General features: G+C 34.5%; 4 protein-coding genes, 1 non-coding gene and 1 pseudogene across 6 annotated transcripts; 3 read left to right on the top strand and 3 right to left on the bottom strand.

The window, feature by feature from the left end:
• Positions 1–2,760: 2,760 nt before the first annotated feature.
• On the bottom strand, positions 2,761–43,448 carry LOC120215239. 2 transcript variants are annotated; one of them, XM_039212967.1, is made up of 5 exons: positions 43,399–43,448; positions 12,884–13,563; positions 10,480–11,329; positions 10,360–10,400; positions 2,761–2,779 (listed from the first exon to the last, which is right to left on the bottom strand). In XM_039212967.1, the coding sequence occupies exons 2-4, from the start codon at positions 13,511–13,513 to the stop codon at positions 10,378–10,380; spliced, it is 1,503 nt and encodes a 500-aa protein (XP_039068898.1). In that variant the 5' UTR covers positions 13,514–13,563; positions 43,399–43,448; the 3' UTR covers positions 2,761–2,779; positions 10,360–10,377. The 2 variants fall into 2 exon arrangements, with proteins under 2 accessions (XP_039068898.1, XP_039068897.1); XM_039212966.1 differs by lacking the exon at positions 2,761–2,779 and having other exon boundaries at positions 10,117–10,400.
• On the top strand, positions 27,575–27,647 carry TRNAE-CUC. Its single transcript has one exon. It is a non-coding gene; the product is annotated as a tRNA-Glu (tRNA).
• Positions 29,539–31,732, top strand: LOC120215238 (LEAF RUST 10 DISEASE-RESISTANCE LOCUS RECEPTOR-LIKE PROTEIN KINASE-like 1.5). The gene has a single exon (XM_039212965.1). It carries the CDS (start codon positions 29,596–29,598, stop codon positions 31,486–31,488), a length of 1,893 nt encoding a protein of 630 aa, XP_039068896.1. The 5' UTR covers positions 29,539–29,595; the 3' UTR covers positions 31,489–31,732.
• Positions 32,553–34,867, bottom strand: LOC120215112 (annotated as a pseudogene).
• LOC120215237 (hydroxyproline O-galactosyltransferase GALT4-like) lies at positions 37,581–42,215 on the bottom strand. The gene is made up of 7 exons (XM_039212964.1): positions 41,238–42,215; positions 39,557–39,789; positions 39,188–39,478; positions 38,977–39,105; positions 38,670–38,840; positions 38,059–38,166; positions 37,581–37,929 (listed from the first exon to the last, which is right to left on the bottom strand). Exons 1-7 carry the CDS (start codon positions 42,094–42,096, stop codon positions 37,720–37,722), a joined length of 2,001 nt encoding a protein of 666 aa, XP_039068895.1. The 5' UTR covers positions 42,097–42,215; the 3' UTR covers positions 37,581–37,719.
• Positions 43,449–67,277: 23,829 nt separating the features above from the next.
• Positions 67,278–70,579, top strand: LOC120215240 (exocyst complex component EXO84A-like). Its single transcript, XM_039212968.1, has 7 exons — positions 67,278–67,406; positions 67,575–67,672; positions 67,931–68,993; positions 69,123–69,638; positions 69,822–70,010; positions 70,089–70,225; positions 70,347–70,579. Exons 1-7 carry the CDS (start codon positions 67,278–67,280, stop codon positions 70,480–70,482), a joined length of 2,268 nt encoding a protein of 755 aa, XP_039068899.1. The 3' UTR covers positions 70,483–70,579.
• Positions 70,580–72,089: the final 1,510 nt, after the last annotated feature.

Raw genomic sequence — 72,089 nt, forward strand, 5'->3', positions numbered from 1 at the left:
AAAAGATGGCATCTTCATCAATCAAGCTAAGTACGTCAAGGATATGCTCAAGAAATTTGGATTAGAAAATGGGAAACCCTATGCCACTCCAATGAGTTCTTCTACAAAGCTTGACTTGGATGAAGGAGGTAAATGTGTGGATGTTAAATTATATAGATCCATGATTGGTTCATTGCTTTATCTAACCGGAAGTAGACCGGATATTATGTTTAGTGTTTGCTTGTGTGCTAGGTTTCAATCATGTCCTAAAGAATCACATTTACTAGTTGTTAAGAGGATCTTTAGATATCTTAAGGACACTCCTAGTATAGGACTTTGGTATCCTAGAGACTCTATCTTTAGCTTGCATGCCTTCTCAAATGCGGATTATGGAGGATGCAAACTAGATAGGAAAAGCACCTCCGGTACTTGCCAATTCCTTGGAAATATGCTAATTTCTTGGTTTTCAAAGAAACAAAATTGTGTTGCATTATCTACCACTGAAGCATAATACATTTCAGCTGGTAGTTGTTGTGCACAAGTTTTATGGATGAAACAACAACTTTTAGATTATGGAATTGAAGTAAGTACTATTCCTATCAAGTGTGACAATACTAGTTCTATTTGTCTCACTAAAAATCCCATCCAACACTCTAGAACTAAACATATTGAAATTAGACATCACTTCATTAGAGACCATGTCGCTAAGGAAGATGTAGATCTAGAATTTGTTGATACTTTGCACCAATTAGCAGATATTTTTACAAAACCCTTAGATAAGGAAAGATTTTGGATACTTAGGAGAGAATTAGGTTTAACTGGCCTATCTTCACTTAGTGTTTAAAATAATTTTAGCACTTTTAATAAATATTAAAAATTGCTTATAATAATAATCTTTGATTACATTCTTGCTATCAGTTAGGGGAGTTTATGATTCTTAGTAAAAATTAAAATTATGTTCAAATAAAGTTTAAAGATTAATTTGATAGATTGAACATAATTAATTTTGATATATGAGTTGCCAATACCACTAGAGCCAAATAATTTAGCATTTTAAGTGTTTAAAATGGATTTTTGACATTTTTGTGCTTAATGCACCGATGCACTTAACAATGCATCGATGCATCCTTTTGAATGTGCATCGATGCATCCGCATGATGCACCGATGCATGCCTTGAATGTGCATCGATGCACAAGACCATGCATCGATGCATCCATCGGGTTTTTGGTTAAAAACCCTGATTCTCTTTATTTTTCTCAAAACCCTTTAAACACTCCCTCAGCCGTTCGTGCCTCTCTATCTAAAAACTCCATTCTTGCTCAAAATCAACGATTTTTCATCGGATTCTTCAAGTTTTTCATCTCCCAAACCTTCTTTTATCATCAAATCGTGCAAAACATCTCTTCATCCCTCTCAATCCGAAATTTTCAAGGTAATATTTCAAAACCTCTACTTTATTGATTTTTGATTTTAGAACTAGTTCTGATTAGTTCTAGGATGAACATTATATCGGGCATTGATTGTTTGATGATTATAAACTCAATTTTACAACTAATTTCATCAAAAACTCACAAATTTTCATGATTTTTTTTAAATTTTCGAAATAAAAAAAAATTGAAATTCTGAAATTAATTTTTAAATTTGATGTTTTTGATACATCTTATAATTTTACAAACATTATTTTCAAATAGTTTTTCAAAACCTTGCCCATTAGGATTCAGTTTAGAGAACCTTGAATTATTAAGGACTCAATTGAGTTTTGGGATTGATTATTGCATATACATGTGTTTTCAATTTGTAGGTTATATTTCTTATTCCGACTCCTTTACCATGTCTAATCCTAAACGTCCTAGGACTTCCTCTAGTCGTTCACATCGTCCTTCCGTTCCTCTACCTCCTAATCTCGTTCCTCAAACTTCTAGTGGCCTATTGAGTTCCTGTTTCAATATGCCAGAGCGTCGTAGAAACGACCTTTACAATAGATACATTGAGTCATTCCAATCCTATAGAATTCGGGAAGAACGTATTCCCTCACTTCAAGCCATGAACAAAATTGACTTTGAATACCTCCCAATTCTTAAACAATGGAAGTTTGATAAACTTTTTTCGCTTCAACCTATCGTTTTCCACCAATTAGTCTGCATTTTCTATTCCAATGCGGTCTGTATTCAAAATCAAACTCAATGTGGAACCATCGGAATTAGATCATATCTTCTAGGATAGTACATTGTTGTTGATTCCGCAACTATTGCTTCTCATTTCGGGTTAGATGATGATAGTGTGTTTGACGAAAAAGAATCTGTGGCTTATCTCTATACTCCTAATTCTAGTGTGTGTATTAAAAATAAAATCAAAATAAATCTTCCACAGGTCATTTTTAGTCAACTAGTAGACATCGTAAACATTGTTCCTTCTAAACATGTTGAAACATTAGCCTACGGATGTCTACTTAGTAACATGTTTATCAAATTTGGTCTAGACATTTCTCTCGACACTCCCATTCCTCTCCAAAATCAAATCAATCTCACTTCTTTAAAGAAAGCGGATTGGGTTCAAGATGAACGCACCGGTTTTTGGGTCTTCCGACCAAATAAACAAACTCCGGGAGCTAGTTCTTCTCGTGCTCCTCCTCCTCCCCCTCCGGCTGCGAATGTTGATCCCGAGCTTCAAGGGATATTTCAAGATATTGACGATCCAGCTAATGCACCGGAACCCACTCGGCAAGAAGATCAAACACCACCTTATTTCCGATCTTTTTTAGAGACATTTGATCTACGATTTGCTTCCATGGAGTCTCAGATTACTGAGTTTCAGAGGGAGATACATGATCGTATGGATGCTCTGACTCTTAAAGTTCGAGCTCATTATCCTTCTCCTCCCGATCCTCCGATGGAGTATATTTGTATTTCTTGTCATGCTTTCTTAAACTTAAAATTTGGATTGATTTTGATATTTCTGGTTTGTTTGTTTTTGGATACTTTGACTTTGATTGGTTGTTGAATGTTTGGACTTATTTTATATTTATGGATGCTTTAACTTAATATATATATTTGGTTTGGTTAAATTTTCTTATTTTTGCATCATTAGACATATATGACCAATTATCCATTGCATGAATATTGATTTATGAAACTAATAGCTAACCTCTCTTTTGATTGTGATCTTAGCAGCTTATAATTAATAAATCAATTGGCTTAAGTTTTTTCAAAACATTCTTGTTTAAAACGTTTTATAGAGTCTTTGATTTAACAAAAAGGGGGAGAAGTTGTGTGTCATAGTAAGGGGGAGTAATTTTTCAAAAGTTGATTTCAAAAATAATTTTCTAAATCTTAAAATTTCCCAAGTGTTTTGTTATATCAAAAAGGGGGAGATTGTTAAAAACATTTTTGATATTTCGATATAACAAATTAAGTTAAATGAATTTTAAGATTTTTACAAATGATTTTAAAATTTATATTTGATTCAATTTATCGAATATCAAATTATTACTCCAAGTCTTTGAAGATCAATTTTAATCCTTACTAAATGTGTAAAATTGTGATTTGTACTTAAACTATTTTTGAAACAATTTTCACAAAGTATTTTAAACCAAAATCAAGCCTTAAATCAATTTTTCAAAGGCATGCACCGATGCATCAATACCATGCATCAATGCATCAATGAATAAATTGAAACATCGAATGAATTCCATGCACCGATGCACTCTCCATGCATCGATGCACTCTGATTTAATTAAAACATCGAATGCATTTGATGCATCGATGCACAATCCATGCATCGATGCACCAGGCTATTTTTCAAACATCGAATGCACTTCATGCATCGATGCACTCTTAGTGCACCGATGCACTAGGAGTCCAACGGTCAAAATATTTGAAATTTTACACTGATGCACCGATGTATAATGGTCATGCATCGATGCATGAGACGTTCCCACCCAGAAAATTAATTGTTTTCACACAATAACAGCTCTATTAACTCCACTAATTATCACCAACGTTCAGAATTGATTCAAGGAGTATTTAAACAAGTTTAGAAGCCATTGATCAATAATAAGAAACATCAAGCAACTAGAATCAAGAGAGAATCAAAGAGAAAGCATCAAACCTCAAGTTTAAGCATTTCAAGCCTATTTTTCATTCAATATTCATTTTGCTTTCAAGAACACTTTTGTGCTCAATTGTATTTATTCTTGATTGTTCTTTTCTTTGTTCTAGAATTGTGCAAACAATCTACCTTATGAGGATTTCCTTGTAAGTTTGCAAATTTGTATTATTCTCTTTGGGAGAGAGTTTTCTCAAGAATTTGGGGTATAATTCTTGAGGTTTTGTAAGGTTACTCTTTGTCCTCAAAAGAAAGACAAATTTTTGAATTTGTGGAAAATCCTTAGTGTGGATAGCTAAGGTAGTGGACGTAGACTTTGATTGAGAAAGTCGAACCACTCTAAATCACTGTGCAAATCTTTTCAATTTTCTGCAAAAGCTTCCACCGAAATTTTTAATTGCCAATTCACCCCCTCTTGGCCGATTCCGTCGATCGATTAACTCAACAATGCTAGATTAGGATACGTGAATATTCATGCTTTAAAGAAATTGATAAATATGAATGTTCTGCCTAAACTAGACACAACTAGCTTTAACAAATGTGAAATTTGTGTAGAAGCTAAGCATACTAGACCTCACTTTAAGATTGTTTCTAATAGAAAGACTGAGTTGTTAGAACTTATTCATACTGATCTAGCAGATTTTAGAAACACTGAAAGTAAAGGAGGAAAACACTACTACATAACTTTTATAGATGATTATTCAATATATACAAAAGTTTATCTCCTAAGGACTAAAGATGAAGCTGAAAACTTCTTTCTTATTTATAAGACAGAAGTTGAAAATCAGTTAGATAGAAGAATCAAACGGGTTAGATCTGATAGAGGTGGTAAATATGGATCTAATTTCTTAAAAGATATTTGTGAAAAGAATGGCATAATTTATTAAACTTCAGCCCCCTATTTTCCTCAACAGAATGGTATAGCCAAAAGGAAAAATAGAACTTTAAAAGAGATGATGAATTCTTTACTAATAAGTTCAGAGTTATATGATAACATGTGGGGGGAAGCTATTCTATCGTCAACTCATATCTTGAACCGAGTTCCTCATAAGAAATTAGATTCTACCCCATATAAATTGTGGAAAAGATACGCTCCTAATTTACAATATCTGAAAGTGTGGGGGTGTCTGGCTAAAGTGGGTTTGCCAGACTTTAAAAAGTCCACCATTGGACCTAAAACCGTTGATGCAGTGTTTATAGGGTATGCTATGAATAGTGATGCATACAGATTCATGTTTTTACAAGATTATTCTATTTGTGAGTCAAGAGATACCGTTTTCTTTGAAAATACCTTTCCTTTAAAGGAACCGAGATTAAATGTCGAAACACAAATAGAATATATTCCATCAACTTCTTCTAGTAATCCTGCTAGATCTTCTGAACAAATTTTCAGATCCTATAGCTCAAATTTTTCTGTTAGATGAGGATCCTAAAACTTTTGAAGAAGCTTTAAGATCTATCGATGCTAGTTTTTGGAAAAGCGCTGTTAATGATGAACTAGAATCGATAATGTCTAATCATACTTGGGAATTAGTTGACTTGCCTAAGGAATTCAAACCAATCTCCAACAAATGGGTCTTCCGGAAGAAACTAAGGCCAGATGGTTCGATTCAGCGGTACAAGGCAAGGTTAGTCGTCAAAGGGTTTACTCAAAGGTTTGGTTTAGACTACTTTGATACATACTCTCCCATTACGAAAATCTCAACGATTCGTGCATTATTTGCGCTAGCCTCTATTCATAAGTTACAGGCACATCAAATGGATGCTAAGACTGCTTTCTTGAATATGGATCTAGATGAGGAGATTTACATGGAGCAGCCACTAGGTTTTGAAGCACCTGGTATGGAAGGGAAAGTCTGTAGACTTAAAAAGTCACTTTATGGACTTAAGCAGGCTCCTAAACAATGGTATGAGAAATTCCATAAAACTATTCTTAGTTTTGGTTTTATTGTGAATGGGTCGGATGCTTGTGTGTATTCGAAGATGTTTGACACTGAATGTGTCATCATAAGCCTGTATATTGATGACATGTTGATTTTCAGTTCTAACATCGAGTCCATTAACAAAGTTAAGAGTTTCTTGTCCACTAAGTTTGAGATGACAGATTTGGGAGAAGTTGATGTAATCTTAGGAGTCAGAGTTACCAAAACTGAAAATGGATTTTCTTTAAGTCAAGCACATTATATAGAGAAAGTGCTAAAGAAATTTGACAGTTTTGATGTCATCCCTGTTCGAACTCCTTATGACCCTAGCATACATCTTGTTAAGAATAAAGGAAGTAGCGTTTCCCAAACTAAATATGCTAAATTAATCAGAAGCTTAATGTTCTTAATGAACTATACTCGGCCTGATATTGCTTATGCTGTGAGTAGACTGAGTAGATATACTCATAATCCAAGTGGTGAACACTGGATTGCTCTTAAACGCTTACTGAAGTATCTTAAGGGTACTTTGGATTAGAAACTTGAGTTCGTTGGCTTTCCTACGGTACTGGAATGATATTGTGATACCAACTGGGTTTAAGCTCTACGAGCGGGTATGTTTTTACTTTGGGTGGAGCAGCAATCTCGTGGAAATCATCAAAGCAGACTTGTATTACTCGTTCTACCATGGAGTCAGAGTTTATAGCTCTTGACCTAGCTGGGCAAGAAGCCGAGTGGCTCAGAAGCTTGTTAGCAGATATTCCGTTGTGGGGAAGACTGACTCCTCCGGTTTCATTATTGTGTGATTCATAAGCTGCGATATGTGTGGCTAAGAACCAAGCTTACAATGGTAAGAAAAAACACATTCGCATAAGACATGAATCTGTTAGACACTTAATAAAGAGTAGAGTGCTCTCTTTAGAGTATGTGAAATTGGAAAGGAACCTAGCAGATCCACTTACCAAAGGGTTAAGTCGGAAGCTGGTCCTAGATTCGTCGAGGGGGATGGGTCTAAAGCCCATTGGTTAAGGAATTCATGGTGGATACCCAACTTAGTTATCTAAGTTCCATGTGGTCAAACGAAATCATGGAAAGACTCATAGTGCACATTCCTACTGCCTATCCCTATGACGAATAATGTGCATGTCCAGGATGAGCTTAAGTGCTCTTAATAAATTCATAGCCCAGGCTTTGGGTGGTCTTAGTGAGAAAGACTTGATGAATTTACCAATTTTGGCTTTATATATATTCTTAATAAGTTCATAACCCATAGTGAGTGGGTAGGAAATGATGAACTTACCGACAGAAATGTTGAGTTTGTTAAACTCTTAATAAATTCAAATCCAATTATTTGGATGGTTCTAGTGAGAATGACTTATTGAATTTACCGATAAATGAGGTTGAATATTTATTCTTAATGACTTCTTAGCCCAGAGTTTGGGTGGTTCATTTATAATGAACTTGAAGAAAGTCACCATACCCTTTGTGAGGTTGAGCTATTATAAAAGCTCTTAATTATTTCATATCCCTTTTAAGGGTGGTTTATGTTGAGATAAACTTGATGAAACAACCTATGTAAGTGAGAAGGGTTAGCCGCCTTCTATGAAAAATGTTGGGCCATTTTTCTAGCACACTTACTAGAATCCTGAGGTAAGATGGCCAAATATATACTTTTGTATATATATATCTTACACATCGAGGACTCAGGTGGATGAAGGGGTTAGTTGTGTGTTATGAGTTTACCCCCATCTTAGAAAGTTCCAGACTAGTTTCAGTTATCTAAGAGAAGGATTGCTCATCATCACTATGTACTAGTTCCAGATACGTTCACTAGTGCTTAAGCAACTAATCTCGCTATTGCTCTTCTGGAAAGTTTGTTTTCGAGTTTCAGAAGAATTCTTTCGCATTAGTGGGGGAATGTTGGTAATGCTCAATCGCACATAGTATTGGAAACACTATTGAGAATGTGTATTTATAATATGGAATTCCCACTTCCTTGTTGAGTGAAAAAGAACAAGGGGGACTATCGTGCATCGCCGCCGCCGCCGTCCGTCTCGTCTTGGCTCGGCTCGGCTCGGCACGGCTCGGCTTGGCTCGTGGTCGTGGTAATACGTGTCTTCGACATGTCCGCGCGGATACTATCTTTTTAGAGAAAATTCTTGAGGAATTTCTCTTTGAAAGAAACAAATGGAAAAATGTGAAAGATTTCAACTGATATTTATAGGCTGCTGAGGACTGTTTAATTTCAAATGATAACAGCTGGTTTATGAGAGTTATCAGAAATTAAACAGCTTTTCCTAAATTAAATCAAAAACGTTAAGATGTATCTAGACTGATTTTCAGCTTTGTACAGAGAAGACAAGCTGTTAATATCAAGAGTTACAGAAGTTATTTGATTTAATTCCATGGGTTACATGATATAATTTCGGGAGTTATAACAGCTGAACAATGATGCTCTGAACTTGGACTATTTTTGAGTCAGTTTCATCTAGACGTTTCAGCTGTTACAAAAGAAGAGCTTTAATCCTGAAATTTTATGGACGATTTTAACCCTATTTCTAGCCTATAAATAGAGGGTTATATTCAGCTTCTGAACTCACTCCCAACATTCACAATTCACTCTCAAAGTGTTTTCTGCAATTATTCTTTCTGTGCTTTCCGATAAGAAGAGCAATACCACCGGCAGTCCACTCCGATTTCGGGTGTACGGAATTCAGAGCAACAGTGTTAACCTCGGGGGACGGTCCGCCTACTGCAGCGATTACACACATCAGGACGAATTTGTTTCTAAGGCAGTGGTTATACCACGACACGATTTACGAATTTGTTCCTTTTAATTACTGTTTATATTTCCAGTCAGTGTTAACGGTGTAGTTTTACTGTTTATATATCCAACATTTCCTACCCTCATGTTGTTGATCGGGATCTGATCACTATCAATGGAGACTGGGACTTAGATAAGTTCAGACAATCCTTGAGTGAAGACCTTATCCATCTTGTCTTAGCAACTCCTCCGTCAACTGACACATGTGGTGAGGACATCCCTACTTCGAGGTGGGACCATTCTGTGTTCTGTATGGTCAATACTGCCTATAACCTACTTAAGCACGACAGTTGGGAACCAAGGAATAATGCCTAAAATATAGTTTGGGAGTTTGACGGCCCAGAGAGAATTCGTCATTTTATGGCTTATTTTTCGCAACAGGGCCATAACCAACGCTGAGCGCAACAGGTGGGGCCTCTCTGTCGATCCTCGGTGTTCGATTTTTGACTTGGAGGAAGAATCTATCATCCATGTTTTGCGTTATCACCCCCAGGCTCGAGCTGTCTGGGAAGTTCTGATTCCGAACCATGCTACTCTCGGCTTCTTCAACACTCCCGTTATGAACTGGCTTAACTCAAACCTCGCCGTGCAGTCTGTGCTCAACTGTACTGAGTTCATGTGGAGACACCTCTTCGGGATCCTCGTTTGGAGGCTCTGGAAGCAGCGTAACTTCGTCTTTAAGGGTAGATCTGGTCTTCGACTGTTATCATTCAATCGACAAGAGCTTGAGCGGCGAGGATAAAGAATAACCAGCATAAGGCAACCACCAATACCGATTAGTACAAGAATGGCTCATGGAGACCCCCTTCAGCGGGTGTTTTTAAACTAAACACCGACGGTGCTATGAGCCTTAACACTATGAAAGCCACTTTTGGGCCGGGGGGGGGCTATTCGTGATAACCATGGAGATTGGATCACTGGTTTTACCCGGAATATTGGTCAATGCTCCGCCTTCTAAGCTGAGCTCTGGGTGGTGCTAGACGGGCTTGAGATCGCATGGAACCATGGTATTCGCCATATGGTGGTGGAGATTGACAACAAGTCGTCCGCAGACTCACCTCCTCACCCCATATGCATGAGATATCAAATCTCAGGAGGATTCGTAGCATCACGAACCGCCAGTGGAGACTCACTTTCGTTCACACCCCACGTGTTCCCAATAAATTGGCCGATGCCTTGGCTCGTCTTGGGCGAAAGACGAATTTAGGCCTCTCGATCCCCATACACCCTCCTCGAGAAATACAATACATTCTTACTCTGGATAAGTCTGCTTTAAGCAGGTGTAGTCGTTGCTAATTTTCTTCCTTTTATTTGTAACCAAAAAAAAAGTTTTGGCAGAAATATTTATACGTAGAAAACCTATAAATGGAGCACATGATACTATTTTACACAATACAAATCTCCACTGGACTCTAACCCAACCTATAGCTGAAAAAACGCAATGGGATGTAGTCGACACGTTGAATACTATAATCTAAGTAAATAACTATAAGAGACTTGAATGTACAATCTACGTTCCTTCCATGGCGCTCACATACATTAATTCCTCATTTTGCAAAATTTCTTGCCACTGAAAAACAAGAAATTAGAAAGATCAGTGGAAGGGATGGGTGAAGAGAAAAACCGGAGGAAACTCAGAGAAGCCTCACCTTTGGAGCCTAATGGCACAACAACAACAACATGCATATCGGCATTGTTCGGCGGAAGCTGTAACCGAAGAGGATAAAGCTTCCCGTTCAAAGGGCTGCGCGTACACACCACAATATCCTCGTGCCCTGTTTCTTCCATTAATTTTTGAGTCAGTTCAGCCACATTGTTTCCCTTGAAACGAAAAGAGTAACCTTCCACTGCCTCATCATCGACCTCCCCGTTGTCGTCAACCACATGGTAGTATATCGTCCTACCTTCGGATTTATGTGGCGAATCCACATAAGAATCACTCGACTGAGCCGAAACTGCAGAAGGCGAAGTAGATTCCAAGTTCAACGAATCTGCGTGAGGAACAGCAGGTGGAGACTTGTCTTCAATCTCCACAATATCAACATCCCACAGAATCCAATCTTGAGTAGCGGTCCTATGAGGAATATCGTGAGTCACCGAGTTCCTCCATGGCGGTAACCCTCCATTGGCTCTCAAGAAGTTACCGTACTGAGTCTTGAGCTTCACGTGATTCCCTGCACTAATGGGTTCCCACTCGACCGATGAGTCAAGCCTCTTAGGCAGCGACTGAATCACCTTTCGACCGGTCATCCCGAGTAAAAGGGGTTGATTTGAGGCGGTGAGATACTTGTTGTAAATGCTTTTAAAGCGGATGATGTTTTCGAATCCGAGTACGAACTCCACGGTCCATCGGGCGTTCTTGGATGAGCCGTTCCGGTCTTGAGAAACGGATTCTTCATCTTCCCCGGCCACAAGATACTTGTCGTGGTGACTCCGTAGGCGCACCGCTTTGACGTTGAGGAACAAATCCATCGCCGCCCCATATTTGTTAGAATTTGTCTGTCGAACAAAGTGGAATAAGGAAGACGGAAGTGAGCAGTAAACAAAGACCAACCAAACCTTGGTTTAATCCAACTCGGTTTTCGTTTGTCTGAAAGTGAAGCCTTTGAAAATGCGGATAATTACAATAAATGATGTATATAAACATAAAATCTTACGCAACATAATTCAAGACGTAATCAAAATGACATTTTTCTGGGGAAAATACGAGCATGTGTATCAAGGTGGAGAAGACATTGCCGCTAAGGGAAAACAACGAATAAAACAAAATTTTATTTTATTATATCATGTGAAAAAGACTATTGAAATTAATTATAACATGAAAATAAATGTCAGTGTTACCTTTTTGCCCTAAAATCCTTTATGCATCATCCAAATAATCATTCATTTGGCCATTAGACTCCCATTAAAAGGTGAATCCCACTATGGAATACTCTTAAAAAGTCGACACTCTCATTACCATTGATTTCTCACCCAAAAATGAAAACCACTCAGGTGAAGGATTCACGATACTTAAAAACCATAATAAATAAAAAAAGATGCCGGACTCCATTTGATCTTATTATATAGTTATATTTTTTAAATGTAAATACATACTTATATATATTTAAAAATAATTATTATAATATCTCTCTCTTTTTTCTACATATATACACTTCAATTATCTCTTTATCTTAATAAAAATTAAATAAAAAATCAATCCATATCAGTCTAAGGTGAGTTTTTACTCTAAAATTCAAATAAATTCGAAACAAGAGAAAATTATTAAATATTAAGATAAATTAAGGTCAAATAAAAGACTTTACTCTTTTTTTATCGTGATTGAAATGATAAAAAAAATCACCAAGTGTTCATCCTTCAATTTTTTGTTACTTTTGTAAGTGCCCCTTCTAAGTGGTGCTCCATTTTAGTTAAGCTAGTGCGGAAGATTAGGTGAATATAGTGGACTAACATCTTCTCCCGCTTTAATTGCATTATGTGTTCGTATACTAAATCAATTCATTTTTACTAACATATCATTATATAGTTCATTAACATAAAATAAAATTATGCATAGTTTTACTAAATACTAGTTCCTTCTTCAATAAATGACATTTCATGTATCAACATGATGTTGTTCATAGGTTCACATTATACAAAAACTATACATTTCGATGAAAAGAACGGCGTCGTACTGTCTTATCCATGCATCTACATCCCAAACGTCAAAGCAATCCAAATGTCTTAATTAATATACATAATGTATGGTTTAAACAATAATATGCGTCTTTTCAGCTTGTCTTAGTACCATTAATGATATTAATGTGTTCAAAATTAACAAGCTTTCCCTGAAACATGAATTAAGGGTGTTTTTTGTTCATACCACTTAGTCAAACTTTTGTTCTACCTACGATTTACGTGTCTTTAATTCGTAGGTTTAGGGTTTTAATGACAAAACTATAATCTATATTTTGTCCTTTGCAATATGCATACGATCAATAACGATTAGAAGACCAAATTATGATAAAGTTAATTAAGCAAGGGGGGCAGGGGGGGTTAAAGCACCTTACGTACCTGTTTGGGTGATCCTGTTGAAACCATTGAAAACCTCGGAGACTTCAACGACGACACGACGGAGATCGGCGACTGTGTCCCTGACCCTAAAACACCATCGCTCAAAGCCTCCAAAACCTCATCGGATACAGAAGAAAAGCTTGAAACTGATGATATATACTCCATTACGGAATCTGACTCCGGCACCTGAACCGCCTCCACATCCCACAACACCCATCTCTGCGTCCCACCAGTATGGGGTTCGTCGTGAGTGACGGAGTTTCTCCACGGCGGCGTCCCTCCATTCCCGCGCAGAAATTTACCGCACCACGTCTTGAACTTGATCTGGAAGCCGTCTCTTATAGGCTCCCACTGGAGTTTCCAGTCCATCTTATCGGGTACCGTTTGCAGCACCTTTTTACCCGTCATGCCTAAAAGAAAGGGTATATCGGTGGCCGCCAAGTACTTCCCATGGCAGCTTCTGAGACGGATAACGTTTGGTTTATCATGAACAAGCTCGACGAACCACCTAGCTCTTTTGCCTGAATTATTTCGGCTTTGACGAACGGTTTCTTGATCGTCGTCGGCCACTAGGTATTTCTCGAGGTGACTCCTCAGTTTCACAGCCTTCGCTTTTGTAAAAATCTCCATGAACGAACGGCACCAACCTCAACGAAAGAAAAAAAAAGGTTTTTGGAAGTGAAAATTATGTATAAGATGACATGAAGTGATTTGAATTTGATTATTCAAGATTATGTGAGTATAATAATAGACGGGAAAAGGTTACTTTGTCTGAATTTTCTTGTAAGGATTGAAGTAGTTGGAATTTATTTAATTTTCTAAGTAAGCAAGATTGTGAAGGGCGCTGCGCTGGGGATAACTGATAAGGAAGAAGATGAAGGGGAAATTACCAAAGAGGGGTAAGTCTACAAGTTTTGGTTGACGATTAAAAAGAAAGTTCCAGGTGGTTGCCCTCGTTTATTACAAGGAGAACTAGATTACCTGTCAGTCTCCCACGCGCTTAAAGGGGTGCTGAAGGTAGGCCACGCGTATGTAATTAATTTGCCTACCAGGATTGCGAGTAGGGAAGTGTTTGTAGTAAATCACGCGTGGGGTTTGGCGGGTTCCCTTCCCTGCTTGACCTCTCCTCTAGATGATTTCAGGTTTGAGGCCAATGACTTGTAGTTCTGAAATTTCTTATATTTGCGGCAGTGTTCAGATTGGGGATTTCCTCCTCATCACTCAAATTTTCCTTCAAATTTCTTATATTTGATTTTTAAAAAATAAAATAATCTTTAAACTATATATATTTATTTAATTTATCTTAAATAGATTTTTAATTAAGTAAGGTAAATATTCAGATTTAGTTTCATATAAAGCGAGATAATATTAACAAGATATACACATAATTTTATGTTAGTCAAATTTATAAAATTTTAGAAATGAGCGAATTAATAAAGTTAATGGATCTCACAGCCCCACAGTCCCCTCGATTCATCCCTAAATATAAACATTTTTAATCACTCTAATAATTAATGGATCCCAATCTAAATAAAATTTTATACTAATGTTAAATAACTACTTTAAGTCACATTTTTTAGTACTAATAAGACTTCCACAAAGATTTATGCATTTGTTTTAATAGCAAAGTAATAGCAAAGTAATTTAGGTACTTCAAGTAAAAAATAATTTATATATTTATTTTAGTGAAAAATAATTAAAAAATAATTTATATATTTATTTTAGTGAAAAATAATTTAAGTACTTAAAATTATTTTATATATTTATTTTAATGAAGAATAATTGAAATAATTATATCTAATATTTTAAAGAAAAATCGTAATTTGAGCCTTTTCCAAAATGTTATGTATCGATTTACTTACAGAAGACAAATTTATTGATTGTTAAATGTTTGAGTTAACAGGTATAGTTTGTTTTAGTTTAATTGAGACATTGAGATTGATTTTTTTTAAATGCAACACCGTTATTTTTCTACTTTATTTGAAGGAATTAATCTCTAGTTATACGGTTAAATAAATAAGTAAATGAAATTCCTAAATCATACAAAAAAAATTAAAAAATATTGATTAACCAATGAGTCATAAATAATTTTTAACATCTTAATTAAGATTATAAATAAATTAAATATATCATGTTTGAATTAAGGGTAAAATACACAAATAGTCCCTCTTCTATAGGGTGTTGTTGTATTACATCCTTCAACTATTAAAAGTTACAAAATGATCCTTCAACTATAGGGCATCGCTTTGTCAAGTCCCTCAACTATTAAAAGTTTTCAAAATGATTACATGACTATTCATATATTCCAAACTCGTCCTTTTACGATAAAAAAATGATGACATTCTAAGCTGAATGTTAATATATTGACTGAAATATGTTAAAATCTAATCCTAAAATCTCAAACTACTATCATATCTCAGTCAACATGTTAACGTCTAGCTCAAATGATCGTCAAATTTTACCAAAAAAATGACGAGTTTTGTAATACTCCAAATTTTGATTAGTGACCAAAATGTAAGTTTTGAAAGTTTAGTGGCCAAAGTATAAAATTGGGAAAAGCTTAAGGATATAAGTGGTAATTTTCCCAAACAAAATATTCTATAAATAGATAATTTACTTTTGAGAGTGGGGTTTTATTGAAATCAGATTCTTGATTCAGAATTTACGTTGAAAACTAGAAATGGTTAAAGTCTGGTAAGAAATCGATAAATCAGATCAAATATAAATTTAAGGAAAAATTAAAGGATGATAAATTAGGCTTAAAAAATATTATTTCCACATGTTAAAATGATGGAAAATAATATGTATCATTGGATTTGAAAATTTATTTCCATGTTTAATTTGAACCGTTTGATCAAAGTGGCAAGATTGCAATTTTAGGAAAGTTGTTTGGTAAAATTGTATAAAGGGTAAAATATTGTGTTCATCTTTGACTTTGGAAAGATGATAATGTTATGTGGCTTGTAATTATTGTAAATATCAAGTTCATTAATGGTAAAATGTATATTTCTCATTAAATGAATATTTTATTTATTTAAGCTTAAATAAAGGTTAAATTAACATTAAATTACAAGAAAATTTCATGAAACTTAGGTCATTTTTCAGCTCCATTTCGTGCTCACCATGACCTAGGTAAGAAAAATTTTATTTTTCATTTTTGAACAATTTCCTTTGGATTTTGGATCATGAGTGAAATAGAAAATTGTTTTATTCGAAAAACGCTATCATTTGGTACCTTTATTGCTTGCTAATTTAGTTTGTGTTCAAATATCCCAAATTTTAGGGTTTATGTTCACATTAGGGTTTATAAAATTGATGAAGTATTTTGATGTTTTTGAGGTTGTAGAATCAATTCCAAGCATGATTTATGATTAAAATCAATTAGAAATGCCTATATAAGCTATGAGTAATTTCAGCCTAACCCTAATCTTGGAGAAAGTTTATGTTATGATGAAATTTGATTAGGGATTTGATTGTAGAGTTTGTATAAGGTTGAATAGAGGTTGATTTCATGTTTAAATTGAATAAAAATCGAGTAAAATCATGAAAACCCTAGTCTTGGGGTACATAAACCATTCGACCTTTAGGAAGATGATGGGGAAAAATTGTGAAAAATTCATGTGGCTCATAAATTATATTGGAAAGATTTTACAAGCCTTAGAAATATTTTTGGGCCAATCTATAATTTTGTGAAAGTTGGGGGACCAAATCAAAAATTACACAAAAAGTTATGGGTTGTTGTATAACTGCTCAAAAATATTGTACTATGCTGGAAATTTTTATGTGGGGACTGAAATTGAAGTTAGAATGTGAAGTTTAGCCATTTTGGAAAGTTGGCAAAGTTTGAGTGCTAAATGGTAAACATTGAGAAAATTAGTGGATTAAATGGTAAATATGACATTGTTGAGGTATTTGGGCTGAAAGTTTAATGCTGGGAATTATTGGGCTTATTTGGGTCTTGAATTGAATAATTAATGACAAGAGTCCAAATATGAATAAAAAAGAAAAATTAAGATGAATTTTTAGAAGAATTCGAAATAATAATACTTTTTGAGTATTATTATTAAGTACGAAATATTAGTAAGAATACTAACATGTATTTTATATTTGTATATGCTTTGTATGGATGCTCATGTAGATTGTGATACGAGCAAAACGAAAGGCAAGGAAAAAGTTCAAGAATAATCGAATTTTGATAGTAAGGCATAATAGTGAGGCATGTTAGGTCAGTGCAATTATTTTGTATTTATATAATATGAAGACGACTTGCGATGAGTCAACCTCAAATATTTTTATAAAAGCATGTTTTACCATATTTTGAAATATTTTCATAAAATTTATGAAAATGATTTTACGACTAATTTTAGGGTATGAACTGCCTTAAAATAGATGGATGAACTTTTATATTATTTTAACAGTTATTGATGTTTCAGAATAAATGTTTAATATGCGAATGTGATATAAAGGACTATAGTATGTGCGTTGAGAGTCATAGGTGCATTTCGACATACTTAGAGTATGATGGTTATTGATCGATTTTGTTTAATGCATATGTTGCATTTTCGTATCAATCCCTTTGTGTACTTTCGACATTATGTGTGCATTCATGGTATTCATAATGAGTTTGTGAATTACCATTTCAATGTATTAGTATAATGTCGCTATTACTACAATACATATACTTTTGTTTAGCACTTATGTACAACTCATGTACCTTACATTCTCATTTGACATACATTGGGCTATGGAAGAGTACTTTTGTATATATCGATTGATGGATATGTTGTGCATACTAAATATTGTTTCATATGTTATTTGATAGAAACTTGGCTTATCAAGTCAATTTTTACGTGTTTGTGTATTTTATATGATAAATCGTATTTTGACCTTATAATGGTTTATTCATGTTTTTAAAATGTCTTACTTAATTTATTACGCCTCACTAAGTGAATACTTAGCGTGTAAAAATTTTCACGCATAGGTTTAGTGTACGAATCAGAGTGAAGAGTGCAACTGATATCATCTATCAAGGATTGCCTCATCAGTAACAGTATGACATCTCTAGATGTTTAGTTTGATATTACTAGTTGACATGTACTTAGATAAGTTGTGATGCTCTGATAAGAAACTTGGTACTTGGTTGTAGTATTATATTATATTCGAACTTAAACTATTGTTTGATGGATTTTAAACGTTATTATATATATATATATATATATATATATATATGTATTTGAAGAACGTTTTATAAATTATATTATTAAATCGTTTATTTAAAGAAACAAAGTTTTACTGGTTTCAAGTACGAAAATGTTTTAAAAGTCATGTGACATCTATGACTCGTGTACGGGGACATATACGGGTAATGGGTGTTACAAATTTGAAACATATGAATAATTGTGTGACTATTTTGTAACTTTTAATAGTCGATGGACTCAACAAAGTAACTTCGTATACTTAGATAATCATTTTATAACTTTTAAATAGTTGGGAGAATTAACAATACAATGCCCTATAGTCTGAAACCATTTGTATACTTTACCCTTAAATTAAATGTGTTTAATAGACAAATTTTAACACGAAATAAGACATGAAAAGTTGTAAGATTCTATGATCTTCGTCATTGCTTACAAATTTTAGTAAATGACTTCATAAATCCGGCATTAAAGGAAGATTCAATCCAACTGGGACAAGGGATTCGAGGAAAACTCGTCTAGCCTTTACCTCAGATGAATTTGTTATTCTAGTTACACTGGAATTCTAACCTCTCCCGATGCGGAATGGGATGAAGTTCTCTTCTGTGCATGCTCGTTTTCTTCACAGCTAGCTATACGCTGGTTATGCTCGTTTCCTTGAAGTGCATTTGCAGTTATATTTTTATATGCAGTTTGGATCTTGAACTGGTTTTAAACAGGGCATATATATATCTTCCTACCTTTGCCATCTTGTCATGCTTGTAAAGAGTAAAAGTGGTGTTTAAATTTATCTGGTTAAATCAAAGTGTTATGTGGATGAAGGGGGAGGGGGAAAGATGAAGGGGAGGAATTTAAAATATATATATATATATATATATATATCTTATTTTTAAATAAAAAGTTTAGAAAAATATATCAATGATTATAATCAGGTAACGATCGAATTTAATGACTATTACCGCGTAGATAATTAAAAGTATAACAAAAGAAATTTTAAACACCTATTTTTAACATTTTTTTAAATATTTAAAATTAATTTAGGATATAATTTAAACATTTTTTACATTAAACCTTAATGTTAAATCCTTCTTAGAAAAAAAAAACTCAGGAAACCCGAAAGTTATTTAGAAAATAATGGACAAAATCTGAGAAAAAAACCTTAAGCATATGACATGTGTCATTTGGCAGCCAATGAAGAAGGCGGCATTGCCAGATTTTGTATAGCTAACAACAAAGTAAAAAAAAAATCTTAAGGGTGCGTTTGGTTCACGGAATATAAGATTACTAGTGGGAATAGTATTACCGGAATGTAACATTACCTAACATATTACTGAAAATGTTATATTACCGTGTTTGGTTTGTTTGACAGTAATGTAAGATTACAGTGTTTGGTTTGTTTGACAGTAATGTAAGATTACAGTGTTTGGTTGAAGGAATAAAAGATTATTAGAATGTATATTTTACCAAATTGACCTTGTTCTATATTTTTTAACAAGTGAAATTTTAAATATTTAAATAAAAATTTATCGATAATATATTTAAATAAAAATTATTTATATAAAAATCATCGATAATATATTATTTTATTATTTAAATATATCATGTATTATTTTAATTTTAATTAATATTAATTTTTACATAATTTATCTACAAATATATTAAAATTTTACTTCAACATTTAACTAAATATTCAATATTTTAGGGATTTTTAACTTTCACTATGATATTGAATCGACCATTACAATGATTCCGTTGGATAATGTTTTCCACACAAAATAGCTATAACCATTAAAAATAAGTTTTTCATTCTTGTTGTCGATGATTTATTAGATGAATTATTAGGGGTTAAATATTTTTCAAAAATTGATTTAAGCTAATATTACCCCACTAATATTCATAATATGTTATAAGCGGAGATAACAAATATATACTGAGCCTGGGTTTATTCTTTTCATGTGTTCTTTTCTGCTTCTTGTCGTGCAGAGAATCTAAATTATGGGAAAGCAGTGCATGACTATTCAAAAGATAGAAACCAAGTTTTGGCTATGTATGCAAGTTGTGGTTGCATGGATATGGCTCGGCAATTGTTTGGTCACGTGACACTGTTGTAACGGTTTAGGGGTGTTCGATGCACACTGGTTGAGAATGCTTGACACCTTTGTAATGGTAACGTGATCGAAGTCAAGAATTTTTTTGATCGATTGGACCGAACGCTCTAGGAAGAAAACCTGATCAAGTAAAATACTGAGTGATATACCAGTTTATGTGCATCTTGTTGTATTAGATAACCAAATAGATACATGTATTTGTTGATATGAACGGTTTTGGAGGAGCTTTGCCTATTGATAGTGCGGATTGATATGTGTTCTAAATGTGGGAGGTTAGAAAGAGCAAGAGGGGTTTTTGAGAAAATGACAAGAAGAAATGTAATATCTTAGATTATTATGGTCAATAAAAACAGAGAGCCATAACAGTGTAGGGGGAAACTACTCTTGCATTTGGGACAACAAGCAGAAAAGACAAGGTTTTTACTATATAACAAAAACTATCAAAAGTAATTAACATATTCGAAAACTAGCACATTACTTGCAAGTCATATACAACATAACAAAAAGAAGTATAACATTAACCATCAAAAGCTTGTTCAATGTTCAGACTTACAAAAGATAATAGCCATGGCATTCTAAACTTAATCATATATGTTGGCTATATTATATACACAAAATATTTTGCAAGTCAAAACATTGACATATATCTGGCTAAGCCACACAAAAAAGTTGGGACCATATACTAAAGTCATAATCAAAAAGAGGTCGACATAATTATAGAATGACCACAGTCAAAATGATGGTCTAAATTGACGACATTCAACTAATTTCTTAATCACATAATATTGCTTGAATTCTTTTGGCAAAGAAAAGAAGAAATCTACCTTGTGCGCATCTTTGCTAATATATTCTCCTGCAGTAAGCATTTCATCAGTGGACAGTCCTTCAATTTTTATGATTTCAGTGAAAATCGACATTCTTCGGTCATTTCCTTCTGCCTCCTTTTTCAATAAAGTAGTAATATCCTTAATTTCTTTGGCAGTTTCTCGGTATGCAGCACCGAACTTACTTATCTCCTGTACAAGCTCGGTTAACCCATCATCACTTCGAGACCTTTTCTTGCTAGCTACTTTTTTCATTGTAGGGGTAGAGGTCGTAGCATCAGATGTTTGGCAAGTTGAAGCACCAATATCCTCTCTTGATTCAGAATCTCTTACTCCCTCTTCTTCAAGTAATGCATCTATAAATGCATTGTCTTTAACATCAATATGTTCGACTGCATCAGCTGCTGTCTCAGCTGCTGTTCCTGTAGCTCTTTCTTTTCCAAATATATGAACAAAGTCATCAAAGAATGGAAATGAATTGTTTCTCAATCCAACAGCAGTTGGATGACTCTACAATATAATAAAATCGTATATTTAATAAATCTTACAATTACCTATGTAGATAACAAAGAGTACATGAAGAAGATAAATTCAATTAAAATACTTACTCTAACCCAATCATCAAACACATCCTTTGGTGCAGTTAAACATTTTTCTTCTTCATTCCATCCGAATCCACTTCCAATATTCAACATTTCAGATAAAGCATTGTATTATCTTTTGAGTAGCTTCACTCTAGATTCAATATGTGGATGGGCCCTAATTTGTGATGTCGGAAGCTTGATTTCTAACATCTTTTCAAGATGAGATAGATAACCCGATCTAAATGTTCAATTATCAGCTTTCCAATGTGGGTCTTCAGCCAAAATGTGTAAGCATTCAACAAGTGCAACATCCTCCTCTTTAGTCCACGTCCTTTTAGTTACTAAAGACTTAACCTTTCCAGATGTCTGTTTCCCCCCTTTGAGATTCCATATTTGATGTTGACATATTGCTCTTCGAAATAATCTAAGAAGATGTATATAAAATATGTATAACATAACATAAAACATGTCATCATCGTCAATAATAATCATTAGATAAAATAAAACATGAAATCTATACATAAATAATGAATGTCCATAACAAATAAAATTCGAATTTTATATAAGAGAGATACATAAAATTTAATAAAGTTTATTCCATAAAATATAAAGATGTCAAATACATTAAAGTAATTACCACTAGCATTAGATAAAATGGAAGGTGAAAGTACATACATAACATAAAATAACATCTATCCTAAAGTACGTGACGCCAACCAACTAGTAAACATATCTTCTGCTAATTTGTCTCTCCACTCAGTCCAAGCACTGCTTGGCTCACAATGTCTGATCATTTCTACCTCATTAATCTCTTCAACATGCCTACTATCTTCAGTATAGTTAGATTCAATAGTGAAATTATGGAGAAGACAACAAGCGAAAATGAGTCTACATTGTGTTTTCACTGGATAAAATGATTTTTCCCTTAAAATTGCCCATCTCGCTTTCAATATGCCAAAACATCTCTCAATGCAATTCCTAGCTTGAGAATGTTTCATGTTGAAATATTCTTGAGGGGTGGTAGGTTGATGTCCTTCTCTCCAATCATTCAAGAGGTATCTTTGACCTCTATATGGTGCAAGAAATCCCTCTCCATTCGTGTATCCAACATCACATAAGTAGTAACACCCTATATTATTTTAATTTAAAAAGTGAATTAATAACCAAACAATTGTAAGAATTTTACATTATATATATATATATATATATATATATATATTAATAACCTAATAATTTACCTTGTGGAACATTTAAACCATTCTTCTACTAATGGCATCTCTGAGTATTCTACCATCAGCTGCAGAACCTTCCCACCCATGTAAAACATAAATGAATTGCATGTTTGGTGTGCAAACACCAAGTACATTTGTCGCAATTTCATTTTTTTTCTCTTGTTCTGTATCTAGGTTTATCGATTGAAGCTACATTGACCTTAATATACGTTCCATCTAGAGCACCCAAACATCCCTATATTCATCAAATAAAATTAAGTTACATTATTACTATCCATTTCTGTATTAAGTATTACTAATTAACTTAAAAGAAAGTTCAGAATTATGATACAATACCTTAAACCATTTCCATCTATCGTCTGTTAAATTATCTTGTATCAGTTCTGGTTTTCTAAAAAGACTCGGATGCAGTTTCAAGACTGAAGCTAACACTTCATGGAGAACTCTACTAATTGTTTCACCAGATCTTACTGTTTGACGTTTTAGAACTCTAATCTTAATATGGTGGGATATAATATGAAGGAAAGTAATAACCATTTCTTCTATAGACATAGACCGACTCTCTTTTAACCCACATTTACTTTGTAATAGGTGACACAATTTGAGAAATGCTCTCCTATCCATTCGATAATTATCAACACTTTGTCTATCGCTTTCAAATACAATTTTATGTAAATTAAGTGATCTAATATTGTGTCTATGAAGTCTTTCATGTGCATAACTTATTTTAGGTCTATTTTTATATTTTCTAAGAATAACTGAAATAACCATAAGCATATGACACACAATCTCCATCATTTGCAGTTATAAAATAAGAATTGTGGCGATATGCATCTTCTTTCGCATCGGTAAACGAGCCATAACTGTTATTATGAACAAATATTTTAATATTAGAACATAATAATATTGAACAAGAACAATTGTGTGTCATCACATTAAAAATAAATGAAAACTAATTTAACATGAGATTAGAAAAGATAAAAGCGAATGTGATCAAGCAAAAACCAGTAATGTAACCACCAAATTTCTATTTCAAGCATCAAGAATTCAAGCATGTAAAGAAAAAAGTGATTCTTATTTGCAGAAAACTCGTGAAAAGTAAGATCAGTCGATAACCAAAGATAAGCTAACTCTCAAGCCTATAAAATTGTAATAAAATTTATATTATACAATTTCTAGAAACTGGAAATTTATATTTATCTTTATTGCATTCTTATGCAAAAAGGATGAGCTTCTTTTAGGTTTCTATAAGATGGTTACTTCTGATTATTAAAATACTGCATTCCTGTTAACCTACCGTTACGAAAAAGATCTATGCAGCAGTCTTTGAATGGAGAAAAAAAAATTAGGTGGAACGATGTCCCATCCAGTACAAACTAAAATGTTGCTAGGGTTTAAAGTTAAGTTTATTATCTTAGTGAACTTATGAGGTTTAAAACTATTCTTATATTAGACAAACAATATGCTAAAAACATAATGCTATTCTTAGCTTGCATGTATGTAAACGTGACAAAAATAACTCATGTTTGAATAACATCAAAGATAAAGGAGAGAAGCTCATTGATTTATCATGCATATTCCACAAATAATGCATTGCAGCATGTTGTGCCCAGTTGATTTTGAAAATGCTAGGGGTTCTGAAATTGAAGACCTGGTTTCAAAACCGAGGCCTTGGTTCCAAAACCTAAAAGCTTTCTGGAAAATGAATTTCAATACTGGCTTGAAATTTTGAAATTGGGGTAAAAAATTGATTTGTTTTTGTATTTTTGACACTAAGAAAATATTTTAAGATCATAGATTAAATCAAAAACACTTGAAACTCAATTTTGAATATATATAACTTAGTAAAACCATTTTAAAAACTTCATATGGCAAATCTAGATATTTAATTTTAATAATGCAATTTTTTACAATTTAATCACTTAATAAAACTTGTTATATCAAAATCAAATATTAATTCAACATAAAAGAAGTTGGTGAAATTCAGAAATTCAAACAGGACACTAACAACAACTCTGGAGAAACTAAACACAACCAAACCTTACGTTCTTGTTTAGCACCAAATGCATCATACGAAAGTGATTTTGCACAGCAATGTAAGGAATATATTACAAGAACTGATGCACCAAAATTTGTCACCATCTTGTACGTAAACACAGTGCAGAAAACTGTTTCAATTTTTCTCATGATAGATAGAAACCAAGTTTAAACTGCCACAGGGAATAGTAAATGGCATACATCTTTTAGATAACTCCCATGTGTTCAAGTAAACTCGGCCAAACAAAGTCGGGTAAATAACTTCTGCTTCAGCCTCGGGTTTGTTTCCTTGACATTAACCTTCATTTTTGTATAGGTTCTTTTCAAGGACTTTGGATGAAGAAACCAAAGAAAAGGATGTCTTTGTAAGCTAATGAACCATTGAATGTTGTTCTAGTGGTACTCATATAAATTTCATGTTTCTATATTCATTTTTATGATAATTGGGAGTTAGCCAAAAGAGAAGGGAGGAGAGGGTTGATGAACTAATATGGAGGGGCAATGTTACATGACTTTCGGACCAGATCACCTTAAATTTTGATGTCAGAGAGATTTGAAGCAGTCCATAAGTATTTATGCACTCTCTAAACGACACTTTGCTCATTTGGATTAAGACTATAGTTTAAGCTATAGCTTGTGCAGACCTTAAATCCTAGGCTTGCACTTGCACTTCTCTTTGTATCTTTATTTCTTTTTCACCTTGTTTCCGATTTGTCATTATTATTGTTAGCAAGGGATCATGTATGAACTATGAACAATGAACTTTTAGCAAGACTGTTTTTCTTTTATTTCAAAATAAAAGATAAAATAAATTATAGCAGAAAATTTCATAAAAGATATTTCAGTAGACGAATCCATAAAAACACCCATCAAAACCATCAATTATAACTAAGTTCAAGCAAATTAACAACAAGCTTCAAGCATGAAACAAAACCCAGACCAACAAATCAACTAAGGATGAAGATAAACAAGTCAAAAGAAAAATCCAGAGAGCAAAACAATTGATCATCAATAAGGGGGAAACCCATGAACAAGACTGAATGATAATCAGAAAATGAACAGAAATTGGGGAAGATGAAACATAAAAGAAACATAGAAGAAACATCAAAGAAATTGAAGATTAAACAAAGGAAAATTAGATATGTAAACTCACATCCTTGCTTGATTGTTTTCTGCTTTCCACAGAATCTGCTTTCAGGAGGAGGAGCGTCCGCGGGAATTTCACAGAATCAAGCAAAACAAAGGAAGAAGGTTATTTTAGACAACTGGGACGGGAATGATAAAATACCTAAGAAAGATAGGGGATAGACATTCCGTGGAAAACATAAAAAAAATTACTGTTGGTATTGGTTTTTAACTGGCACTTGGTAATGTGCTCTCATCCAAACGTGGGTATATCTATTTGGGAAAAAAACATTCCTCCCAGGAATGCATTATACCGTGAACCAAACGGGCTGTAAATATAAAAGGTTAGAGATGATTGAGGTCATGGATTTTACTCTCGGATTGTCAATTCCAACATCTACTTGAAAGTATGTGTTTTTCATGGTTTTCAGAACCGAACCGATTAGCGAACCGATCATGCTATCAGTTCATTGGTTCAACCGGTCGAATTGGTTCGACCGTTCGGAAGAACCGGACGACGTCATAATTATTTAAAAAATTAAATAAAATATAAAAAATATTTAATAAAAAATAATTTTTTATATCACAAGTCATATTCAAAGCAAATCATAACATATATAAGTTAAAAACTATAAAATCAAGTGAAACAAAATGATTCAAATTAATTATAACATAATATTTAAGGTAAAACATATTAAATAATAAATATAATTATATAACTATAATTAAAAAATAAATTTGGGGCTAAAAAAATCATAACAAAATGATATTGTTTAGTTTAATTTTTTTGAAACAATCCCACGTGACTAAGAAACATAGAAGAGCATCCCAAAAGTCTAAAGAGTAAATGTATGAGAACAAAACAATCCCACATGGCTAAGAAACATAGAAGAGCATCCCAACTAACTTCTATAAATAATAGAGGTAATTTGACATTCAAAGTCATGGAGCCTTTTGGTGAGCATTGAGTGAACTATTCTTTCACTTCAATCAAGCTCGAATTTTAGGCTTCAATCGAGCTTCTAAATTTTTTTTAGTTCAAGCCTTTTCGAGTTCAAGTTTCAATATTATATTTCGAGTTCGAGTTGAACTTGATAATTTTTAGCTCATGAGTTTGAGTCGAGTTGAGCTTACTTTTAAAGTTTTCAAGTTCGAGTCGAGCTTAGCAATACTCGAGTTCGACTTGGCTCATTTAACAAACGACGTTGTTTGGTTTAATTTTTTTTTAAAAAATACAAAATTGGCGGTTTTTTCCGGTTTTCAGCTGGTCTGATTTGAACGGTTCAGCGGTTTCGGCCGGTTCACTAGTAGCGGTTCAACTGGTATAAATTGAATCGGATTAGACAATGATTCCCGGTTAAACCGACTGGTCCGATTTTCAAAACAATGGTGTTTTTCCTTGGAGGCCTCCCTCTTTCTCTTCCAAATTCTCCTTCAATTGAAATTTCAAACACACCAAATCCTTCTTCAATCGGGAAAGATTGTGTTTTTAAAGACACTTGAACAAATGAAAATTCAACCGAAGATTAGGGAGGGAATTATCAAAAATACAACACCATGTTGGTTGTGGTAGCTTAAAGCATCGATCCGTTGTAGTCTAGTTGGTTAGGATACTCGGCTCTCACCCGAGAGACCCGGGTTCAAATCCCGGCAACGGAAGGTTTTTTTTAAAGGAGTATGAGCGGGAGCTGTCTGATAATCTTGCCTAATCTTCGCTCCTGCGAGAATTTGAGAGGGAACTTGAAAATTGAATGAAATAAGAAGAAAATATTCAAAATCAGGAGATATTATTTATAATATAGCAAATTCCAAGTTTTATATTGTGTCATAAATCAAAGAAGCTGTTTTAAAAATAAAATTACGATTATATGTCATAAATAAAACCACGTTTTTTATAATAAAAAAATATGTTAAGTTTATAGCGTTTTAATAAATTTATTAAATGAATTTTAATCAACTGGTATTATAACTTATATATAAAAAAATAATATTTTTACTACGTTTGGTATTTTAAGATAATTGTAGTGTTATTTGATTTAAGATATTAAGATTAAGATGATTAATCATTAATAGCAAAACAATCATAATCAATTAATAATCCCATACAAAAATATTTGAATCGGAATTAATTTAACTAAGAATCTATAAATTATATATTTTATATTTCATTTAAAAAAGTTACTTCAATCATTCATGTTGTTAATATAATTCGTAAAAATTAAAAAAAAAATCATTCATAAAATAAATAAAATAACTGAGCTATCTTTGGTCGACATGAGACGGGCTTAGCTAAAAGGAAAACTGGACTTCCAGCTATCTTTGATCCAGAGGACATCAAGGTAGAGGCCGCCGCCGACGCCGATTCGCTCCAGATATTTGGTATAAATTCAAATATTTAATATATAATTAGAAAATTTAAAATAATTATTATTTTAAAATTAAGGCATAATATATATTAATATTTTAATTTAAATAATAATAAAAAAATTATTAAATCCATTAAGAGTAGTGGGATCTGACAACGACGATACGATAGCAGTAGCACGACGCACGCACAGGTGACCTAGATAATACAATAGATGTGACCTATACACATTGCATAATCTAATACAGTAGGAGGCGCGCTGCTCTACGTCTCTTCCTACGCATCTTCTATTTAAATTACTATAATCTTCTCAGAAAATCAAACCCCAAAGCTTATTGAAAAAAGATGGCGTCCCGTGAACGGCGTCAAACACCAGTCTTTCACACCAGTACTAATTTCGTATGATTAAAGATGTAAATAAATAGAGTATAAATTAATAAAATTATTTATATATATTTATTTATTTATAAAAATATTTTTATTTATTTATTTATAAAAATATTTATATTTATTTATTTATAAAAATATTTATATTCATCTGATTAATATTTTCGAATATATGTTTAATGTTTATGAATATATTTATTTATTGTGAATTAACCAGCATTCTTTATACTCCTCATTTGTAAGCTAAAGAAAATGGTGAAATTATACCATTAATCTCTAATTTTCTTATACTTCACAGTTTTTATTCCAAAATTAATTTAATGACTAATTTAATTTATATATTCATCAATATTTAAAGTATTTTTAAAAAAAATTAAATACAAGTTTTATAAATGGAATGACAAAACAAATTCAGAATAAACTAGTTCATAAACATAAACAAATCAAAAATATCTTTATTCATCTTTATTTCATTTATTTATTAAATAAATAAAAATTTTGTATTTATATTCTTAACTTAATAAATCAATATTGTGTTGATTTCCATCCTTACAAACAATCATGATTTTTTTAATACAATATAATTTAAATGTTTCTTTGGTAAAGAGAGTGAAAAAGTAAAGGAACATAGGCCAGCCTATTGTACTACTACGTTAAGGCAGCTTTAATTTTTTTTATTTTATTTGGTTTTTGTCTTAACTCCACTTGAGTTCACGTGACTCGTCGTTGTTCCCCCGGACCTTCCTTCCCCAAAATCCATCACACCTCGATTTTCAACCTCGAAGAAAGCAGTGGGGATTCCCCCATTGACCCTTTTAATGACCTCTTCAACACCCTCCTCTCCTATCTTCCTTCATGTCTCCACCACCATCGTCGCTATTAACCACTGTCTTCTTATTCTCTTTTCAATGGCTACTGCTCACAGAAGCTATTATCACTCATCATTCATGTTCTTCTAGCCCAGAAATCCTCTCTATATCCCCATGCCCACCTTTCAGTTCGACGCCTCCTTTCCCTTTCTCTTCCTCTTCTGGGTGTGGCCATCCTTCTTTCCAAATCAAGTGCTCCAGTCCTTACTCCACCATCTCCGTTAACAACCACTCTTTTTCTTTACGCACCTTCGATCCAAACTCATCTTCCCTCACTGTATCACCTTTACCCCCATCGACTTCACTCTCTACCACTTCCACTTGCTCTTCTTTCCATTTTTTTCCTGTCAATCTCTCCGGTTCCCCATTTCGAGTCTCCGACGCTTCTTGCTCTAGACTATCGCTTCTTCGTTCTTGTTCCCCTTCGAGTCTTCCTAATTGTACCCAATGTGCCTGGGAATGTGGGTTTACAAAAAACCCAGTCAAGCTCCTCCATGGCTGCGGGTCGATCCGTCCTCTTCCCGAGCAAGGCTGCCAAGCTGATGTACTGGGTTACCTCGAACATTTCTTCTTCGAAATGGGTTTTCAAATTGAATGGGACGAAGCTCAAGATTCTTACTTCTCGAGTTGTAAAGACTGTAGATCGAAGAATGGTGTTTGCGGATTTAATTCATCGGATCCCAACAAAGAATTCATTTGCTTCCAAGCCAAAACCACCATTTCCCCTATTTGGAATCACGTTGATCACCCTCATCAAATAGCAATATTATCATCTGTTTTCGCATTAATCTGCATTTTCCTTGTTTTTTCAGTAACATTTGCTGTTCTCCGATCCAAGAAACTCCGATCCCAATCCATAGAAGAAGACCCGACATCTTTATTCCTACGTCGTCACCGTTCCGCTAGTCTTCTCCCTCCCGTTTTCACTTACGAAGAACTGGAATCTTCCACCAATAAATTCGACCCGAACCGCAAAATCGGCGACGGCGGCTTTGGGTCGGTCTATTTGGGTCAACTCCGCGACAATCGGATTGTAGCAGTTAAATACCTTCACAAAAGCAACCCATTGGGCAACGCTTTATCAACCAAGTTTTTCTGCAACGAAATCTTAATCCTTTCGTCGATTAACCACCCAAATCTCGTTAAACTTCACGGTTATTGCAGCGACCCCAGAGGGTTACTTTTGGTTTACGATTATGTTCCAAATGGAACCCTCGCCGACCACCTTCACGGCCGTCCGAAAACTTCGCTGACTTGGCCGGTGAGGCTCGAAATAGCTTTGCAAACGGCTCTGGCTATTGAGTACTTACATTTCTCGGTTCTGCCGCCGATTGTTCATCGAGATATCACGACATCAAATATTTTCGTTGAGAGAGATATGAGGATTAAAGTTGGAGATTTTGGGCTTTCCAGGCTTTTGGTTTTCCCTGAAAACTCGTCCTCGAAGTCGGAATTTGTTTGCACCGGCCCTCAGGGAACACCCGGGTATTTGGATCCGGATTACCACCGGTCGTTCCGGTTAACGGAGAAAAGCGACGTTTATAGCTTCGGCGTCGTTTTATTGGAGTTGATTTCGGGGTTGAAGGCGGTGGATCAAAGGCGCGAGAAAAGGGAAATGGCATTGGCTGATTTGGTCGTTTCGAAGATCCAGATGGGATTGCTGCATCAGGTGGTGGACCACGCTTTGAGCCTCGACGGAAAACCGGCGGACGGTGTCGATGCGGTGGCGGAACTGGCGTTCCGGTGTGTGGCGACTGATAAGGATGATCGACCGGATGCAAGGGAGATTGTGGGGGAACTCAAACGGATCAAGAGCCGTACACGTGTTCTTAGAGTGTCGTATTCAAATGGGAGTAATGCTGATGTGGGAAAGGGTTGATCTGGATTTGACGTCACGTGGGGGAGTTAGTAGGTACCCACGTGCACATGTGGGGTTTGACTCGACCACATGTCGGAAATGTTTACTCTCTTTGTTTTGCTTTTTTAACTGTAGTTTTACCGTTCTTTACTCTTTTCTTCTTTTTCTCGGTAAATTACCTTATTTACCATATGTATGTGTACATATAAAGAAATATTCCCAAAATTTACCCACTTGCAGTATATTATCAACCGGAGTTCAAAAATTTACTAGTAAACACGATTCGTCCAAAAACAGCGAGTCATTTAAAAAAACAAAATAAACAAATAAATGTTTGTACAATGGCATGGGACATAAGCCAATCAAACCCAGCAATATCATTTTCATTCATGACCATGACAGCCCCAGCAACAATAGAAAAGAAACCAAGCTGCTTTTTGCTTTCATTAATATATGTAGTTGTGCAAATGACAATTTATATAATGTCGTTTATAAAGTTTCACTAACCAAATCACCTTAATGTTAATGGTTAATCGTTTATATGCCTCGGGTATTAAGGATATAGATTTTCAAGATTAAACGATTGCGGGTTTTTAAATATATATTATCTTTTATTCACCTTAAATTTATAGAAAAAGTCGTTTTATGTTAAATAAATATGTAGGAACAAAATTTCTATGTTCATTTAATAAACAAACACACAGAGATATGTTCGATTCATTTATATTTAAGAATAAATTCGTTTATTGATTTCTTTACAAATTCGTTTACCGATTCTCTTTTTCCTTTTACTTTTTAGATTTTAAATAATAATGAAAGAAATGATTAAATTGAACATAAAGTAAATTATAGAGTTCAAAATTTAAAGTTTAAGAAACTTAAGAATTGCTTAATTTTGCCCTTTTTTTTGTTAGTAAATAGAAAGGTACTGATTTTCGAACGCATGTTTCCAAAAGCTAAACGAACCGAATATAAACATCCTCAAAAATAAATAAAAATATACGAATTAAACATGAACACCTTCATAAATAAATCAACAAATACAAATACAATTTTATTCATTCAAACTCAAATCATTTACACCCTTATTTAAGCTTGGTTACAAGGCAGCTCTCTATCAGTTCATCAAAAAGTTCAAGTGTGGTTTACATGTTCCCTTCTTCATAGTTTTAATGAACAAAAATATGTCTTTATCTGTTGACAACCCTTTCCTTCTCATCTCTTGGAAAATTTCCGTTGCCTCACTGAATTTTTTCCTCTTGATAAAACCCTTTATCAGAGCATAGTACCAACTAGCCGTAAGATCATAACCCTTATCCATCGTTTCTCTGCCTAAGAACCATGCCTGTTTCATATTCCTTGCTTTACAATGCCATTGTATCAAAATGTTATAGGAGTTGGCATCTCGTATCACTCCTTGCGCATACATGCCTTTCCACATTGCAGCTGCAGTGCGCAGTACTGTTTAATAAGATAATTATACGTCGTCGAGTTAGGTGTTATACATTTTTCCAACATCCATTGTAGTAACTTCTCACCATCTTTAAACATAATTATACGTCATCACGTTAGATGTTATACCTTTTCCCAACATCCATTGTAGTAACTTCTCACCATCTTCCAGCAGTCCAGACATGCAAAACCCGTTCATCAGCACATTGAACGTAACGAGCTTCAGTTGAATTCCTTTATCCAACATCTTCCTCAGATGCTCACGAGCCTTATCCATCTCCCCCGTCTTACAGTACGCATAAATTAGAGTGGTGTATGTAATCACATTGGGATGAAGCCCCTCAATCTCCATATCATTCATCAGTTTAATAGCTTGTGCGATGTTTCCTGATTTACAGAGCCCGTTAACAAGAGAGTAGTAGGTAAAGATGTTTGGTTGGAATCCCCTGCCACACATTTTGTGAAGAAGCTCATTTGTTGTATCTACCTCCCCGCATTTACAAAGGCCGTCGGCAAGTGCAGTGTAAGTGACAACATTCGGTATAAGCCCCATCTGCACCATCTGGTTATGGAGGGCAAAGGCCTCTTTCATTTCACCTGCCTAGCAATAACCGTCAATAAGTGCTGTGTATGTAACTTCATCGGGTTCCAACCCAGTACCAAGCATTTCCTGAAAGACGGTACGAGCTTCCGTCATCTTTCCAGCTCGACAAAACCCACAGATTATAGATGTATAAGTTAATAAATCAGGCCTAAATATTTTACCATGAATCTCATTTAGCAACCTTTTCACGGAATCAGTATTCCCTAGCTTGCAGAAACCGTCTATGAGAGTCGTGTATACCACAATATCAGGGGGTATTCCCTGGTTCAACGTCTCTCTGAAAACCTTCTCTGCTTCAGCTACCTTACCAGTCTTGCACAGTACATAAATTATGCTGCTATAGGTATAAGGATTAGGATTTAATGCTTTAGTTTGTATTTCGTCAACGAGCCATAACACCATTTGCAGCTTTCATGTATGACAATATCCATTAATTATGGTGCTATATGTTACAACATCAGGAATACAGGCCTTCAACTTCATCTGCAAGAGTAAACTATGAGCTTCTTTCATTTTCCCTAATTTGCAGAGTGAGTGAATGATAATATTATACGACATGGTATTCCAACAGATGCCGACATCAGGAAGTTCAATGAAAACCTTTACTGCCCTCCAAAGCCCATCAAAATGGTCTTTTAATTTACTAAGATATACGTTTAAAGAATCAACGGAGATAACCAACCCATAATTTAACATTTTGTCAAAGAGCTTCTTTCGTTCATCAAGCAACCCGGCTTCAACAAGAATTTGAAAAAAACACATCAAACACATTCGGATCTGAACCCCAGTCCTTGTAAGTGTAAATTAAACGCTCAAGGAAGCAGCTGAATGCGAGACGGATATCCAAATCAGGTTTTGACCAGAAGTCGTGAATAAGTTGATGAGCCATTTTCAAATCTTTTGAAGCTACAGCAATTTGGACAATGATGCAACGGGCTTCAAATGTCGGGTCTCTACGCAAGCATGCCCACTCAAAGAAATCCAAAACAAGTCCATAATCATCCTTAATGGTCATCAAAACCCACATCAAATGATCGGATCTAAATTTGGATTCGTAAGGCTTCAGAACACGAAAGAGCGGCTCAGAACGGCTCAGAACGGCGTAGTTTTATTGCATTTGAGATTTGACGCACAAGTTCTGAGTCCTTGATGGTAGGTTTCTTTGGGAAATAATCGGGAAAAGGCCTGGTATTGGCAGAGACAGCTAACGTGTTCATCTTTGCAGGAAAAACCCATCATGAGAACTTTTGAGGATCCTTGTTCAACAACACAGCAATTCTTCTCCATGCAGAAGAAATAGAATGAAAGAACTTTCTCATCACACCATCGTTCAAAGAACGCAAATTATCATAGTCGGTAATTGTAGCAATTCAGTCAAACCACAGTTTCAGCAATATTTTATCATCACTAAATGCTAAATGAGATCAAATGCCCAAAAAATCATCACCAGGCAACACGTTAAATAAATTTCTACAAGTTCGTCACTCTTCTCATTCCAGCTAAACTTTGTACACAAACCATATGTTGATTTGGAGTCTAATTCAATAGCTAAACAACACATGAGTCGGTTCATCACCAGCCTAATTATTCAGAAAATAACTCGGAAAAATGTTGGTTCACCTCTCTGAATTGGGCAATCAATAAACATATCTGATGATTTTGGAGTTACAGAAAAAAGAATGTACCTGAAATTTCTCCTTTCAGCAAAGCATTTTAAATCCGCTACTCGAATGAGTTTTAAAATAAATACGAAAAATTTAATACTTCATCTACTTAACTAATGGCGCCTATTCAATCACCTCTAAAATGCCGTCATGCTGAATAAATATACCATCAATTTTTATTGTTCCAAAAGGGAAAGAATTTAAAACAACGTATTAAAGAAAGGAGCTGATTTCAACAGCTTAAAGAATATATAAATTTTTCTACATCCATATGAATAATTCTCTCATAGGCAATTAATCGAACATCAGGAAAGCTAACTTTAGATTCTTTACCAAGAACATTCCAACGCAAAACAACAATTCCTATGGCTCTATCATCTCATTTGAATCCACAGAAAAAGCCAATGAACGGATGGAACCGCATTTTGTTGCGGATTTCAGAGAACACTTCAATGAAGAAAAAAATGATGGCACAGAAAAGAAAACAAAAAACAAAACCATTAACAGGAAAGGGTAAAAGGGAGATACCATGAATTCGAACAAAATCATTAGCAACCTGCTTTCAATTGGTTCCGTAGTTCCAAAAGAGGCACTGAGATTTTGCTTCGGCTGCTCGCCTAGTGAACTAGAAGATACCAAATTTCAGTTGCTACTTGAAACAGAGCTTCACAGTCGTTTTTGGGCTTCATTATGATTTTCTTTAGGTATCTATTGGGCTTTTATATTTTTCAACAATTTAGAGTTTTCTTTCTTGATTGGGCCATGTTTCATCAAATTATCGTTTTTTGAGTACTTTGTTTGGACGAGCCTAGGTGACCGAGCGACTCGTTCGTTAGTACGTTATATACCATGACCGAGCCAAGGTCATAGTTCTCTAGTTTTTGCCAAAACAATGAAGCTAGAACAGTACTCTTTCTTCACTCTTTTCCCCTTGATCTCTTTGATGTTTCTTCCCTCCCTGATCTAATCTCATGCCTGCAAAAGAACTTGTGGCAATCTCCCGATGAAGTACCCGTTCAGAAGTGGCCTCGGCTACGGTGATCCATGCTTTCAGCTATATGCAACTTGTAACCAACAAACACTCACCTTCAGAACACAAACCTGCAGCTATCCCACAAACCGGCATCTCAGATCCTTCAATGTCAACTTGCTTTTCGTCTCACCCGAGCAAAGGCTTCGGCCTAGACTTGGATGCACCCTTCTCTTTCGCGGACGATAGCATCTTCACCCTCCACTGCTAACCCACTTTGTCACCCATTTGTAGTTACTTGTATTCTTGCAGGGCAATCAGCATGTTCAATTTCCCGATATCCCCATGTTGCGTTTACACACTGGTCTGGTCGATATCGGCCCATCATTCGAATTCGATTTGTTGGCCAAGAATCAAACCACGATAACTGGAAGTAGGGAATTTTGCTCAAGTATAACTTTGATGTGTATAACGACTATCCGATTGTGTACACTGGAAACTACAATTCATTTATCTGCAACTGTCTTAATGGTGTAAACACCACATCTACTTGTTACTTTGTGTCATCGTTTAATAATGGTTTGACGCTACTCCCACTGCAAACAGGTATTTGTTCCATATTTGCATCCACAACATTATTTTTTTCAGGTCCGATATTGAATATCGATCACTCGAACTAAGATTCGATAACGGAATCTTAAATGGTTGCAGGAACTTTGTTGATGTATCTTCTGGCATGGTACTGCTATAGGACACCAAGCAGAGAAGGGCAAACTCCAAATTCCAAAATGAATTAAAGGTTCAAGTTTGATTGGTCCATCGTTATCAATATCACATCAAATATGTGCTAACACACAAGCCATGTCAATGTTTGATCGATCCATGATTTTCTCTAATATCAGTATCAATTTTATCACATTGCTTCTATTTTAAAAGTACAAGGACTTGATTGGTCCAAGGTTTAGTAGAGGGATTTATTTGCTTACTTAGTGATAATAGGGGGACTGCCCGGGCACTTTCACCCTTTATCATCTTTGGGATGAAGTAACTTTGCATTTGATTTGTACAGCAGGGAGTGTATGTGTAAAAGTGGTTAAAATTGAGGTTAATGTGTAACTAAAAAATCAAGTTCTCTCATGGAATAAGATTCACTGTTATCCAACTAAAAGGGAATCGCTTTCACAATAAATGCCATAAAAAAAATTCATGAATGCATTATGACATGTAATCTTATATTTAACTTTTAATTTTTTAATCTCAGCTATCAATTTATATACAAATATATATCAGCAAAAAATAGCAGCAGGATTTAAAACCACCTAAAATTATCACTTTACGTTTACTCTCTATTCCCAGCCTAATTACAAAGTCGGAGCTGTTCATATATGCTCACCATGTTGATTTCTTTATCATCATTGAAGGGGAAATGGAAGAGATGGAGTAAGAAATGCCCCTCGTTTATACAGAGATCTACCATGACCGCAAAATTTGTTCTCTCTGTTTACCTTACTCGAACTTGTAAGTGAAAACTATTTTCTATTAATTTCTTTCTTCAATGGCTGTCATTTCATGTTGCAACATTGGGGCTTTCCTTGCTTCTGTAATTTATCCCACATGCATATCATCTGTCTCGGAGATTGGTAATGAGCGGTGTAATAATCCTCTATGCATCCGAACTGGCAAAACTTCGTGCTATGTTGATACTCCACTGCTTTCCAACTGTTGAATTTTTCCACCCACATCCCCATGCTCACATCTTCCATCTTGAATAGCTGCAACATGTGCTCGAATGTTTTTACCAAATGACAATCGAATCCCCGATGTTATTTAACAACCATGCACATGGGATGAAGCACGGGTCAAGAGTAGAATGAATGAACAAATAAATAGAGATGACTTACTCGCAACTTGTGTTTCTCAAACTCATCTACGATAAACTGTGCAATGTCAGATGAGAATATGTACCCTGGACCATTCGCATAGGGAGGATATTCTTCTTCTGGCCATTCCTTGAGACAGAGAAAAACAAAGGCCAGCAGATGTCAAGAACTGATGATTTTATATCATTTTTGCGAATCGTTGTTCGCTCAGATGAATACATAGGAAGTTCTTTAGTAGACAGAAATTCTTTAAACAGTGAATCACAGGAAGGAAAGCATGTTTAGAGCTATCTACAACTTAATTTAACTCATCTTTAAAATCTAAACCAGTTTCCATTGATCATTAGAAAAAAAAAAGTTTATCATGCCACTAAAGTATTTACTAATCACAAATAGACTTGTCAAAGCCAAACTAAAGAAGATATTGCATGATATATCACAGAATAAATATATATCATGAATTTATACTGGATGCTCCGTTATTTTATGAATTGATAGCTATGTGGCAAAGTATATCAAAATACAAATAATGATTAAGATGAAGTGATGAAGATAAGAAAGCAAATGTAAAAGAATAAGTTGTTCAAATCAAATTCCACTGAAATTCGCTAAATTCAACAGATAGCACACACCTCATACGTTACTGCCCATTTACCGTCTCGTAGGGGTTTGTGGTAGTAATTTATATTTCCTATATACAGGCTTTTATTTCCAAGCGTCTTTGCTTCCTTAATCACAGGGTCCACCCGGACAAATGTATCATCATCACACTTCATAATGTATTTTGCAGCCACCGTACGGACCTGTGAACAATTAGATACGATATAAAAGTAGCTCTTTTAACAACTAAAGAACAATATTTATTTAATTATATATACACATATGACAAATTTTCAGCAACGGGAAAAGTAAGCAACATAATATCGTTCGATCACTCACCCCATATTCACAGATGGCAACTGTTTTAAGTACAACTAGGTCATAGTTATCCATGTAAGGAACTATAACAATATCACCAAAATATTCTGCTTCCTTCTTCAGTTCCACATTTATATCCTTTCTTCCATTCTAAAAAGAAAAAGGGTGTAAATATATCAGGAAAAGGAGTTTTCCAAAGGAATTAACTCATGCCTGCTTTATCCACCCTTACCAGTGCTACGAAAAAACGAGCAACTACTTTTGAAGACTTTAATAAGTTATGCTGCATCCAGGACTTTCTCACAGCCATCCTCTCTGCAAAATGATTGCCAGCAGAAAGGATTCCGATAAAAAGCTCTACATTTCCACCGGGAAGTGGAGGTGCCTTCCATTTACTCAACCTCTCAAGATGTTTTTGTGGAGCAAAACTTGGATGAGAAGTGGACAAGGAAGCAGCAAATACGGAGTGAACATCAAGGTCACCCTTTAGAGATAGCCCAGTAGCATCCTCAAGCAAAAATCCCTGCATATGTCATTAGGATTTTAAAGATGGGTTCTATATTCATCATATAGATAAGCTAACAACAAAGAGGTTACTTACAGTTCGATACGGGAATGAGGTAACATGACGCCCATTGACATTGATATGATAACCCTCCAATCCAGCACTCAATGTGAGAACAAATAACTTTCCCTCCATAAAAGGGTACGGCCAATCAAATGCGACCTTATTCTTTCGGCCTATCAATCTTTTCAACCACCATGTAGCCTTTGAGTTTTCGGAGCCATTGTCATCATCTCGAATCCATTTCTCGCACTTCACTTGTCCATCAACTACCCCACCCAAAAAAAAAAAAAAAAAGAGGTAAACAATCAGAATATATATAATGGCTCATATAATGAATTAATGAGGCTGAATTTCTCAAATAATGCAGTTGAAAAAAAAATTTGTTCGAATAAGGCACTCTCGAAATTATTTCGTGAAATAGGGTGAATGCATTGGAGTCCAAGCGACTTACATATAAATTTCGGGGAGATGCATGGAGTGCAATGTGTCTCCCATATTTTTTTATGTGAATGTACAAAGGGTAAATTACACAATTAGTCATTCAACTTTATTCTCTCTCCAAATTTACTCATTGTACTTTTAATTTTTTCAATTTAATCACTCAATTTCAATTAAATGCAACTACACTGTTTTGGACAACAAATTCAATTAGAAATTATATAAGCACGATGTTGATTTCTTTAGTACACAAATTCAATGCTTGGACACCAAAAAAAATTACCCTTTGTACATTTATGAAAAAGTGAAAAAATTACCCTTTAGTACACAAGTTGAGTGATTAAATTGAAAAAAATTAATTCATCAATGTACAAAGGGTAAATTACACAATTAATCATTCAACTTTATTCTCTCTCCAAATTTACTCATTGTACTTTTAATTTTTTCAATTTAATCACTCAACTTTTGTTTTACTCCTATTTTGATCACTCATCGGCCATTGTTCAAGTTGTTACATGGAAGCCAATTTGATCCATCAACTCTAGCATTGAATTTGTGTACTAAAGAAACCAACATCATGCTTACATAATTTCTAATTGAAATTGTTGTCCAAAACAACACAGTTGCATTTAATTAATTTATTTTTATTATACCCTAAATTAGTGGGGGGTCATAACTCCCACTTAAACCCAATTTCAATTAAAAATTATGTGAGCACGATGTTGGTTTCTTTATTACACAAATTCAATGCTAGAGCTGATGGATCATATTATCTTCCATATAATAACTTGAACAATGGTCGATGAGTGGTCAAAATAGGAGTAAAACAATCCATGTCATTGTAGAGTGATCAAAATAGGAGTAAAATAAAAGTTGAGTGATTAAATTGAAAAAATTAAAAGTACAATGAGTGAATTTGGAGAGAGAGTAAAGTTGAATGATTAATTGTATAATTTACCATTTGTAGTGAAAAAATACTTGGACTCCAATGCGTCTTAGGGTAAATAATTTCGTGCCCTATTCGAACAAATTTTTTTTAACTGTATTATTTGAGAAATTCAGCCAATTAATGATATAAGTAACTTTTAAACTACCCCATCCTTGCAAGATCATAAAGCAACACCATAACCAACTTCACTACAAACTAACCACCGACAATTATTACCAAATTCATAGAATTTTTTCAACCTACATTCTCCATTTACTTGGTCAGCATTCAAACAAATGCACTAAAAATTATATATGAAAATCATTCAAAAGAAAGGTAACGGGTAACCTGTTTCCTCATCAGCTCTAGACTTCCACCCTTCGCACCTCAGTGCAGATCCCCACTGCATTCGATAACAAGTATTGTGCTCGATCACCGGCTTCCCGCTCCAATCCCCTTTCAATCTCGGATTAAAATGAAGAATGCGAGGCGGATCCTCGCCCTCCACAGTCTTCAACCCTTGCAGTTCTATCATAAACTGCGTTACCATCACTGACTCATCCCCTTCTTTCAATACTGCAATTTTTGGATCATCCTCTGCATGCGCCCAATGCGGCATCCCGACAACCGTAATGTGGGATCCTAATGTTAACCCGCAGGGGATGACCATGACCCGGCCCCGGTTCACGAACTCCGACCCCGATAAGGTAATTGATTCTGGACATGATTCGGTTCGGTTTTTCATTTGATTTTTCTGGTCGGATTCTGAATTGGATTTGTTTTGAGCCGACTGGAGGTCGTCCCAGAGTTTCTTGCCGACAACGAAGGCGTGTAGCGCTGTTTTGTGGAGCACCGAGAACTCGTCCATAGAATCATTGGTGGCGAAAGAACTTTCGTTGAAAAGAAGACCCGACACAGTCTTGAACTCCGACATTCTCCGCGGAGGTGTCCGGCTTCCGGCTTGGTGGACGAGTTTCGGGTCATCGTCCGGCCGAGCAAGTGCCGATTTGTCGGTGAAGTCCTCTTCGCTCTCGAGAAACAAAGGTCTGAGCAATGCGTCAGTATAGGAACCCGCGGAACTAGTTTTGAAAACCAGCGGGATTTCGAAGCTCATGAACAGAAGGTAGAGGAACAAAAACCCCATCAAGAACTGAACCAGCCTAAGTCGACTCAGCGACACTAACGAGTCAAATTTTGCTCTCTTCATCGTTTACTTGAAAAGAAAAGGCGTTGGTTTCTGTGGGTTGGGTTTATGGAAATGGGTGAAGAGCTGAAACCCTATATTTGATTCGCAGAGAAGAGAGTAAACCAAGAGAATTTGGGTGTTTTTAGTTAAACGGAAAGCATTCCAAGAGCGAATAAGCTCTTCAAAAACAGAAACAAAGAGAGAGAAAGACTGAAAGAGTTTTAAAGTAGGGAAAAGGAATTTTTTTTAGGGACAAAATCTTCAAAATTTTCGCCCCCAAAAAAGCAAATAATTATCATATTTTTGTTTCCAAGTACCAACTTGCTGAAGTTTATGAAAAACAAAATGTTTTCTATTTTTATTTTTAAAAAATAATTTTCGTTTTCAATTTTTTTGAAAATTAAAATAACATTTTTAGTTGATATAAATGAAAAATCAAGTCCAAAAATAAAATAGTAAAAATGTATTTGGGATCTAATTTTTAAAAATAGAAATGAATAAATAATTATTAAAATTGAATTATAATTATTAAAAATTTCATTACATTAATTTAAAATGAAATTATGTAAAAATAAAATAATAAAGTTATATGAAATTCCTTAATATAAAATTTATTTTAGTTTATAATAAGAATATAAGGTTATTGTATATTGGACATCAATTAAATTTAAAAAATATACAAAAATATTATTATAAACAAGAGCACACAAAAGCGTAATTAAAATAAAAATACATTTAATGATAAATAAGACCCTCAAACTTTTAGGAAAAAATAATTATTGTAGCCCATGAACGTTTCTTACATTGAAAAATATAATCTAACCTTTTGAAAAATGGAATCAAACGTTATCTTTCACGACGCTTACATGATAACTCATAAACTTACATGACAATCTATAATATTGATGTGACAGATTATGATAATGTTGTGGTAATACACGATAGACGATGGCATAATTGATATTTTTAGAAATTTTGAGGACTTATTTATTTATTTAAAAAATAAAAAAATTATTTAAATTAAAGAGATAAAATATAAACAATTATTAAGATATTCAATACATTAAATATAAAAATATTACAAAATTAAATTATTAAAAAAATTAATTTAAAGACTATATTGAGTGTAAAAAAAGTTCATGAACCATATTGACTTTTTTTGTAAAAGTTTGAGGGTTTCATATACAATTAAATCAAAAAATTATTGTTAAAATAATTGAACCTCGTAACCTAAATTAAAAATCTAAATATCATGTTTTTTTATTTTTTAAAATTTTAAAATATTTTTAATGAAAACACTGTAAATATCTTTTTTATGTTTTTCATATTTTCATTTATTTTATTTTTCATTTTCTAGAAATCATTTTTTAATTTTACAACAAAATATATTTTCTTCAACATTTTCTATTTTCTAAAACAATAAAAATGAAAATAGCCTGTAATTTCTAAAATCAAGTGTTCTCTAATAATAACAATATCTCTTATTGGTGTGTCACTTTTTTTTTTTGATCGATGATGACACTAATTTTAATATTAGTTACCGACCGTAAGTATTCTTTATTGTCATTTTATTTTCTTATGCCACATTTTTATTTCTTTTTTATTATTTTCAATAAGTATGTTTATATGACACATTTGCATATGTCATTATAACACATTTTTTTATGTCTTTTGTCTGTTGTTTTTATTTATCTTTTTATAATGGTTGATTTGACATTGTCATCGTTGATCAATATGATACATATATGTTATCTTGTTGATTTGACGTCGCTCGAGTCTAATTTGTGATTTATCGGTGATTTTTTAGTAACTTGATATTTTTTTAGGTTCATTTGCTGATGTAATCATATTTATTTGTATATATCTAGATTTTTAATTTTTCCTTATATGATTCTTATGTGATATTAAGTGACTAATTTTTGTTTCCATAATTATAGATTTTTTTAATTATATGCTTAATTTATAATTATAATTGTAAATGGTTACAGTTATTTAAAATATTTCTTATATTTAATAATGTTAACTGATTCTATAAAAAAAGAACAGTTATCCTCGACTATTAGAGTTGTTTAATTCATACACATATAAATTTATTTAAAATAATAATCCTTCAATCTAATTTGTTTTATTTATAAAATTTTAAAATAACTTTTCAAACACAGGAGAGGATTCCATGCCACGTTCTGAAAACAGTGGTCTACGAGTGCAGTGAACATGAAGTATTCAGCGGTCAGAAATAATAATCAAACAAATACCATAGAATTTTTCTTTCTAGTTGAATAAATTAAATATTGAAAGCTTTATTTTAGAAAAATAAAAGAGAAATAATTAAAATTTATTTAAATTGGGGTCTCTTTTTATCTCATACAATGAATTGTTTATCCAGCTCATTTGGTTAGAACGCAAGGCTCTTAATCTTGTGGTCGTGGGATCAAGTCTTACGGTGGGCAATTCAAAATTCTAACTGCTGGAGGTCTCCTTACTCTAAACTTGATGTTGGAGGCAGCCTACTATCCTACCTCCCCTTACCTTATTACACATGGGAGTAGAGTTAGCTAATTTTTTTTATCTCGTACAATAAATTAATTTTGGATCTTCAGTTGATTTTGTTGGTGAGTATCTTTAAATATTGTATTTTATTAGTTAAATACTAGATGAAACTAAATGCTAATTAATATGTTTGATATAAAAAATAATCCATTTAATTAATTAAAATTACACTTCGGAGGAAAAGTGATTGAAATTGAAAAGGAGACCGTTGAGGGAAGGGTAGGGACATTTGGTAGGTGGAGGTTTTAATCGTTTGAAATGTCTGTTTCTCCTTTTTCTTTTCGGATCTTAGTAATCAACGAGGCATAACAAAATAAAATATCATTATGTATTAAAATTAATAAAATATCCTTCTCGCTTATACAGTTTGACAATTTTTTTTATTAATCTGAAGTAAATATAAGATATTATATGTTTAAAGATAATTCTCAAACTTTTGATATTGAACGCTCATACTCTTTACATTATTGGAGTTCGAATCTAATACCTGAAGGAATAACAATTATTTTACCAGAGTCTACGAGGATGTGCTCTGTAATGTTGAATCTGTTCTTCACCCGAGTCTCTTCTCGGCCAACCATTCTCCCCAACCGTAAGGACACCTTCTGCAAGGAGCGACATCGGTGCAAAAACGACTCAATAGCTCCTTCCTTCTACGGATTGGTTCTATGTCAACACAAATGACACGGTTGGCACGATGGGCAATGCCTCAACTGGAGGTGTGATCCGGGACCACCTTAGAAATTTTCCCACTAACTTTAACAAGAACATCGGTATTATTTATGTCATTATGGCTGAACTTTGGGGGTGCTTTAGAAGGGTTTAGACTTGTTTGGACTCGTAGCTTTGAGAAAATTCAACTACAACTGGACAATTCAGATGCTCTCCACCTCACTGAAAATGCATCCTTTTACAGCCCCTATGCTATAGTTCGAGATATTGTGATTTTGCTCAACTGAGCTTGGTGTGTGATCCTCAAACTTATCCAAGGAGAAGCTAATATGGTTGTAGATCTCCTTGCTAAGACTGATGGGAAAAACTTCGGCCACCTTATTCTATTTGACTCTCCACAACGGCGTAAATCGATGCCCTCTTTCTGTGTGACATCATGGGTTCTCCTTATGCCCGTCTAGGATATACCTAAACTGTTTGTATAAGCTCCTTCTACTCAATTTTTTTAATAAATTTATATATTATATTAAGAATATTGGTTTTATGTATTAGATTTGTTAAAAACGAATGGTATATTGAAAAATAACAAATTTAAGTGTTATATTAAAACAAACATATTTAAATATCAAATTGAAATAAAAAAATGGTAAATTTAAGTATATATATTATTTGTAATAATAAATTCAAGTATATATTAAGCCTTTGAGCAAGAGAACAAAGTAAAAGAAAAAAAGGAAAAAGAAGCATTTAAAAGGGGAGTTGGAAGCGTGTGGTTGGCATCTGAGTGGAAACACATAAAGCAGGACAAAACCGGAAAGATTTGTGACTGAAAATAGCCGCTAATCTTTTTGGCATTTTTCACTAACAATCATTATCCCACTTGTAAACTCGTAACTAATTTTAATAACTGATATAATAGTATTTTAATCTTAAAATTTATATGTATTTTGATGATAAATTTTTAATTTAAAATAATTCATCAATTTTACTTATCATTTTAAAATCACGATACTTGTCACACCCCATTTTTAAATTAAAAATTATAAGATTAATTTAGTTGATTTATGGACTAAATTACAAGTTCCAGAAGCTTGTGGCTAGGTTTTGAACCTGTAGGAAGTTCAGAGATTTAACCCTGAATTTTTTATTTTTTTGATAAGTAGAAAAAAAGCTGTAATCACAGGGTTTTAAAGCCCTGTCCCTATGTATGATTGTCCATCTCCTTACCAACTAGGCTAAGCCACTATTGTGATAATAATAATAAAAATAGTTTTTTTGTTAATTTGGCTTGGGTTATAACCCAACACCATCCCTATTCCAAAACCAATTACCCAAATCCCCAATTTCCTAAAACCCCTCAATCCATAATCTCACCGTTGGCCCTCACCAATCCACAATCGCCCTACCGTCACAGTTTACACCGCTGCCAGCATCCGACTCGCCATCGTCTGGCGACCGAAACCTAACCACCATCACGGCGAGAGACGCCGACGTTCGTCGCGAATCGATGCTCGAGCATGCGTCGAGATAAACCATCGGCCACCTCGATTTTTTGCGTTTTCGGCCAAACCTGTCACCGATGAGCCTCGCCGCCCACACCGAGTGAACCATCTCATTGTTTCGCTTATTTGGATTTCGATCGTGTTGTCGTCGCTGTCGCGGTGGAAGAGATCGGAGAGAGAGGAGTTCGATCATTCGAGAAGGCTTTTTTTCAACATCTTTCCCCGCTAACCGCCGTGAAACAATGCTTGCACGAGACTACAGGGCCAATGATCTATTGATTTGGAAGTTTTTGTCGCTGTTCAATGACCAGAGTTTGTCAGCCTGGGGAATGTGCTGGCCGATTGAACCGGTATGGAACGAACTGCCTGGATTGAGACGAGTTGCCTGGATCGAGTCGAGCCTGGGTGAGCCGTTAACCGTTGACCCAATCATTGATCGTTAACTGACCGTTGATCGTCGTTGACTAGCCGTTGACTTTTTCTGGGAGCACCTATCTTGATGTTTTTCGACATCCTGAGTCTATTTCGCCAAATTCGAACCCGAGAAATTGTTTTTCACTGATTAATCTACAGATTCAATCCGTTTTTCGCAATTAAAATCTGTTTCTTATGTAATTTATGTTAATATGTATCTGAGATATTATTGGGCGTTGGATTCAAGTTTGAGAGCGATCGAATATAGTTTAAATGTTTGAACGATGTAGCTCAAGAATCGAGGTAATACTTTACTACCCTATGCATACATTACAATACATATTGGTATTGCTAAATGCATGGGTGATTATGTTTGATATCATCTATATAGTTATTTATTTCTAAATTCGATCCGAATGCAGTAAAAAGTAAGTAACTTTATAAAACTCTGATGACTCGTATAAGAAATTAGAAGATTGATAAGGAAAAATTCCAAGTTCCGTGATTAACCAATAAAGTGATTAACCTCGTAACCCTTAAATTCTGATTACTCTCGTTAAAAATTGAACACCGAAATACCTATATGAGAAATTACAAAATTACCCTTGAGATGTAAAAATAGCTTGGATTGACCCTGATTGAGAAAGTACCATGAGAATTCACATCTGATCCGATAAATTACTGATTTAACTGTTAAGTTTCTATTTTGTTCAAAAAATTTCTAATGAACAATTCATAACCTCTGAGAAGGCATTAGACCTATAATTTCTGATATACACCCTTCGAATAACTTATCAAAAGTACTCTTATTGACATAATTGTTCGAAATGAGTGAAATAAATAACAAGTTTGAATTAAATGGAAAGATTGTATTGAATGAAAGGACTGAAATACCTTGAATGTTAAAATGACTGAAATACCCCTAAAACCCTAAAATGATCAAAATACCATTGTGTTTTAAAATGAATGAAATAACCTCGGGTCCTGAAATGACTAAATTAACCTCAAGTAACGAAATGACCTAAATACCTTCATGTTCTAGAATAAGTGATTGATATTGGATTAATTTTAGACATATTTATAAAAATATAAATAAAGGTTGTATCGCCCCTAAGGGTTGAAACACGTCCCAAACATATCGGCAAAGTTTGTTGTTGTTGCAATATAAGAATAAAATAAGAGAAAATAACCTCAGTGACCAAAAATCCCATATAATATACGATTTTAACCAACTTTTTCCGAATTTTCCAAAATGACCAACAAAATCGTAATGCGATCGCTAATTCGCAACGCGATCTCCATTATCGCAAATCAGTTTCCATATTCGCAACGCGATTATGACTATCGCAATGCGATTTTCCCAATTCACAATGCGAATAAGTAAATCGCAATGCGAATTTGGAAAATCGTAATGCGATACTGACTATCGCAACGCGATTCTGACTTTCGCAACGCGATTCTGACTATCGCAACGAGATAATACAGAATCGCAATGCGATTTTCAAAGTTCGCAACAGGTTTTAGTTTCACAACATTCTTCTGAGTGGGACATACCAGATGACTTACAAACAGTTTTGCCACCAACCATGGACAGAAGGCTACCTGGCCGACCAAAAAGTCACGATCGTATACCGTCTAAGGGTGAAGAGAAGAAGAGATCGACATGTAGTCGGTGCAAGAAAAGTGGTCATACAAGGTTGACATGTGGTTCACCAGTGCCATCACAATCATCTTTTCCTCTACCAAAATATGGATCCTCATCAAAATCCAAAGCTCATATGGTGTCAAGCTGTTGAGTTAATCGATCGACGGAATCGGCCAAGAGGGGGGTGAATTGGCAATTAAAATTTTTGTGGAAGCTTTTGCAGAAAATTGAAAGTAATTGCACAGCGATTTACAGTGGTTCGACTTTCTCAAACAAAGTCTACGTCCACTACCTTAGCTATCCACACTAAGGATTTTCCAACAAATTCACTAATTTGTTCTTTCTTTTGAGGCCAAAGAGATAACCTTACAATTCCCTCAAGAGTATACCCCAACTCTTGAGAACACTCTTTTTCCCAAAGAGAAGATTACAAATTTGCAAACTTACAAGAAAACCTCACAAGGTAAGATGTTTGCACAATTCTAGAACAAGAAAAGAACACTCAAAGAAAATTACAAATGAGCACAATAAGTGTTCTTTGAAAGCAAAATGAATATTGAATGAAAATTGGCTTGAATTGCACAAACTTTGTGTTTGATGCTTTCTCTCTTGTTTCTCTATGATTTCTTGTTGATCAATGGCTCCAGAACTTGTTTAAATACTCCTTGAATCAATTCTGAACGTTGGTTATAGATAGTGGAGATAATAGAGCCGTTATTGTGTGAAAACAATTAATTTTCTGGGTGGAGCGTCTCATGCATCAATGCATGATGAAGGATGCATTGGTGCATCAGTGTAAAATTCAAATATTTTGACCGTTGGAATACTTGATGCATCGGTGCACCAAGTATGCATCGATGCATGAAATGCATTCGATGTTTGAAAATAGCCTGAGTGCATCGATGCATGGCTTGTGCATCGATACATCAAATGCATTCGATGTTTTGAAAATATTCAGAGTGCATCGATGCATGGAGAATGTATCGGTGCATGGAATGCATTCGATGTTCAATTAATTCACTAATGCATCGATGCATGGTTGATGCATCGGTGCATCACTTTAAATAATTGAATTTAGGCTTGATTTTGGTTCAAAAATACTTTGTGAAAATTGTTTCAAAAATAGTTTAAGTACAAATCACAATTTTACACTTTTAGTAAGGATTAAAATTGATCTTGAAAAACTTGGAGTAATAATTTGATATTCGGTTAATTGAATCGAATATAAAATTATAAAATCATTTGTAAAATCTTAAAATTCATTTAACTTAATTTGTTATATCGAAATATCAAAAATGTTTTCAACAATCTCCCCCTTTTTGATATAACAAAACATTTGAGTAATTTTAAGATTTGTTTAAGAAATTATTTTTGAAATCGATTTTGAAAAACTTACTCCCCCTTACTATAGCACATCTTAAATTTTCTCCCCCTTTTTGTTAAATCAAAAAGACTCTATAAAAACGTTTTAAACAATAATTTTGAAAAACGTTAGCCAATTGATTTATTAATAATAAGCTGCTAAGATCACAATCAAAAGAGAGATTAGCCATTAGTTTTCATAAACAATATTCATAATAAAATGTGAAATGGCATAATTGGTCATATATCTAATGATGCAAAATGAATAAAATTCAAACCAAATATATTAAAATTAAGTTCAAACATTCAAGCATCCAAACATCCAAACAACATAAACATCCAAATCAAAAAGTTTAAGGGGTTGGCTTATTGGGTCGAAAGACCCAAAGATCGGTTCGCTCATCTTGAATCCAATTCGCTTTCTTTAAAGATGTGAGGTTGATTTGATTTTGGAGAGGGATAGGAGTGTCGAGAGAAACGTTTCAACCAAGTTTAATAAACAGGTTACTAAGTAGACAACCATAGGCTAAGGTTTCAACATGTTTAGAAGGGACAATGTTAACGATGTCTACTAATTGGCTGAAGATAATTTGTGTAAGATTTATTTTCTTTTTATTCTTAATGCAATACATCCACCAAAAATCCCTATTGCGAAGAGTGGAGTAACGACCAGCCGATGGTCTAAACCACCAAGAAATAATGAAGTGAAGAAAATGGTCGTGATGAGTTCGAAGGGAACTGACACTCGCATGAGGGATATAGGGATAAATCACATTCTCTTTTTCGTCAAAAACACCATCATCATCTAACCCGAAATGAGTAGCAATGGTTGCGGAATCAATAACAATGTACTGTCCTAAAAGATAGGATATAATTTCGATGGTTCCACATTGGGTTTCATTTTGAATACATACCGCATTTGAATAAAAAATGCGGACAAGTTGGTGAAAGACGATGGGTTGAAGAGAAAAGAGTTTATCAAGCTTCCATCGGCGAAGAATTGAGAGGTATTCAAATTCAAGTGTTATCATAGCTTGTAGAGAAGGAATACGCTCTTCCCTAATACGATAGGATTGGAAGGAGTTCATGTACCTAGAGTACAATTCATCCCTACGGTTTTCAGGCATGTTAAAACAAGTACTAATGAGGGATGAAGGAATATTGGATGGATTTTGAGGTCTAGGAGCGGGAGGACAGTTTTGGTGAGACCGACTCGAGGATGACCTAGGGCGTTTGGGATTAGACATGGTTAGGGAAATCGGAAAAGAAATATCACCTGCAATTTAAAAACACATGTATGCACAAAAATCAATCCCAAAACTCAAATGAGTCCTCAATAATTCAAGGTTCTCTAACATAATCCTAATGGGCAAAGTTTTGAAAACTATTTGAAATTAATATCATAATGTGTATAGTTTTCATTAAAACAACACAATTAAATCAAAAATATCATTAATTTTTGAAAAATATTTTTTTTAAATTCAAATTTTCAAAATAATTTTGAAAAATTATGTGTTTTTGATGAAATTCGTTGTAGAAATTAGTTTAGAATCATCATATAACCAATGCCCGATAATTATTTCAAACTAGAACTAGTCTAAACTAGTCCTAAGTTCAAAAATTAATAAAATAGAGTTTTTGTAAAAATACCTTGAAAAATTCGGATTGAGTGGAATGTAGAGATGTTATGCGAGGTTTAATGATTGTAGCAGGTTTGTAGGATGAAAAGCTTGAAGAATCCGATGATTTCCCGAAGGTTTTGAGCAAAATGGAGATTTAGGGTGAGAGGGGGACGAACGACCGTGAGAAGTTTAGAGTTTAGGTTTTGAAAAATAAAGAAGATTAAGCCTTTAAAACCTAAAACCCGACGGATGCATCGGTGCATGGACTCATGCATCGATGCATATTCAAGGCATGCATCGGTGCATCATGGTGATGCATCGATACATATTCAAAGGGATGCATCGATGCATTGTTAAATGCATCGGTGCATAAAGCACAAAAATGTCAAAAATCCGTTTTAAACACTTAAAATGCTAAATAATTTGGCTCTAATGGTATTGGCAACTCATATATCATAAATTAGTTATGTTCAATCAATCAATTTAATCTTCAAACTTTATTTGAACATAAAATTAATTTTCACTAAGAATCACAAACTCCCCCTAACTAATAGCAAGAATGCAATCAAAAATTATTATTATAAGCATTTTTCAGTATTTATTAAAAGTGCTAAATTATTTTAAACACTAAGTGAAGATAGGTCAGTTAAACCTAATTCTCTTCTAAGTGTCCAAAACCTTTCCTTGTCTAAGGGTTTTGTAAAGATATCCGCTAATTGATGCAAAGTATCAACATATTCTAGAACTACATCTTCCTTAGTGACATGGTCTCTAATGAAGTGATGTCTTATTTCAATGTGTTTAGTTCTAGAGTGTTGGATGGGATTTTTAGTGAGACAAATAGCACTAGTATTGTCACATTTGATAGGAATGGTACCTACTTCAATTCCATAATCAAAAAGTTGTTGTTTCATCCATAAAACTTGTACACAACAACTACCGGCTGAAATGTATTCCGCTTCAGTGGTAGATAATGCAACACAATTTTGCTTCTTTGAAAACCAAGAAATCAGCATATTTCCAAGGAATTGACAAGTACCAGAGGTGCTTTTCCTATCTAATTTGCATCCTCCATAATCCGCATCAGAAAAAGCATGCAAGCTAAAGCTAGAGTCTCTAGGATACCAAAGTCCTAAACTAGGAGTGTCCTTAAGGTATCTAAAGATTCTCTTAACAGCTAGTAAATGTGATTCCTTAGGACATGATTGAAATCTAGCATATAAGCAAACACTAAACATAATGTCCGGTCTACTTGCAGTTAGATAAAGCAAAGAACCAATCATTGACCTATATAATTTAACATCTACACATTTACCTCCTTCATCTAAGTCAAGCTTTGTTGAAGAGCTCATTGGAGTGTCATGAGGTTTCCCATTTTCCAGTCCAAACTTCTTGAGCATATCTTTGACGTACTTAGCTTGATTAATGAAGATGTCATCTTTTCTTTGCTTGATTTGGAGTCCCAAGAAAAATGAGAGCTCCCCCATCATGCTCATCTCAAACTCACTTTGCATTAGCTTAGAAAATTCTTGGCAAAGAACATCATTAGTAGATCCAAATATTATATCATCAACATAAATTTGAACTACTAATAAATCTTTACCTTTATGCTTTAAAAACAATGTAGTGTCAACCTTTCCTTTTGAAAAACCTTTTTCAATTAAAAAATTTGACAATCTTTCATACCAAGCTCTAGGAGCTTGTTTTAAACCATAAAGAGCTTTTGTCAATTTAAGAACATGATCTGGAAATTTTGAATCTTCAAAACCTGGAGGTTGTTCCACATACACTTCTTCTTTTATAACACCATTTAAAAATGCACTTTTAACATCCATTTGATATAATTTAAATTCATGAAAACATGCAAATGCTAATAACATTCTAATTGCTTCCATCCTAGCTACGGGAGCGTATGTTTCATCATAGTCTATGCCCTCTTCTTGAGTATACCCTTGAGCAACAAGTCTAGCCTTGTTTCTCACTATATTACCACTCTCATCAAGCTTATTCCTAAATACACATCTAGTATCTACAGTAGATTTATTACTAGGCCTTTCAACTAATGTCCATACTTTACTTCTCTCAAATTGATTTAACTCTTCTTGCATAGCCATAATCCAATGTTCATCATTTAATGCTTCTTTAATATTCTTAGGCTCTATGCATGAGATAAATGCAACATAATTACAAATATTTCTAAGAGAAGATCGAGTTGTTACCCCTTTTGATGGATCACCTATAATTTCACCATCCATGACATAGTTGTACTCTCTTGGATAAGATACTTCCCTTTCTTCAATGGTTGGATTCTCAAGAGGATCATGAGTTTCCTCATTTTTCGTTTCTTCCTTTGATGATGGTTCTCCACTTTCATTTCTAACGTCATTTGTATTTATAATACCTACATCATCATTCACACAAGAATCCTTCCTCGGAAGGGGATTATCATTGAAAACAACATGTATAGACTCTTCTACAACTAAAGTTCTTTTATTAAATACACGATAGGCTTTAGAATTTAAGGAATAACCCAGAAAAATTCCTTCATCACTTTTAGCATCAAATTTGCCAAGGTTTTCTTTGCCGTTGTTTAAAACAAAACATTTACATCCAAAAGGATGAAAATAACTAATGTTATGCTTTTTATTTTTGAAAATTTCATATGGAGCTTTCTTTAAAATTGGCCTAATCATTACTCGATTTATAACATAACAAGCGGTATTTGTGGCTTCCGCCCAAAAATATTTTGGCAAATTATTTTCACAAAGCATGGTTCTAGCCATTTCTTCTAAAGTTCGATTTTTCCTCTCAACAACTCCATTTTGTTGAGGAGTTCTAGGTGCTGAAAAATTATGGCTAATACCGTTAGAGTTACAAAATTCAGTAAATCCAAGATTTTCAAATTCAGTTCCATGATCACTCCTAACACTAGTTATAGAGTAACCCTTTTCATTTTGGATTATTTTTGAAAATGTGATGAACTGTTCTAATGCTTCATCTTTAGTACTTAAAAATAGAACCCAAGTATATCTAAATTAGTCATCTACCAAGACAAATGCATATTGTTTTCCACCCAAGCTAGTAGTCCTAGTTGGCCCAAAAAGATCTACATGGATCAATTGTAATACTCTACTAGTTGATACGTCATTAATGGATTTAAAAGAAACACGCTTTTGTTTTCCTTTAGCACAAGCATCACATATTTTATCATTATCAAATTTAAGCTTAGGCAACCCTCGAACTAAATCACCTTGAATTAGCCGTTGCAAAACACTCATACTAGCATGTCCTAGTCTCCTATGCCATAACCAACTATCATGTTCATCCTTAGCAACTAGGCATAAATTAGTCATATCAAAAGAATCTAAATGCACCATGTAAATGTTTCCTATTCTATGACCAATAAGCATAATCCGATTAGATGCAATGTCAATGACTTTACAACCATTAATTTCAAATAAGACATTAAATCCTTTATCGCATAATTGACTAATACTCAATAGATTATGCTTTAATCCATTCACATATAAAACATTTTTAATTTGTATGGAAGAGGTATTACCTATTGTACCAATACCTTCAATGTGACCTTTTGAATTGTCTCCAAAAGTCACTTCTCCTCCATTTTTGGCGTTAAGCTCAATGAACCGGCTTTTGTCTCCGGTCATATGTCTTGAGCATCCACTATCAAGGTACCATGAATTTGAATTTGTTTCCCGTGCCTTGTAGCAATGCTCCTTTCCCTACAAACATATATTAATTTTTGATTTTTGGTACCCAATTTCTTTTGGGTCCATATTCATTAGTTTCCAAAATCCTAGTCCCCTTAGGTATCCATTTATGTAGGATATTTTTATCTTTAGTAGTAATGAGTTCTTTAGGAACCTACATACTTCTAACGATTTTTCCATTAGAGGTTCTTTGGGGACCTCTATGATTGTAGTTTCTAAAACTTTTTCTAACAAAGTTGGATTTTGAATTTTCACCTTTTTCAAAATGTTTTGTTCCAACTTTATCAAAAGAAGTTTTAAGATCATCAATTTTCTTTTGATGATCATCATTGATCTTTGAAAGTAAATTTTGCAAATCTAAATTTTTCTTTTCAAACTCTTCTAGTTTGATTTGCAAATCTTTGATTTTACTTTCAAGATCGTTGTTGGTTTTGGATATGAGTTTGTTTTCATTTTTCAATTTTGAAACATCATTTTTATATTTTAAAAATAATTTCTCATAATCCGAAGCAAACCCATTATATTCCTCTAATAACTCATCATAGGATAAATCATCAAAATCGGATGAGTTAGAGGTTACCTTAGAATCTTCCCCAAATGCCATCAAGCACAAGCTAGCTACTTCTTGTTCCTCTTCATCGGAACTTTCTTCATCGCTCCATGTAGCCACATGAGCCTTGTGATTATTCTTTGATTGACCCTTTTTCTTCAATTGTGGGCAATCATATTTAACATGCCATAGCTTTTTGCATTCGTAGCAAATGATTGGGTCATTCTCTTTCGGTTCATTTTTTAGGCCTTCATTTCGTTTGAATTTTCTTCCTCGATAAGGTCTCATCATTTTTCTGAACCGTTTGGCAAACAATACCATTTCCTCGTCATCGTCATCGTTATTTGAATCACTCTCATCTTTTGTGGATTTGAGAGCAACTCCAATGTTTTTCTTCTTCTCATTATCCTTTGGTGTCTCGTCAATTTTGTCAAGGTCCACCTCATCTTCGAGCATCATTTCATGAGTGAGGAGTGACCCAATTAGCTCTTCAAGAGTTAAGGACGTTAAGTCCTTAGACTCGATGATTGCCGTCTTCTTTGATTGCCACGATTTTGGGAGGGAGTAGACTAACTTCCTCACAAGCTTTTCATTTGAAATGATCTCTCCATATGATTTGAGACCATTGACAATCGTTGAAAATCTATCCGTCATAGCTTTGATATCTTCATTTGGTTTCATCCTGAAATTTTCATAGCTATGCGTTAGAATACTAATTTTAGATTTCTTTACCTCATCGGTACCTTCATGAGTGACTTGAAGTTTGTCCCATATTTCTTTGGCGGTTGTACACGATGAAACTCTTCCGTATTCATCTGGTCCAAGAGCACAAAAAATGATATGGATGGCTTTGGAGTTGAGCTGGAACATTCTTGTCTCTCCTTCACTCCACAACCTTGGATGAGTGAGAGGTTTGATGTATCCTTCTTCTACAGCATTCCATGCTCCCATGTCACTTGCTTGAATGAAGTACATCATTCTATTCTTCAAATAGGCATAGTTAGCTCCATTGAAGAAAGGAGGTTTGTTGACGGGCATCGAATCGAGATCGGAGTCGAAGTTTGAAGCGGAGGCCATTGATGACTTTGATAATCGATATAACTCTTCCCGAATCGACTCAAGAGGTGATTAAACCTTCAAATGAGTTAGGCTCTGATACCAATTGTTGAGTTAATCGATCGACGGAATCGACCAAGAGGGGGGTGAATTGGTAATTAAAATTTTTGTGGAAGCTTTTGCAAAAAATTGAAAGTAATTGCACAGTGATTTACAGTGGTTCGACTTTCTCAAACAAAGTCTACGTCCACTACCTTAGCTATCCACACTAAGGATTTTCCAACAAATTCACTAATTTGTTCTTTCTTTTGAGGCCAAAGAGATAACCTTACAATTCCCTCAAGAGTATACCCCAACTCTTGAGAACACTCTTTTTCCCAAAGAGAAGATTACAAATTTGCAAACTTACAAGAAAACCTCACAAGGTAAGATGTTTGCACAATTATAGAACAAGAAAAGAACACTCAAAGAAAATTACAAATGAGCACAATAAGTGTTCTTTGAAAGCAAAATGAATATTGAATGAAAATTGGCTTGAATTGCACAAACTTTGTGTTTGATGCTTTCTCTCTTGTTTCTCTATGATTTCTTTTTGATCAATGGCTCCAGAACTTGTTTAAATACTCCTTGAATCAATTCTGAACGTTGGTGATAGATAGTGGAGATAATATAGCCGTTATTGTGTGAAAACAATTAATTTTCTGGGTGGAGCGTCTCATGCATCGATGCATGATGAAGGATGCATTGGTGCATCAGTGTAAAATTCAAATATTTTGACCGTTGGAACACTTGATGCATCGGTGCACCAAGTATGCATCGATGCATGAAATGCATTCGATGTTTGAAAATAGCCTGAGTGCATCGATGCATGGCTTGTGCATCGATACATCAAATGCATTCGATGTTTTGAAAATATTCAGAGTGTATCGATGCATGGAGAATGCATCGGTGCATGGAATGCATTCGATGTTCAATTAATTCACTAATGCATCGATGCATGGTTGATGCATCGGTGCATCACTTTAAATAATTGAATTTAGGCTTGATTTTGGTTCAAAAATACTTTGTGAAAATTGTTTCAAAAATAGTTTAAGTACAAATCACAATTTTACACTTTTAGTAAGGATTAAAATTGATCTTGAAAAACTTGGAGTAATAATTTGATATTCAGTTAATTGAATCGAATATAAAATTATAAAATCATTTGTAAAATCTTAAAATTCATTTAACTTAATTTGTTATATCGAAATATCAAAAATGTTTTCAACACAAGCAAAAGGCAATCAAAATCACAATCATCTTCAAAATCCCAATCACAACCGGCTTCACCTTTTGGGACTGTTAACTTAGGTGATTTTTAAATGCAAACGTTGTATTATGTGTATTTTATGTGTGCACTTTTAACATTTTCAGTTAGGCATGTATTAGTAACTTGAGTTTGAACATTGCTATGATATGTTCAGTTGTTATCACTTATTAGACATTCATTTGACTATCGCAACGGGGAAATCGCAACGCGAAAATGGCTATCGCAACGCGAAAATGGCTATCGCAACGAGAAAATCGCAACGCGAAATGAAAATCGCATTGCGATTTTCTCGTTGCGATTTTCATTTCGCATTGCAATTTTCATTTCGCATTGCGATTCTCTCGTTGCGATAGTCAGTTTCGTGTTGCGACAGTCTGTTTTGCCTTCAACATAATGCATATTGAAAATCAACAAATCAATTAAACAAGCACAAATAAGAATTATGTACACATCAATTAAACAAATGAACATTTACAAATCATTTTTTACAAATCAATTAAACAATCAAAAAATAATAATAATTCTTATTTGCTCATCAATTATTGAATCAATGAATCAACTTTTGCACCCGTACATCCATTTCACGCAGTTCACTTAAGGATTAACCTGCATAAACCAAACATTTGCTCAAACAAGACTTCCTACACATCTAAAACCTACAAACAAAAAATTATTGAATTCTAGGTACTTAACAAAACATTTTCAAACCAAAAGGAGTATATATGTTAACAAAACTTGCATTTGACTTACCAATTAACAATGGATACTTTCATAACGCGGATGCAGGCATGCAGCGTCTCGAATATATCGCTCTAGCCATATAATGCCGAAACCACAAGCCTACTGCAGCTCTATCTCTATCGGTGGGAGGTAGAAACTCTGTGCTTCCCGTCGTCAAACGCGCCAAGCACATGCATACGAGAGGACCACAATCCCCTCTGGCTCCCGGCGATTGTTGTGGCACGGTCTCGTCTCTGACAACTGTGACATTGAACTTCTTTGGCTTCTTGTGTCCAGAATGAGTCCAATAATTAATCCCATCCAAGAATTTAGCCAAATGAGAGCTCCATCCCTTGATAATATCTCTCAAATCAGACAGTGATATGTAATTTATCATGCTGTCATATACTATTTTCTTCAGGGATGGGAGCTGAAGTTGGACGAGAAGCCAATGACGACGTTCCAAAACAGGGATAAACACCTGCAATCATAAGTAATAATTCATTTATTTGCGCACTTATTTATGAACACCTTTAAAAAAATTTAAAAATAAACACTAACCTTATCGACCTCCCACCATGCAGGATAAAGTTTAGCTTGTCCATTGCCCAACGAAAATGATTCATCTCATTGATTCTTCAAGTGAACTGCGTGAAAAGCCGCCGACATTATTGTATATCGCAATTTTTTTTATTTTTCCTAAGCTTCCTTATTATTAGAAGACGTGACACCCACGCATCGATATGCTGTTTTACAAAAAAATACATATATTAGTGAATTACATTAATTTTTAAAAAAATTAATCAAAATCATATATAAGACAAATATACGACTTACCTCCCCATCGAAATAGCCACTGTCTTCAACCCCTAATAACACACCCCACTAAGACCGATTAAGCAACAAATACATCTCATCGTTGAGTTTGCTTATGTCAGTGTAACACCCTTGGCTCCGCTTATGTAGATAAAAATCAACTGCGATCTTAGCCCAAAGGGTATTATCCAGAATTGTTTCCGGTAGTTGTCTCCTCTCCACTTCAGAGACCGGAAGGGTACTAGCCGGTAACTCATACGAGAGCCAACTCTCATCCATCATGTCCGGCAACGGTGGGGGTTTCTCAATAATTCGATATATTACCCCATGTGAATCGGGCTCTGGAATGGTGGGAGGGACATCTTCAACGATGACAATGGCCTCTTGAATGGTGGGGGAGACTCTTGAGGGATGATAGGGGCCTCTTGAACGATTGGAGGGTACTCTTGAGGGATGACAGGTGAGTCGGGCTTCTTCTTGCGGAGTCTTCGCACCATTGGGGTGAACGGAGACGTAATAGCACGTGCACGCCGTCTGATGCGTGAACTCCGTCATGCAAGGAAAACCCGAAGTAAAGCATCCACCTTATCGGGCCGCTAAAAAGAATTAATACATAAATCAATAAATAAACAGACATGATATTAAACAAAGACAAATATGTTTCAAACTTGCATTGTATTCACCCAAGTCATTATTCTATCATAGTTCACAAAATGCATCAGATAACATTCCAGAAGTAAGCACTTATATAAACATTTAAAAGGACAACATATATAAACATTCAAGAAGAAGAATAGTTTACTTTCGCAACACGAAACATACTTTCGCAACGCGAAAATGACTATCGCAACGCGGAAATGGCTATCGCAATGCGAAATGAAAATCGCAACGACAAAATCGCAGTGCGAAATGAAAATCGTAACGAAAAAATCGCAACGCGAAACACAAATCGCATTGCGATTTTCATTTCACTTTGCGATTTTTTCGTTACGATTTTCATTTCGCACTGCGATATTGTCGTTGCGATTTTCATTTCGCATTGCGATAGCCATTTCCGCGTTGCGATAGTCATTTTTCGTGTTGCGAAAGTAAACTATTATTCTTCTGCAAATTGAAACTTGAATGGATTGCATTACTTCAACCAAAAGACAAAAACGAAACCAAAAACAAATACTAACAAAAACAGTTTAGCAGTATTAGCAGCAACCGAATGAATTTATTAAGCAATCTAAGTGAAATAGTTAATCTAAGTGAAATTACGAGTAAATTTATCATCAAGTTAAATATGAAAAATCTTAAACTTACCTCGTTGCGTAGAGTATAAACCTCATTCTGCAACGATGCTACCATCTCACGTAGAGCGGCTACCTCACCGCGTAAAGTAGACACCTCAACACGCCACGCACCATCGTCTTTGCGTAAAGTACCGACCTCCTCACGTAAGGCATTGACCTCATCACGTAACTCCCCTAACTCATCCCGTGGAGGTGGAGAACAGGGAGATAAACGTCGTGGCATCTTTGCCGGTCGCCTATCTTGCGGTGATGGTGGAGAAGAGGCTCGATGATGTGAAAGAACAGGTGATGGCTGTCGTTGTGGAGGTGTATAGTCTGGGTGAGGTGATAGCTTTGGGTGAGGTGATGGCTCCCGAAGTGGAGGCTACTCATCATCCGTGCCATCAAAAAAACGCTTACTAGCTTGCCACCAATCAGTGGCAAGCTCAGCTTCTGTGGGTGTCAGCCTCCGTAATGGAGTGTTGGCCTCCTAACAATATAAAAGCTCAAACAAAGTTAAACGTGTACTAGTAATAACTTGTTTATAAACATATGGTAGTATTTATGTTAACTTACATTATTTATTGTCGTATACCGTAGTAAATCTTCCCATTGCAAGGTTCGTTTCCTCTTCCAGGAAATAGCCCTGGGAATATCATTTGAAGTTTTTATTGCATATGTCTTCATGGCGGGAAAGGCCTCAAATATCCAAATCTATAAACAATATAATAACAAACATTAATAATTGTTAAATAATTACTTATAATTTTGGAAACATTATATAAAAATTCTTACCTTAAAGGCCCAAATAAAGCTTGTCAAAGTGTATTTGGAACCATCGCCATGCAAACTTTTTCGATCATCCAAGGCAGACGATAACTTATTCCATGTAGCTTTCCATAAATACGAGCCCCACGGAAACAGGTTCCACGCATTTAGGTCTTCTACCAATTTGATTAGATCATTCGGAATAGGTTGTCTGGCCTCTCTGCCTAAAAAGTCGGCATGTAAAAGTATTAGAAGGCATACTCGGGCAACATCGACGTCATCCATCCGAGTAAAACCATCTTTCTTATTCAATAAGCTCGTCAGGTCTTCCACGTGTAGATTCGGCCTCTCCAGCTCAGGAAAAACCCGGGATAACCATGATGGGCGGGTAATGTGTCTAGTGTACCGACCTACATCATCGTGTCCGAAGCGTAGACCGGTGATTATGCAAAACTCCTCCCGCCCAAAACACGTATACGTCGGTGGAAAATCAAACCATATCTCTTCATCACGACGTTGTATAGTATCTGGTAGATCCCTAGTCATGGTTTGAAGAAACAGGTGTGTCAACATCGCATCTCCACCGGGATGTTGTACTTTCAGCCATGGCCCGAAGCAAGTATCCTCAAACATTTTTCTTTGTGCAGGTGAAAGCTTCGACGCAATTGTTTTGGCCAGGCTGACTTTATTTCTTAAGGTCAATTGAGCCGAATAAAAGTTCTACAAAAACAATAAACATACTAAGTTAGATATACCAAAAACTACACTGTGAAGATATACCAAAAATAATAATAAACATAAAGAGTAGTAGTTTATTCTTCAAACTTAAATTTGCAACACTGTGAATTTCTTATTTGTCTTTATTTTTTGGTTGAAGTAATGCAATTCATTCAAGTTTCAATTTGCAGAAGAAGAATAGTTTCTTAAAATGAAAATCGCAACACGAAAATGACAATCGCAACGCGAATTTGACTATCGTAACGAGAGAATAAAATCGCGTTGCGATTTTGTCGTTGCAATTTTCATTTCGCGTTGCGTTTCTCGGTTGATTTAATAAGCAATCTAAGTGAAATGGTTAATCTATTATTGAAATTACCAGTAAACTTATCATCAATTTCAATATGAAAAACCTAATAATAATGCAAAAATTTCAAAAAGAAAATAATTAAAAAAACTAACCCTCGATGGTTGATTTGGTTGATTTTCCATTTCTGATTGTGAGGGTGGCTCTGAGAGATGGAGATAGACGGATTTCGCCGGAGATGGGGACGAATTTCGTCGGAGATGGGTGAGAGAGTGAGAGATGGAGATGGGACTGAGTTGTGATTTTAGGTTTTAGGTTATGAGTTGCGATTACGGGATATACTGTGAACGGTTCAGTGTTCCAATATATTAATATTCGTGTTTGGAATTTGAAAATAAAATACGCTTTGCAATACTAATGGCGCTTTGAAAATCGCATTGCGATTATGTATTATCTCGTTGCGAAAGTCAGTATCTAGTTGCGAAAGTAAGTATCGCGTTGCGAAAGTCAGTATCGTATTGCGATTTTGTATTATCGCGTTGCGATAGTCAGTATCGCATTGCAATTTTCCAAATTCGCATTGCGATTTACTTATTTGCATTGCGATTTACTTATTCGCATTGCGAATTGGGAAAATCGCAACGCGAAATTGGAAAATCGCATTGCGATAGTCATAATCGCGTTGCGAATCTGGAAACTGATTTGCGATAATGGAGATCGCGTTGCGAATTAGCGATCGCATTGCGATTTTGTTGGTCATTTTGGCAAATCCGGAAAAAGTTGGTTAAAATCGTATATTATATGGGATTTTTGGTTACTGAGGTTATTTTCTCATAAAATAAATATAGCTTGAATAATTATTCGTCTCCTCAAGATTCGACAAATGATGGTTCTGAAGTTGATCAATTCAACTCTATAGTGCAATCAATAATAAGAAATGAAGATTCGTGAAGTTACTCTAACTGCATACTTGGTAAGTATCGCATGTTCTGGGATCGATACAATTCGATAAAACTTGGAAGCCCGATAAGATACTTGAAATCTAAAATATTGTAAATCACTCCTTACCTTCATTAAACTGAATTACCAAAATTTCTCGAGAATCAAATGACTAAAATGCACTTATGAGTCTGATTAATGGAATCACCCTAAGAAATTCTAAATCTTAACAAATTCTTATGTAATAGTTCCTGAATAACCTTTGGATATATATGAATATTATATGATCCTAATGTATCACTTTTCTAATGACTGATTAGTCTGTTAGCTATCGAACTCTTTAAAAAGGATCTCATTTTCAAAGTTCGACCAGTTTACAGAAGTTTCATGTTTTACCCGCTTGATAATTACCAAGTACCTCCGGAAAAATAATTGGATAGTGTGTATGTGCTATATGATTGTTTTCATCTGTCCTAAAATGTGATTTACAGAAGTTATTGATTTACTAAGTCTTTTAACTATTCAATAATATGAATTACTGATTTATTGATTTACTATTTATGAACTAAGGCTACGTGATACATGCTCTCTGATGACATATTTTCACTGGAAAATATAATTATGCTTGATTTATAGATCATGGAATTTACTGTTTACTGTATGAATCGATTATTGGGATATTGTGTGGGTAGGATTCTAGAGTATGGAGGTTCAGTTCTAATCACACTGGTAATTCCTTACGAATCTAAGGTGGCCTTGGGTAGGCTCTAAGGCTCCAAGGCATTTCCTTGGGTAGGCTCTAAGGCCCCAAGACACTCCCTTAGATTGGCTCCTACGACTAATGGACCTAGGGTAAGTCCTTATGGATGCAGTTTTGGGGAACTGTATATCGATATTCGGTTGGAGGGTATTAATGTGGTCTTAAAATTATGTTTCAAATTGTTACCTTTTTGAAAGATTTGTACACTTTCTCTAGTTTTGTTGGAACACACTAGACTCCTCATCTCAATCTCCTGAATCTGTTTCTCTGAATATTTCCTTCAGATTTTGATTTCTTGACTGTTACATGAAGAAATAATTAATGAAATTTGAGTTCGTTGCTAGAACCTGATGATGTTTATATCGTTAAGAAAATTTATGCTTTACCTTATACTTTGATGATGAAATTTGAACTTTTAAAAGTTTAAGGACTAATTTGAAATGAGGGTCATAGTTTAGGGGCATATCATACAATTAACTCTAAAGAAAATGAGTCAAAGTAAACCAAAATATGTCTAGTTTTTTTTTTATGTGTTGGGCTTCCGTTTAAGAGTAAATTTGAATTGGATCATGGAATGGCCGGTTTGAGTATTTAATGAATACTATTAGAATTGGGCTAGGGTACTTGCCCCCAAAATAAAGGTGCCACCAATTGGATTTGGAGCCTACATAATTCATTTTTAAATAAATTTTGTTATTATAATATTTTACGGTTTGAGTATTTAATGAATACTAGTAGAATTGGGCTAGGGTACTTGCCCCCAAAATAAAGGTGCCACCAATTGGATTTGGAGCCTACATAATTTATTTTTAAATAAATTTTGTTATTATAATATTTTACTATATTTAAATTTATAAAAAAAACTAAATATAAATTTTAAAACAATCTAAAGTATTTTTTTACGCACTGTTTTTATCTGTGACAACAAATACGTGTTACAGACACAATTAATTAAACTCAAAATTTTTAAAGAAAATAATATTTTTTATCGTTAAAATCATTAATGAATTCTATAAACCGATTGTCTATTGCATTCATTAGGTAGTTTTGTATTATCAATCTTCCCAAAGCTCATTTTATTACTTACCATTGCAGGTTAAAGAGTTTGATCATGTGCTTCTATCGACATCAGTAAAGGAGTTCCACCAACGTTGCTTGCGGAGTACGATGTATGAAATTAGGGGGCATGTAGGTTGTATTATGTTTTTATATTCGAGTTTGAAACTTGTTATGTTACTGGATATTGTTGAATTCTATTTTCAATAAATAAATGATTTTCTGAATTTGTATTTATCTATAAATTATTTTACAGTTTTAAATGAATTAATTTTTTTTTAAATTTTCCAGGATTTTCAGTCTGGGTCGCTTCGATGGCCCTAATGTGACACCCTAGATCAGATCACCCGTATCGGTCTGAGGGTATTACAATACTCAATAAATTCGATGAAGTTTCACTCAACTCATGTTAATTATAAAAACTTCATTGCTCGACTCGATTTGTCATAATTTTTAGTACTTTATTTTTAAAATATATGTAAAATATAATAATACTATATATAACTTAATATAAACATAAAATAATAAATTTAACAAAAAATCAACATAATGTCTAAAATAAATCTAATGTTTAAACTCTAAAATAACAATCTATAAATACATCAAGCTAACATATTACATAATATTATTAAAAAAATTAACAATACATAAGCTATTTAAAAAAAAAGGCAATCAACATCTCTCCACCTTATTCTTCGTTCCTTGCAAGCATCAAACTATAAAATTGAGAGAATATATTTTTTGCTTGATCAACATAATTATTATGTCTATAAAAAGAGAGTTATAATACCTTATAATATCTATAAAAAATTAAAGACCAATTTTAAATGTAAGTCATAAATTAGAGATATATGGTACAAATATTTTTTCTTTAAATAATTTAAAATTAATTGAAATATAATATTTTTTTAAATGTTTAAAATTTTTAGATGACAATTCGACAAAAGAAATATAATTTAGAGGACAAACAAACTTTAAATTAATTTTAATAATAAAGTTAATGAATATTTCATATTTTAACATTATATAATTTTATACGTTATCAATAAATTTGATTATCGAACATCATGAAGAATGGATATAACTTTTTTTTTTTTTATAATGACCCATGGAGAATGAATTTTAAAAAAAATTCATGATGCAATGTCATCAACGACTGAGATTCGTCTGTGAATCCCAAACGAAATCCCAGACCAGCAGATTAGAAAAGCTCAATGTGAAAATATAACAGCAAAAATAAATCTGAAACAAACACGCGAGAGTTTTACGTTGAAATCTTCATGGCAGAACATGCCCGACTCTGTCTCCCAATTTCAGAGATCTTCTTGCTCACTCTTTCGTTTAATTTTATTTTATTTTTCATGATAGCCCGATTACATTATCGTGAACGTTTTCTGGGTTTTCCCTGCCAAAAAATTTGGATTCAGAAAAAATGAGCATCGGTAATCTAACAGAGCTGGAGAGTAACCTCACTCTCAGCGATCGCTTGAAGCTCTTCAAATCTTCGCAGTTCAATCCCGATGCTTATCTCCAATCCAAATGCAACAACATGACGGAGAAGGTAAATTAATTTCAATTCTCAAATAATCATATACATAGCCAAATACGCGTCAGTCATAATGATTTATGCGATCAAATGGGATTCCGAATTTCCTTTTTATGTTATAACGAGATGAGGATGATTCAAGATTACTAGTAATGGTAGAGATATTCAATTTTTTAATCACAGGAGATAAAGCATGCGTGCATGAACTTGTTAGAATTAAGGAAGGCGTCTGCAGAGGAAATGCGTAAAAGTGTGTACGCTAATTATACTGCCTTTATACGGTAAGTCTTTATTATACTCACTCAAGGATCTATACCGATATATTTGTCTAAAATGCTTATTGTGTTCTGGATTTCTTGGTTGTCAACTTGTTTCATTGTTACCAGTTAATGTTTTGAATGATTGGAAGAGGATCAACATAACATTGATCGGTGTTTGCGATAATTAGATGCCGGCATTGAGTAAATAAAGTATCAATTCTTGCTTTCGTATATACCAACTTTAAGATTCTAAAATCTTGATTTTTTTTGCATTTGAAGTACATCCAAGGAGATTACAGTTCTTGAGGGGGAGCTCCTTTCGATGAGGAATCTTCTTTCTACTCAGGCAGCTTTAGTTCACGGTTTAGCCGAAGGTGTCTTCCTCGATTCCTTGACAGCCGGCGCTGACGATTCAGAAGAGGATAACATATTTGCTGTTAAAAATACGAAACTTAATAAAACCGAGAAGTGGTTTGTTGAATATGAGGAAAACCTTGAAGTTCTATTGGCTGAAAAGAGAGTGGATGAAGCTATGGCCGCTTTGGAGGAAGGGGAAAAAGTAGCCAAAGAACAAGCAGCAAAAGAACCTAATACTAAACAGAACTTGAGTCCAGATGCACTTCAAAGATTGAAGACTGCCCTCACTTTGCTGAGACAAAAACTAGTTGATCAACTCGCAGAGACAACTTGCCAACCTTTCACGAAAGGTGCCGAGCTCCGTTTGGCCGTTTTGTCCATTAAAAATCTCGGGGACGGTCCACGTGCCCATACGTTGCTGCTCAATTCTCATCAGCAGAGGCTGCAGCGTGGTATGCAAAGTCTTCGTCCTTCGAACAATTCTCATGGAGGATCAACTACTTCGGCTCTTTCACAGCTTGTATTTTCAACCATTGCGCAAGCATCTAGTGATTCCTTAGCGGTTTTCGGCGAGGAGCCTGCATATTCATCTGAACTAGTAACATGGGCTGTCAAGCAAACTGACACATTCGCGCTTCTCTTAAAGAGACATGCTCTAGCTTCATCTGCAGCTGCTGGGGGTCTAAGAGTGGCCACTGAATGTGTTCAGATATGCCTTGGCCATTGCGCTTTGTTAGAAGCTCGTGGATTAGCTCTTTCCCCTATCTTAATGAGGCATTTTAAGCCCTGTGTCGACCTGGCATTCAGTGCCACCTTAAAAAGAATCGAACAGAGTACTGCTGCACTTGCTGCTGCAGATGATTGGGTGCTTTCTTATGCACCGGGTGATGCACGTCCGTTATCTTCTACTTTATCTCTTAGTAGTGCAACTATGCCACAGCCAAAGCTTTCAAGCAGCGCTCACAAATTGAATTCAATGGTTAAGGTAATTATTTCTGCTTCCATAGTGATTAATGTTATGTGATCAAACATAAGTAAAATGTACTTTTAATTCCTTGTTTTGCAAGTTTTAGAATCTTTGGCGTTCCTAATCTGGCATTTTGTCTGGTTTTAGGCATTTATGGAGGATGTTGGCCCCCTTGAGATTCTTCAATTGGATGGTCCAGCTTTAGAAGGAGTTTTACAAATATTCAATTCCTATGTTAATCTACTGATAAGTGCATTGCCTGGTTCGATGGAAAACGAAGAAACTTTAGATGGTTCTGGGAATAGAATTCTCAAGATGGCAGAGAGTGAATCCCAACAGTTGGCTTTACTTGCCAATGCATCATTGCTAGCGGATGAACTGCTTCCCCGGGCTGCATTGAAACTTTTGCCATTGAGCCAGGCTAGCAGAGTGGATGCCACCCCTAGAAGCACTTCAGATAGGCAAGGCCGTGTTCCGGAACAAAGGGAGTGGAAGCGGAAATTAAACCGCTCGGTTGAACGTTTGCGAGATAGCTTTTGTAGACAACACGCCCTTGATCTTATCTTCACAGTCGACGGGGACATGCGTCTCAATGCAGAGATATACATAAGTATGGATAGCCATACTGAGGAACCTGAATGGTTTCCATCACCTATTTTCCAGGTAATATCTCGATTTCCTTAGTCATGACGTATGACATGCAACCTGAAAAGAAGAAGATATGACATCTTTTGAATTCGAGCCTGATGAACTGAATTTGAACAGTGACCTATGGCAAGTATATCTTTTATCACTTACTATGAATATGATAAACCTTTTCTCGTCAACAACTTTATCTTGTTTCAGGAACTTTTTGAAAAACTAACAAGGATGGCAAGTATAGCAGCTGATATGTTTGTGGGGAGGGAAAGGTTTGCTACACTTCTATTAATGAGACAAACAGAGACTGTAATCCTTTGGCTTTCCGATGACCAAACCTTTTGGGAAGAGATCGAGCAGGGGCCGACACCTTTGGGTCCCCTCGGTCTTCAACAGGTATATACTCGATCAAATACAAATGTATAGGGTTAGATGATTTAACATCTTATAACTTTCGTTTTTGTTTCGATGCAGCTTTATCTGGATATGGAATTTGTAATGATTTTTGCTTCCGAAGGCCGGTATCTGTCTCGAAATCTGCAACAAGTTATCAAAACCATTATCGAGAGAGCTATCGAGGCACTGGCTGCAACCGGAATTGATCCATACAGGTACATTCCATATGACCAATATCATAATGGGAGCATTTTTTGTTTCGATACACTAGACTGGCCCTTCTGATCCATATGAGAATTACTTAGAATCTGACGAAGCGCTTTTGTGTTCTGGCAGCGTGTTGCCGGAGGATGACTGGTTCGCCGAAGTTGCTCAAATAGCAATCAAGATGTTAAGTGGTAAAGACAACTTTACTACTCTGGAGGGAGACGCAACAAGCCCTACGGCATCTGCGTCGGCAGCTTCGTTCTGAAGTAACTAAGGTCTCTGGCCGTACCTTTGCTCAAAGCATGTCACCGTCACAAAGCAACCCTGCTTGCCATCCAATAAAATGCAGGTTTTTAGATCATTTGTGTTAACTTTCAACATGTCTTATGTAGGAATGCAGAACTCTTCATAGATTGTTAACAGGCCTAATGAGCTTTTATTTCTTTTATTTTTATTTACCAGAATGTTTTAATTTTCTGAAAATAAAGGATAAAATTTAATTTTCTGAAAATGGAAGTAGAAAGTAAATACAAAAATTATTTTCAAAAGTAAAATGAAGCTTAAATCTCCTATAAAAAAGCATGTAATACATTTTCCAGTTTCAGTGATCGATACTCCCAAATGGTTAAAGATCCATGAATTTCAACTCAATGTATGGCCTAGAGAAAACAAAGGCTTAAAAGCCTATTACAAGAACTGCAAACCGTAGGTACAAAGGAGTCTCGGGCCTCTTGTTTCCACAAGGCACGAAACAAATTCCGTCATAAATTATTATTTTTAAAAAATTAGAGTCATAATATTAAAACTAGCCTCTCAATTTGTACTAAAATAATCACTTTGATCTCTTTATTTTTCTAAAGCATTTTGTCCTTCAATGTATCATTTTATGATAAAAATACCCTTAATATTTGACTAAATAGTCATTTTGACTCCTATTATTTTTTTAGAGCATTTTAATCAACAACGTTTCATTTTAGGGTAATAAAGTCCCTATTTTGAAACTTTAACTGTTTGTCAACTAATAGTTTCCATCCATAGAAGGACCTTTTTGCCCCAATATGAAATGTGCAGGGCCAAAATACTCCAAAAAGAATATAGATCAAAATGACCATTTTGATAAACATTAGGAGCTAATTTTGGTATTATGTATAAATTATATATCTAACGGTATGTTTTGATTTTGTTCTAGTTATCTAATGTTAAAGAATAAATATAAGTATTTTGATAATTTTGTATTAAAATAATTTTTCAAATGTTAAAAGTACTATTTAAAAAAAATACATTTGAAATAGAAAATTTATTTAAAAATATTTTTCATCATAGTTCATTGTTTATATATATTAACTCCAAAAACAATTTTTAATCTAATAAAAAATAAGGTTGAATGGAAGAATAGCATCTTGATAGAACAGTAGATATTGGGAGTGGGCATATTACCAATTAGAGTAATTGAGCACGTGAGATAACAAACTACACTGAATGTTAAATCGGTAACTAAAATTGTAGTTGTGGAAAGGGAGTGGGCATTGGCATACTTTATGTATTTTTCACATGCCGATATTCACATGCCTTTACCAACACTGCTCCTTCGCTGGTTTGCTATATCTTTGGCAAGTGATGTGATCTATCCATATGAAAAAATCCGAATTCAACCGGTGAGAGAACGATTATTGATCGATATTTTAAAGAAAGAGAAAGTGATTGTCACGACGAATGAAAAAAAGTATTGACCTTTTTTTAGTTTTGATTGAAGGTATTTATAGTAGTCTTTAGTGTTTGTCAGTCCTAAAATTATTATGGTAGTTTGAAAGTCAATAGATACGTAGATTTGATAATCAGACTTTAGATTTTGTTCTGATACATCACATGAGC

The sequence above is a fragment of the Hibiscus syriacus genome, unplaced genomic scaffold (genome assembly GCF_006381635.1).
Source record: "Hibiscus syriacus cultivar Baekdansim isolate YM2019G1 unplaced genomic scaffold, ASM638163v2 tig00110114_pilon, whole genome shotgun sequence".
NCBI classification, from domain to species: domain Eukaryota; kingdom Viridiplantae; phylum Streptophyta; class Magnoliopsida; order Malvales; family Malvaceae; genus Hibiscus; species Hibiscus syriacus.

Excerpts from the sequence above, each read along its gene's own strand:
- LOC120215239 (XM_039212967.1), bottom strand. The coding sequence starts at position 13,513 with ATGGAGATTTTTACAAAAGCGAAGGCTGTGAAACTGAGGAGTCACCTC. Across the intron at positions 11,330-12,883 it reads CAACAGGATCACCCAAACAG|ACAAATTCTAACAAATATGG; the intron begins GTACGTAAGGTG and ends TTTGTTCGACAG. Across the intron at positions 10,401-10,479 it reads TGTGCCATTAGGCTCCAAAG|TGGCAAGAAATTTTGCAAAA; the intron begins GTGAGGCTTCTC and ends CTTGTTTTTCAG.
- LOC120215238 (XM_039212965.1), top strand. The coding sequence starts at position 29,596 with ATGTCTCCACCACCATCGTCGCTATTAACCACTGTCTTCTTATTCTCT.
- LOC120215237 (XM_039212964.1), bottom strand. The coding sequence starts at position 42,096 with ATGAAGAGAGCAAAATTTGACTCGTTAGTGTCGCTGAGTCGACTTAGG. Across the intron at positions 38,841-38,976 it reads TTGCCATCTGTGAATATGGG|GTCCGTACGGTGGCTGCAAA; the intron begins GTGAGTGATCGA and ends AATTGTTCACAG. Across the intron at positions 38,167-38,669 it reads AATGGGCAGTAACGTATGAG|GAATGGCCAGAAGAAGAATA; the intron begins GTGTGTGCTATC and ends CTCTGTCTCAAG.
- LOC120215240 (XM_039212968.1), top strand. The coding sequence starts at position 67,278 with ATGAGCATCGGTAATCTAACAGAGCTGGAGAGTAACCTCACTCTCAGC. Across the intron at positions 68,994-69,122 it reads AATTGAATTCAATGGTTAAG|GCATTTATGGAGGATGTTGG; the intron begins GTAATTATTTCT and ends GTCTGGTTTTAG. Across the intron at positions 69,639-69,821 it reads TTCCATCACCTATTTTCCAG|GAACTTTTTGAAAAACTAAC; the intron begins GTAATATCTCGA and ends ATCTTGTTTCAG.